Here is a 72089-nt window from a genome sequence, read left to right as displayed (position 1 = left end):
ACAAAGTCAATTAAAATTGGCTTAAGCAATAGAAAAAAATATATTATTTTGCATGACCATAAGTACAGAGGTAGGACATTGGCTCCAGGGCTGGTTGGTTTAACAGCATAAGACATTAATAAAGACTCAAGTTATTTTCATCTCTTTGCTCTTCCTGAGTGTGCTTTTTTACTTAGGTTGTTCTCAGGTTGTTTCAAGATGATTGCTACAGCTCTAGGTGTCACTTTCAGATATATCAATGTAGAGGGAGAAAGTGACTATCTTTTCGTGTGACTTTCTTAAGACCAAGAAACCTTTCTCAGAAGCCCCCAGCAGACTTCCTCCCAAGTGCCATTGACCAGAATTGGGTTATGGGACTGATCCTAAACCAATCACTGCCAAGGGAATGGAAATTTGTTGATTAGATTAAGCAGGGTCTTCTTCTGGGGCTCCTGAGTCTCATGGAGGAGGGGTGCCTTCCTGAACAAAATTGGGGTTAACAAGGAAGAAGGGGGGAAATGGATATTAAATAGATAACTACCAGTATTTGTTACAGGGAAGGAAAATTAATAAATAAAAAGTAATCACAGACAGTGAAAGAACTACACAGAAGTTAGCTTTTGCTGCATAACAAAACATCTCAAATTTATTTATCTCATGATTCTATTTGGGCTGAGCTCAGCTGAGTGGTTCTTCTGGTCTTGACTGGGTTCATTCATGTGTCTGGTCAACTTCCAGTCAGGTAGCTCTGCTCCTGGGGTTTGACTGGTTGTTGGCTGAGGCAATGGGGCCAGGTGTCTCTCCTTATCCAGCAAGCTATCCTTTGCTTGTTCCTGTGGTAGACTGGCAAAGTTCCAAGGACTAGAGCAGCCACTTGCAAATATTTTTGAGGCCTGGGCATGGAAAGGGCACAACATCACTTCCGTTGCATTCTTTTGGTCAAATCAAGTAAGACGGCCACGAGGGTAAAGAAACAGACTCTGTCTGGAAAGTCACACTGCAAGGTCATGGACACAGGGAGAGGAAGTATTTGTGCTTTTTTGCAATCTACCACAGGTGATAAGATGAGTAACAGGAGAAAGCCATTCAGATCTCCCTTCAGGACAGAACTATCATTTGGAAAGTTTCAAATCACCAATATGTCTTTTTCTGAGCGGAAATTCTTGTACCATATGATTGTTATTGATGATTTTCTGACAGCATTGTTTAGAAGAGGATTTTAGCTATTCACACTTCCTCTTCCTTTTTTCCCATCTTCTTTTTAAATTTATTTTATTGAAGTATAGTTGATTTACAGTGTTGTGTTAATTTCTGTGTTAATCATAGCAAAGTGATTAAGTTATACATACATGCATACATATATATGTATATTCTTTTTCATACTCTTTTCCATTGTTCTTCCATCTTCTTAATGTAGTTAAATAATTTCTAGTTAACCCACATTTGGAGTTTTTATTAAGATAGTGTTGGTAGGCTAAATAATGCCCTCCCCAAATAGTCAGGACCTGTGAATGTTACTTCATATGGCAAAAGAGATTTTGCCAATATGATTAAGCTAAGGATCTTGAGATATGGAGATTATTTTGAATTATTTCGTTGGACTTTAAATGCAATCACAAATATCCTTATAAGAGGGAAGGAGAGTGATATCTGACAGAGGAGAAGGCAATGTGAGGACTGAAGCAAGATGCTACACCGCTGACTTTGAAGATGGAATAAGCCAAGAACTCAGCTCTAGAATCTGGAAGAGGCAAGAAAACAGATTCTCCCCTAGAGCATCTGGAAGAAGTGCAGCCCTCACGGCAACTTGTTTGCAGCCAGGTGAAACTGATTTCAGACTTCTGAATGTGTGCTGTTTTAAGCCACCAAATTTGTAGCATTTTGTTACAGCAGCCATATGGAACAAATACATTCATGTAAATATTGTTCTGTGCTAAGTCATTTTATTGGCACTGGCCTAAATAATGGCCTCTTTTTCAGCTTTAGTTTGAATATCTGACTTAGGCTAAGTCTTCATCCATCCACCAGCTCCATGAAACACCTCTCTGTATAACTTTGCATGTTGTCAGACATGTCAAATAATCTATTCATTTTTTTGAGGATTCCTGAATTGAGTGCTCTTTGCATAATTTCCTGGGACTTCTGTTTGCCATTACCTTTGACATTCTATCACTCTCCTTAGTGGAAACTCTTGTGTTCTGAATCTTGTCTCATGTCTTCCTCTTTATTGGTTTCTTCCCTTGTTTGGGAGGAGCACATCCAGTAACTTACTGAGAAAGGACATATGGGAGGTAATTTTTTTTTTTTAGACTTTGCAGGTCCGAAAATATCTTTAGTTTGCCCTTTACTTGATTGTAATTTTGGCTGGATATTGAATTCGATATAGAAATAATTTACACTCAGAATTTTGAAGGTACCTTTCCTTTGTCTTTCAGTGTTCAGTGTTGCTACACAGAGGTCAATTCACTTTGGCCTGCAATCATTGTACATAATTTTTTCTTTTACCTTCATGGAATCTCTATTTAGTTCCATATTCTGAAATTTCATGAGGATGAGCCTTGGTGTGGGTTTTTTATTCATATTGTTGGGTAGTCCGTGAGCCTCTTCTTTCTGGAGACTCATGTTCTACAGTTCTGGGATTTTTTTTTTTTTTTTTAAAGAAAATCGTATTTATTTGATAATTTATTGTCCAGTGTTTTCTTTATTCTCTCAGGAATTCCCATTAGGTCAAATATTGAACCTCTTGTATTGATCTTCTAATTTTATCATTTTTCTCTTCATTTCCCTTTCTTTCTTTCCCTCTCTTCTCTGGGAGAGTTCCTTGACTTTATCTTACAACACTTCTAAACTCTAAAAACTGTCTTTTCAGCCCTCATATTTTCAAGTTCCATGGGTTCTTTCTTGTTCTCTGATTTTCCTTTTATAGCATTCAATTTTTGTTTCAATGACACACTCTATTTCTCTCTCTGGATAATACCTACAGCATTTTTTTTTTTTTTGCTCCTTGTATTGTTTTGTTTCTACTGAATTCATTCCCTTGCCCCTGCTGCCCCGACTATTTATTTGCCTTGGTCTTTCTCTTTCATGATAGCGATTTTCCTCAAATGTGTGTTGATCCTTAGTGGCATGTTCCATTTATAAGCAAAAAATGTGGGGAATTCCCTGGTGGTCCAGTGGTTAGGACTCTGCACCCCCATTGCAGGGGGCATGGGTTTGATCCCTGGGCGGGGAACTAAGATCCCATAAGCTGCACAGCACGGCCAAAAAAAAGCAAAAAACTGTGAGGAGGCTGTTATTTGTGAATAGAATGTTTCACTATTATTAGGCAGCCTGTCAGTTTTGTCACTGGAGATTTCAAGATATCTGTAGCTCTGGGGTGGTCACTTTTTCCTGAGACGGATGCTTCAGTCTCCTACCTGGCAAATATGAGCCTTGATGTCAGTGTTGTGGAGGAGGGGGGGAGACTTTCATGTAATCCCCCTGTCCCCACTCCAGGACCACCCACTTGCTCATAGGTACTTTTGCATGAGCTGTTTTGTTTTGTTTTGTTTTTGATACTATTGTAAATGGTACTGATTTTATTTAATTAATTAATTAATTTCTTTTAAAGTGAAAGAAGGTTTATTCAGGGAGATACATACTCCACAGACAGAGTGTGGGCCATCTCAGAAGGTGAGAGGCCAAATGGTACTGATTTTAAAAATAGTTTTCTTGAAATATAATTCACATACCATACAATTCATTCAAGATGTATAATTCAATGGTTTTTAGTATATTCACAGATATGTGCAAACATCACTAGTGTCAATTTCAGATCATTTTCATCACCTCAAAAAGTCTAGAGGAGGGGGAATTGGGCAATTGTTCAACAGGCATAGAGTTTCAGTTTTACAAGATGAGAAAATCCTAGAGATCTGCTGCACAACAAGGTGATATAGTTAATACTACTGTACTGTACACTTAAAAAACTGTTAAGATGGTTAAAAAAAAAAAAACATGCTCTTCAGCTATCTGTCACCCCCATCTCCACATCCTCACCTACCCCGGCCCTAAGCAATCACTAATCTACTTTCCATCTCTATAGATGTCTCTATTCTAAATATTTTGTATGGGTGGAATCATATATAATAACATATGAATAATTTTCCATTGTACAATGTACCACATTTTGTTTATCCATTCATCCATTGATGGACATTTGTCTCCACCTTTTGGGTATTATGAATAATGTTGCTATAATCATTCATATACAAGTTTTTGTGTGAACATCTGTTTTCATTTCTCTTGAGTATATACCTAGGAGTAGAATCACAGGGTCATATGGTGGCTCTATGTTTATTTATTTTTTTATAACCTTTATTGGAGTATAATTGCTTCACAATGCTGTGTTAGTTTCTGTTGTACAACAAAGTGAATTAGCCATATGCATACATATATCCCCATATCCTCTCCCTCTTGCGTCTCCCTCCCACCCTCCCTATCCCACTCCTCTAGGTCTTCGCAAAGCAACGAGCTGATCTCCCTGTGCTATGCTGCTGCTTCCCGCTAGCTATCTATTTTACATTTGGTAGTATATCTATGTTTAATCATTTGAGGAACTGTCAGTCTGTTTTCCAAAGCAGCTGCACCATTTTACATTCCCACAAGCAGTGTATGAGGGTTCCAATATCCTTGCTTCTGACTTTATGATTCTAGCCATTGGAGTGAATGTGAAGTGTACTCATTGTGGTTTTGATTTGCATTTCCCTGAGGACTAGTGATGTCCAGCATCTTTTCATATGCTTATTGGCCATTTGTGTATCTTCCTTGGAGAAATGTCTATTCAGATGTTTACAGTGGGTTGAATAGTGTCCTCCCCCAAATTCATGTCAGTCTGGTACCAGTGAATGTGATCTTTTTAGAAATAGGGTCTTTGCAGACGTAATCAATTTAAGTTGAGGCCATACTGGATTAGGGTGAATCCTAAATATAATGACTGAGGTTTGTAAAAGAAGAGACCCATATACACAGAGGGAGGAACACAATATGAAATAGAGGCAGAGTTTGGAATGATGAGTCTTAAATCAAGGAATGCCAAGGACTACTGGCAACCCCTAGTAGTTAGAAGAGAGGCATGGAATAGATTCTTCCTCAGAGTTTCCACAGGGCACATGGCCCTCCCAACACCTATCTTGACTTTTAGCCTCCAGAATTGTAAGAGAATAAATTTCTGTTGTTTTAAGTTACCTAGTTTGTGGTAATTTGTTATGGCAGCTTTAGGAAATTAATACAAGATCCTTTGTCCATTTAAAAATTGGGTTGTGTTTTTAAGCTGTAAAAGTTCTTTATCTATCCTGGATACAAGTCCCTTATCAGATCTATGATTTGCAAATATTTTCTCCCATTCTGTGGTTGTCTTTTCACTTTTTTGATGGTTTCCTTGGAAGCACTAGAGTTTTTAATTTTTATGAAGTTCAGATGATCTATTTTTTTCTTTTTTTTTCTTATGTTTTTGGTGTCATATCTAAGAATCCTTTGCCAAATCCAAAGTCATGAAGATTTACCCCTATGTTTTCTTCAAAGAGTTTTATAGTTTTAGTTTTTACATTTAGACCTTTGATCAATTTTGAGTTAATTTTTATATATGGCATGAGGCTTTTCTTTTGCATGTAGCTATCCAGTTGTCTCAGAATCTTTGTTGAAAAGACTTTTCTTTCCCCCATTGAATGGTCTTGGCACCCTTGTTGAAAAATCAGTGGACCGTAGACCATATAATTTATTTCTGGACTCTCAATTCTATTCCATTGATTTACGTATTTATTTCTGTCTCAATACTACACTGTCTTCATTATCATTGCTTTGCAATAACTTTTGAAGTTGAGAAGTGTTAATCATCCTAGTTTGTTCTTTTCTTTTTTTTTTTCCAAGATTGTTTTGGCTATTCTGGGTCTCCCTTCTTATACATTTTAGAATCAAGTGGTCAATTTCTACAAAAAAGTCAGCTGAGATTCTGATAGTGCATTGAATTGATAGACCAATTTAGGGAATACTGCCATCTTAACAATGTTAAGTCTGCAGACCCATGAACATGGGATGTTTTTCCATTTATTCAGATCTTTAATTTCTTATTTTTTATAGTTTCTGGAGTATGAGTTTTATGCTTTCCTTCTTAAATTTATTCCTAAGTATTTTACTTTTTGGTGCTATTGTTAATGGAATTGTCTTCTTATTTTTGGATTGTTCATTCTAAGTGTTTAGAAATACAACTGAATTTTGTATATTGATCTGGTATCTTACAACCTTGCTGAACTTGTTTATTACTTCTAATAGTTTTTAGTGGATTCCTTAGGATTTTCTATATGCAAGCTCATGTCACAAATAGAGATAGTTTTATTTCTTAATTTCCAATCTGGATGCCTTTTATTTCTTTTTCTTGCCTCATTGCTTTGGCTGGAATCTCCAATACAATGTTGAATAGAAGTGCCTGGAGGAGACATCTTTGTTTTGTTACTGATCGTAGGAGGAAAGCATACAACTTTCACCATTAAGTATGATGTTAGCTGTGGGATTTTTATAGATGCTCTTTATCAGGTTGAGGAAGTTCCCTTCTATTCTTGGTTAATTGAATTTTTTTTTTTAATCATGAAAGAGTTTTGTATTATTACATGAGTTTTTACAAAGTGACCCTCATCCCTTATGGATGACTTAATAAGAGGTATCTCTCTCTGCATGGATGATATAGAAAAAGGCACCCCCATCCTCCAAGTGGATGTTTTAGAAAAGCCACCCCCACTTTGGGTGGCACAGTACTACATTAGTGTGTTTGACTTGGTGAGCCAACTGCTCCTCTCTCACCCGGGCACTCTTATTTAGGACCTAATCTGTACATAGTGGCCTTGCCCCACAACACCTTTTTTCAGTATCTGGTTTCCTAGTGCCTGGGGCCTCTCTGATTCACTTTTTTCCCAGAGATTTCATACCAATGGCTGAGGTGTTGATGAGAGTAAGACACAAAATCTTACATCAGTTTTAAGCAATCTACATGTTTCAGTCTACTGCCTTACCCCTGCCTTCTGTGGCCCCTGGCATCTCCAATTCCTGAACTTCTCTGGTACTTATTATCTTTCTCTATAGGTACTTAAGTTTGACCTTCCTCTGCTCTGCTAAGTCACTTGTCTTTCTTCTATCCACTTTCCACTGATATCTTTGTGATTTGGAGTTATAGATATCACTTAGGTCAAAGAAGATAGAGTTTGTGCTCTTATTTCTTTCTTACTTTTTTAATTGTATTTTTTTTAATTTTTAAATTTTATACAGCAGGTTCTTATTAGTTATTAATTTTATACACATCAGTGTATACATGTCAACCCCAATTGCCCAATTCATCATACCCCCACCACCCCTACAGCTTTCCCCCCTTGGTTTCCATATGTTTGTTCTCTACATCTGTGTCTCAATTTCTGCGCTGCAAACCAGTTCATCTGTACCGTTTTTCTAGGTTCCACATATATGTGTTAATATACGATATTTGTTTTTCTCTTTCTGACTTACTTCACTCTGTATGACAGTCTCTAGATCCATCCACGTCTCAACAAATAACCCAATTTCGTTCCTTTTCATGGCTGAGTAATATTCCATTGTATATATGTACCACATCTTCTTTATCCATTCGTCTGCCGATGGGCATTTAGGTTGCTTCCATGACCTGGCTCTTGTAAATAGTGCTGCAATGAACATTGGAGTGCACGTGTCTTTTTGAATTATGGTTTTCTCTGGGTATATGCCCAGTAGTGGGATTGCTGGGTCATATGGTAATTCTATTTTTAGTTTTTTAAGGAACCTCCATACTGTTCTCCATAGTGGCTGTATCAATTTACATCCCCACCAACAGTGCAAGAGGGTTCCCTTTTCTTCGCACCCTCTCCAGCATTTGTTGTTTGTAGATTTTCTGATGATGCCCATTCTAACTGGTGTGAGGTGATACCTCATTGTAGTTTTGATTTGCATTTCTCTAATAATTAGTGATGTTGAGCAGTTTTTCATGTACTTCTTGGCCATCTGTATGTCTTCTTTGGAGAAATGTCTATTTAGGTCTTCAGCCCATTTTTGGATTGGGTTGTTTGTTTTTTTTAATATTGAGCTGCATGAGCTGTTTATATATTTTGGAGATTAATCCTTTGTTGATTAGTTTGCAAATATTCTCTCCCATTCTGAGGGCTGTCTTTTTGTATTGTTTATGGTTTCCTTTGCTGTGCAAAAGTTTTTAATTTTCATTAGGTCCCATTTGTTTATTTTTGGTTTTACTTCCATTACTCTAGGAGGTGGGTCAAAAAGGATCTTGCTGTGATTTATGTCATAGAGTGTTCTGCCTATGTTTTCCTCTAAGAGTTTGATAGTGCCCGGTCTTACATTTAGGTCTTTAATCCATTTTGAGTTTATTTTTGTGTATGGTGTTAGGGAGTGTTATAATTTCATTCTTTTACATGTAGCTGTCCAGTTTTCCCAGCACCACTTATTTAAGAGGCTGTCTTTTCTCCATTGTATATCTTTGCCTCCTTTGTCATAGATTAGTTGACCATAGGTGCGTGGGTTTATCTCTGAGCTTTCTCTCTTGTTCCATTGATCTATGTTTCTGTTTTTGTGCCAATACCATATTGTCTTGATTACTGTGGCTTTGTAGTATAGTCTGAAGTCAGGGAGTCTGATTCCTCCAGCTCCGTTTTTTTCCCTCAAGACTGCTTTGGCTATTCGGGGTCTTTTGTGTCTCCATACAAATTTTAAGATTTTTTGTTCTAGTTCCGTAAAAAATGCCATTGGTAATTTGATAGGGATTGCATGGAATCTGTAGATTGCTTTGGGTAGTATAGTCATTTTCACAATATTGATTCTTCCAATCCAAGAACATGGTATATCTCTCCATCTGTTGGTATCATCTTTAACTTCTTTCATCAGTGTCTTATAGTTTTCTGCATACAAGTCTTTTGTCTCCCTAGGTAGGTTTATTCCTAGGTATTTTATTCTTTTTGTTGCAATGGTAAATGGGAGTGTTTCCTTAATTTCTCTTTCAGATTTTTCATCATTAGTGTATAGGAATGCAAGAGATTTATGTGCATTAATTTTGTATCCTGCAACTTTACCAAATTCATTGATTTGCTCTAGTAGTTTTCTGGTAGCATCTTTAGGATTCTCTATGTATAGTATCATGTCATCTGCAAACAATGACAGTTTTACTTCTTCTTTTCCAATTTGTATTCCTTTTATTTCTTTTTCTTCTCTGATTGCCGTGGCTAGGATTTCCAAAACTATGTTGAATAATAGTGGTGAGAGTGGACATCCTTGTCTTGTTCCTGATCTTAGAGGAAATGTTTTCACTTTTTCACCATTGAGAAGGATGTTTGCTGTGGGTTTGTCGTACATGGCCTTTATTATGTTGAGGTAGGTTCCCTCTATGCCCACTTTCTGGAGAGTTTTTATCATAAATGCATGTTGAATTTTGTCAAAAGCTTTTTCTGCATCTATTGAGATGATCATATGGTTTTTATTCTTCAATTTGTTAATATGGTGTATCACATTGATTGATTTGCATATATTGAAGAATCCTTGCATCCCTGGGATAAATCCCACTTGATCATAGTGTATGATCCTTTTAATGTGTTGCTGGATTCTGTTTGCTAGTATTCTGTTGAGGATTTTTGCATGTGTATTCATGAGTGATATTGGTCTGTAATTTTTTTTTGTCCTAGGTAGAATTTCCCAAGTTTTCTATGAATCTCCTTAACAATATAAGTGGATTTCAGCTTTGGTTAAAATATCAATGTGAATGGGAGAAATCACTATTCTATATCTACCTATTCTTATTTCAGAGAGCTCTGATTATTGGAGAGGTATTTTCCTCTGAAACACTTTTCTTCACTTCCATACATTGTATCTATTTCTGCTCTCTTTAGTTACAAAGAACTTTTGTATTTAAAAATAATATAGTTTGGTGAATAGAAGGCTGGCTTTCATAGTCTGGAGAAAGGATACTAAACTCACTGTCTCTAATTCTTTGTCCAACCTGAAGTAAATAGTTGAGCCAGTTGGGAGGATGTAAGAAATTTCCAAGTGAATATTACAGGCAGATAAAACAAGTTGCGTTAAGCACAGAAAGGCTGAAAAATACAAGTTGCTCAGAGAATACAAATACATAGAATACATAGTTACGGTATGTAAAGGAAAAAACCCTGTCTTCTTCCCATGTTTCTCCTTTACTCTCACACTACTACCATACTCACAATACTTCTAAAACCAGATGTGTGTCGGTTTTCCCTACACCGAGCAATTCTGTGACACCAGCTTGGTGTCCTACAATTTAACTCAATCTTGACACTGTCAACCTGGACACAGCACCTGGAGATAGCATCAGAGCCCACAGGTTAAGGGCTCAGTCCCACAAGACTGCCCCTACTTCAGATGCCAATTGCAAGTAGTTAAGTGCCCAGGTTATCTACAACTTCTGTCCAACACGGCTATAATTGAAGGTTCCCATTACCTCCCCACCTTGGATTTGATTATTGGCTAGAACAACTCACAGAACTCAGGGAAACATGTTTACCAATTTATTAAAGGATATGATAAAGGATACAGATGAACAACCAGATGAACAGATACATAGGCAAGGTGTGGGAGTGCAGGAGCTTCTCTCCCAGTGGAGTTGGGGTGCGTCATCCTTCTGGTACGTGGATGTGTTCATCAACCTGGAAGCTCTCCAGGCCTCATACTCTTGGGATTTTATGGATGCTTCCTCATGTAGTCGTGATCAATTAACTCCATCTCCAGCCCCTCTCCCCTCTCTATAGAATGTGGGGAGGGGCTGAAAATTCCAAGCTTCTAATCAGGCTTCATCTTTCTGGTGACCAGCCCCCCATCTAGGAGCCACCCAGAAGCCCACCAGAGTCCCCTCATTAGAACAAAAGATGCTCCTAGTGCTCTTATCACTTGGGAATTTACAGGGGTTTCAGGAGCCCTGTGTCAGGTACATGACGCAGAGACCAATATATTTATTTACTATTTCATAGTAAGGTGGGTATAAAGACATGAGAAGTTAGTCAGGAAAAGTAATAATGCTAAATGCTAACAGTTTATTAAGCTATATTCTGGCTACTACTTAGTACTTTACATGTAATAACCTTCATTACAACCTTATTATTATCCTGTTTTACAGATGGGGAAAAGGAGGCATGGCAGTGTTAGGGCAACTGGCCTAATATTTTACAGCTAATAAATGACAGAGATGGGCTCTGAATCCAAGCAGTTTGTCTGCCCCTCATGAAATGGTCTCATAATGAGTGGCCTTTTTATTCTGAAGATTCTGGGACTTCTTAGGTAGAAAGTTGGAGATATTGGTAGAAAGATCCTCTTCTATCTATTCATCTTTGGCTTTCTCAAAGGAGCATCTGAGACAAGATAGGTGGTCCAAGTTTATGGAGCCAGAGTGGAGACCAGAGGACTGTTCCAACATTCTGATCTTCCACATATAACCTGGGGTTAGGAGGACAGACTTGCTGGTGGCTGGTGGACTAAGCTCAGATATTTCAAGTTGGCCAGAGACCTTCAGGGAGGAGATATCTTACCTTCCTATCCAAGAGGAAAAGGAACTGAAGCTATGAAAGGGAGAATGAGTACTGGTGGCAGTCAGTACTTGATGCCAGTTCTTCTTTTCTGCAAATGCATAGAGGAAAAAAAAGACATTTTACAATTAAACAGCCATTAATTAAGTACTGCCAGGTTCTAAGTGGTTATTTATAAATTCATCTGACCCTCACAGCAACCCTAGGGGACAGGCACATTTATTATTCTTATTTTACAAATGGCGCCATTAAAGCACAAAGATATTATTATATAACTTGCTTAGTGTTGTTTGTTTTCGGCAAATTAATGGAGGAGTGAGGCTGGAAAGAACTACAATAAAGTTGTCATTAAGTACAAAACAGCTGATTCAAAATCAGTACTTTTCAGCTACTGTGTAGCAGAAAGAACCCTGGATTTGAATCAGGGTTTGGATTCAAGCCCCATCCCTGAGTGCTGTGTAAAGATTTGGGGCTGGCCACTCTGGGCAATTTTTTCGCCTACATAATGCAGATAATAATACCTACCTCCTAGGGTTTTTGTAAGGATCTAGCAAAATGACTGTAAAAGCGCACTGTAATCTCTAAAATGTTAGACAAACGTGAGAAACGTTTCCTCCCGGTTCTGGATTCGTAAATTTGGGATACGGACTACCAATCCCAACAGGCAAATCCTCCGCGCTCCCTTACCGGAAACCGGCGCAGGTCCTTCTGGGACTTGTAGTTTTATACGGGATCTGGCCCGCCTTTCCCGTTTCGTAAGGGCGGCGCGGTGTGAGCCCCGGAACTAGTCGTCGCCTGAGAGGCGTTCTGGTTAGGAAAGAGAGGTCAGAGGTCGCGGGGGCAGAAGGCGTTTCTGCCGCTGGCCTAGTCGTTATGTAGCAGAGGGGTAGGCACCCCCCGTCACGTTCTGGAAGGTTCTTGGGCTCTACTAGGGCAGTAGCCCCAGGACTTCTAGTCCCCGGCTTCGGGTCCCTGCCGGCTGAGCGGAGCCGCCGCCGCCATGTTTGGCTGCTTGGTGGCGGGGAGGCTGGTGAGGATGGGGCCGGGTGGTCTCAGGAAGGGGGCAGGACCCCGAGGGCGAGGCCCCGGGAAGGGGAGGGTGCGTTGGTGCGCGGGATGCGGGGAAACCCCCTCACGTCTAGTTGACTGCTGAGAGTTTGAGGGTGGGGAGTGGGACGCTGGGATGTTCGCTCTCCTTTCCCCCCAGCGCTTTTCAGAGTAGCAGCCACACCATTAGCTGCCATTTATCGAGTGTGCATTATCTTAGGCAATGCACGCCTTTTGTCTCTTCCTAGTCATCTCAGCCATCTATGTAGCGCTTATTTGGCCCTGCAAACTTAACCGTAACTTGTGAGATGGTGGTTCTCATTCTCATTTTGCAGTTGAGGGACTTAAGCTCAGTTGGCAGTAGAAATACTCGCCTGAGCTCATAAAGTGAGTTCGAGGTAAATGTGGTGTTTGAATCTAGTCTGTAGCGTCCTGTTTGTCGAAGATGAAGGTACTCGGGCAAAGTATAACTGCTGGGTCCTTATGGAAGGGCCCTAATAAAAATATGCTTAACGTAATTGGAAATTGGCTGATAGAAACGCCTGAAACTTAAAGCATGAGATGACCCCAGAAGGAGGTGAGCAGCGAATTTCCTTATTGGTAAAAAGAGATTACCTTCCTTGATGAATTGTTAGGTAAATGAGTTAAGTACCTGGGATTGTTCCAGAAGAATCTGGAGGGTGAATCTTGCTTGCCTCCGTAGAAGCCACTCAGAAATCCATTTCAGACCTGATTCCTTTCACCTAGAATTCTTTCTCTTTATTTTTTTTCTCCCTGCTTTATTAAATGTTGCAGCCCCTTTGTTGAATTTTTCCATCAATTTTTGATAATATAGTGTGTACACAGTTCTAAGGAACCACAGAGATAAATTGGAGATGGCTATCCTCAGATTTATTGTCTGTCCCTTGAATGACTGGGAGGCCCCTTTTGGTGATGGTGGTAATTGATAATACTGGTGGGATAACTTTGTATTTACTCCTGCTCCGGATAGGAAGAATGAAAGGACCAGCCTGGGATTGAGTGTGGGACGTATTTCGTTAACGAATAACATTTAAAATGTGTGTGTTTTTCTAAAGAATAGGAAGGCCCTATGGAATCTGTGTTGTCAACTACTTTGCAAGGAATTTAGTTATAGCAATGCCTGTGTCTATTTATCTAACACCTAACCTACGTAGTGGATATCCAGTAGGGGTTCCTTCATGACAAGATTTTCTTTGATGGTGTTTGACTTTTTAATTCTGGAGTATTTGAACTTGTTAATCAAAATGAAGGGCAAATAGACCTAGCGATGCCTCAACGTTTAACTACATTATTCTTTTACTAGAAAAATTCACCTAATCTAAAGTTACGGACTCAGTAAAAGATGTACCCTTTTTCCTAAGGTCGAGGATTAGTGTGTCATAATACAGATTAACAGAATGTCTGGTGTCTTTGACAGAGTTGACATTTAAGAAATATTTATTTTACCTGATGATTATTTCAAGACTTGTAGATACCATGATTTTATGTGCCTTTTAAGATTATGCATGCCAAAAACTGGTAAAATTGAATTTAATACTAATATAGGCATTTTGGTTTATATTTATGTTCTTTCTTCCTTTGTTTTATCCTCTGTATTTAAACCGGAGGGTTTAATAATTTGGGGATTACAAATATATTTCAGTGAGTAGGCAAAATGACAAATAATGAATCTGCAAATAATGAGGATTGACTGTAATAACTTCTGAATTGCTTACCCATTTTAATTACCCGAGGTTCTTTACCTTCAAACTAGAAGATAAAGCTTTGGTGGCATGGTGTTTTGAACAGCCTTTCATTTTTATAACATTCTGAAGCTGTAGTGATTTATTTATGTAAGTAAAATCCTTTCAGGGCACTTCTGAAATAATTTAGTTATGTTTTTGAAAGATTACATTCATTAAATCATTTTAAGGCTAAATGTATATTTTTAGATTTTTCTATTAAAATAAGCACTCTTTTTGGTGTTTTTGGTAATTCCGTAATTAGAGTATCAGATTGATCCAATGTTATACTTGATATAATGACTATAATTGACTATATTTGGTAACAGAGCTTACAGCAATACTAAAAGGGCTATAGAAACTTATCAAACTATTGAACTAAGGCGAGTTTCTTATATTCTAGGTGCAAACAGCTGCACAGCAAGTGGCAGAGGATAAGTTTGTTTTTGACTTGCCTGATTATGAAAATATCAACCATGTTGTGGTTTTTATGCTGGGAACAGTCCCATTTCCTGAGGGAATGGGAGGATCTGTCTACTTTTCCTATCCTGATTCAAATGGAATGCCGGTATGGCAACTCCTAGGATTTGTCACAAATGGGAAACCAAGTGCCATCTTCAAAATTTCAGGTCTTAAATCTGGTAAGAATAATATATTAAAATAGTTTCATAATTAAACTTTTTTCTTAAATAGCATAACATAGAATGTGGCTTTTTTTACTTTTCATTATATTTTCTGATTGCTGAAGTAATATGTAACATTATTTAAAAAAAAAAAAATCAGGGACTTCCCTGGCAGTCCAGTAGTTAAGATTCCATGCTTCCACTGCAGAGGGCACAGGTTCCATCCCTGGTCAGGGAACTAAGATCCTGCATGCTGTGAGCATGGCACGGCCGGAAAAAAAAAAAATCAGATGGTACTGACACATTTGAAAAATGGTAAGTGAAGAGACCTCACACTCACACTCCCATCCATCCTCTGCCTCTGGAGACAACCACTCACTGTGGTTTTCTTTGTATGCTATATACCTTTGTAAAGGGATTTTTCTGAATTAGTGGGTGTTTTAATAAAAATGAGAGGAATCGTCTCATAATTTGTAATATGCACATCAGTGTTTAAATAAACAGATAAACCAAGTAGACTTGTATAGGAAATACAATGAGAGTCCATTTTTTCTACGAAGTTTTTTGAGCTATTAGATTTGATTACCCCTTCAGTGTTCTTCTGTTGGTTGTATTGACATTGTAGGTGTTAGATCTTACAGGGACGATCCTTGCTTTGATGCTTGAAGTATTTTGTTTAGAAATTGAGAATGAAACTAGGTAGCATTTACTCCCATTGAATATCTGGTTCCTTTGAAAGTCTAGATAAAAACAGACATGAAAAGTCTTAGATTATAAATATGTATTCTCCTGGAAATAGTCTGTAAAGTCCAAGGCAAAGTTATATTTAGGTAACATGTTTATATATTTAACAAACATTTTGGTATCACTATAATGATTAAGTTCTTGCCTGAGATCACTCATATTCTTAAAAAGGAAGATAGTTCTAGGGACCAATATTTAGAAAGGTGAGAAGTAATTGTGGATGTTTGTACAAAGTTCTGAGAGAGAATAGGTAAGGGACAATTAACTCTTAAGTAGGTTGGGGAAAATTTCTGGGAGGAGATGATATTGGACCTTTTGAGAAGATAAGTAGGAGTTTGTCAGGCCTCTGAGAGGCCTATTGGGCATTCTTTTCTAGGTAGAGGTAATATGGGTATAATGATGAAAGTTTGACATCGTGGTATGCTCAGAACGGCACAAGGTATGGTGTATAGGATAGGCAGGCACGGATCATGAAAAGCTGAAAAGCTTATGTATCACACTGACTCATTTGAATTTAATAGGCTAGCAATTTTTAACATGCTTAGGTCACAGACCTATTTGATAGTGTCATAAAAAGTATGTGTTATATAAGCATAGTATAAATACTAAAAAATTTGCATGTACTCTGAAGCCCATCCATGTGTCCCTCCCCATAAAGAACTGTCCCTGTAGGTATAGAGGAGCCAGTGAACAATTTCAAGTAAGGGAATGATATGATCAAATTTAATTTTTATCCTAAGGACTGTGAAGAATGAACTGGAGCAGTTCTGGCCAGATGATGAACTGTTAGCTGCTGTTATTTATGTAGTTGGAATTCTACAAGAAGAAATGGGAAAGAGTAATATTTAAAGCTAAAAATTGTTTAGATTGATGATAAATACTAATCTCTAGATTTAAGAACCAGGACAGATTCTTACAGTCCTTCTCAGTGGGGGTTCCCTGAGATAATTATCCCTAATCCCTAAGGCAGTGGTTCTTAAAGCATGGGTCCCTGACCAGCAGCATCATTACCTGGAAACTTGTTAGAAACGCACATTTGTGGTAGGACCCCAGACCTACTGAATCAGAAAGAGTCATTATCAAATCACTTTTTCTCTTTTCTGTAGCTGCACCTAAAAATAGAAAAAATAAGTAGAAAAAAAATGTGGACAACTCAGTACACTTTAGTGAAGTTAAATATAAAGAGAAAGTAAAAAAGGAACCAGAGAGAGAAGACAGGTCATTAATAACTGAACAGCAATGAGTCAGTTTAGCAGATTTATGAACAGCATGAATAGAGGTCAAAAGTCAATAGATGAGTATCTTCAAAGTGCCAAGGAAAAATAAAATAACCCTCAAAGCTATCATTGTAAAGTGAAGGAGAAATAAATGTGTTTTCATGTGGAGATGTAGAGTTTACTACTAATAGACCATTACTGAAAGAACTGCTGAAGGTAGTTGTACTTTAATAGGAAGGAACTGAATCCCTGAATGTAGAAGGGTATGCAAGACTCAAAGTTAGCAAAGAAATTGGTAAACATATAGACAAATCAGGACAACCTGATTACATAAAACAATACAACAAATAAATACACAAGAATTAAATACTGTACTGGAAAACAGTGCATATGATAGTAGGGGTAGTGATCTGAGTAAGCTTTCTAAGGTCCTGTGGTTTAGAAGGAGTAATAAAATTGATTCTACTTTCAAGTAATCCTGTTAAAATTTTAAGGAAAACTTAAAAAAAAAGAAAAAGAGGGAAAAATACATGGTATGTGAAAAACAAAATGAGATGGTAGAAATAATTTTACATATATCAGTTATCAAAATAAATCTAAACAGACTAAACTTACCAGAGAAAGCATGGAGACTCCAGGATGGGATTTTTTTTTAAAGGCAGCAAACTAATAATTATAGTGATGTTTATCAGTAACATGTCTAAAATATTCTAACACAAGGAACCCCCCAAAAAGCTGTTATAGGTGTGTTTTAGAAAAATGGGACTAAGGCAAAAGCATTATCAAGGATTAAGAGGTTCATTCACTAGGAATGAAATAATTCACTAGGAAGACTTAAATATTTCTAGGAAAAAGTGAATGTCATGAATTTGTGTGTATATAAAATATAACTTCAAATATAAAAAAAAATTGACTTTACAATGATAAGTGGACAACCTTACAATCAATATTTTAATATACTTCTTGATAATTAATACATCAAGTAAATAAAATACGAGTAAAGAAGGAAAATTTGAATAAAGAATTAACAAACTTGAGCTAATGGACACTATAGAACCCTGAAACTAATAATTAGATCATACACACTTTTTAAGTACACAGAACATTTATGAAATTTGATCACATGCCAAGTCATGAAGCAAGCTGTAGCAAATGGGAGATTATCAGTATGCAACCCACAATGCAGTGTAATTACAAATCAAAAGATTAAACATTTCCATGTTTAGAAATTCAAAAATATTTTAACTAATGGGTCATAGAAGAAATGACTGTGGAAATTAAACTTCCACAGAAACCAAAGCAAAATAAAACATCACATATCAAACCTTTTGAATGCAGGTAAGGTAGTACTAAAGAGATTAACTCTTAGGCTTAAATGTGTGTATATGAAAAGAGATTGAAATGAATGGGCTAAGTATTGAACATAGCAACGCAAAGAGAGTAGGTGAAAAAATGGTAATGCTAAGAATAGAAATTAGTGACAGAAAGCAAAGAAATGATAGAGGGCCTTAATGAAATAAAAATCTGATTCTTTGAAAAGACTAATAAAATGATGAGCTATTGAAAAGATATATTTAGGAAAAAGAAGACACAATGTTATTGAAAATGTGAAAATGGAGACACAACTATAACTGTAGTAGAGACTAAGTAAAATTTACAAGAAATTTTATGCCAATACATTTGAGAACAACAAAGGAACTGATGAAATTGGTTATTTTCTAGAAAAATATACTAAAGAAAACTGACTCAAATAAATTTAAAGCATGAATAGATACAATATCAATAAAGAAATTAAAATGAGTAATTAAAAATATACCTCTCCCGATGTGAATGGACCTAGAGTCTGTCATATAGAGTGAGGTAAGCTGGAAAGAGAAAAACAAATATCATATATTAATGCATATATGTGGAATCTAGAAAAACGGTACAGATGAAACTATTTGTAGGGTAAGAATAGAGACGTAGACGTAGAGAATGGACATGTGGACACAGTGGGGGAAGGGGAGAGTGGGACGAATTGGGAGATTAGGTTTGACATAAATACACTACCATGTGTAAAATAGGTAACTAGTGGGAACCTGCTGTATAGCTCAGGGAGCTCAGCGTGGTGCTCTGTGACGACCTAGATGGGTGGGATTGGGGGGGTTGGGAGGGAGGTCCAAGAGGGAGGAGATATACATATACATATAGCTGATTCACTTCATTGTACAGCAGAAACAAACACAACATTGTAAAGCAGTTTTACTCCAATTAAAAAAAAAAAAAACCTCTCCCTTTCACATACAACTATTAGACCCAGATGGTTTACAAAGTTCCACTATACCTTTATGAAACAGATTGTTCATATCTCATATAAAGTGTCAGAGAATAGGAAAAGAAGCAAAGTTACCCTAAGTTTAGATTTTTTTTTTTCGAATTTTTTTTTTTTAAATTTATTTATTTTATTTATTTTATTTATTTTTGGCTGTGTTGGGTCTTCGTTGCTGCACACAGGCTTTCTCTAGTTGCGGCGAGCGGGGGCTACTCTTCCTTGCTGTGCGCGGGTTTCTCATTGCGGTGGCCTCTCCTGTTGCGGAGCATGGGCTCTAGGTGCGCGGGCCCCAGTAGCTGTGGCTCGCGGGCTAAGTAGTTGTGGCTCGCGGGCTCTAGAGCACAGGCTCAGCAGTTGTGGCACACAGGCCCAGTTGCTCTGCGGCATGTGGGATCTTCCCGGACCAGGGCTCGAACCCGTGTCCCCTGCATTGGCAGGCGGATTCTTAACCACTGCACCACCAGGGAAGCCCCTAAGTTTAGATTTTGAAGCTAATATAACCTCCTTATCAAAAAGGACAAGAGCAGTATGAAAGAGGAAATTTGGCCTAAGCCAGTTTTATTTATTTTGGATTTTTATATCTTTGTATGTATACAAGTTACAAAGTGAATTTAATAAGATATCTTTATTTTTAAAAACTTCATTATAGAAAATTCAAGATGTACAAAAGCAGACCAAATGGAATATTGAACCCTTCTCTAGTCATCACGCAGCTTCAAAAATGACCAGCTCATAACTGAATCACTTTGTTGTACACCTGAACACTTAAAAACAAATAATTTCTTAATATCGGATTGAACATTTAATCAGTGTTCAGATTTCCAATGGTCTCAGAAGTCTTATGTTTATATATTTTAAAGTTTTAAAATATTTTCAGTCAGCATCTGAATAGTAAAGTCCCTACATTGCAATTAATTGGTTGATAGATCTCTCAAGTATTTTTTATAAAAATCAAAGATTTAATGTATTCTGTCTCTATTTCCCGTAAATTATCTGGATTTAGAGGTTTGATCAGATTTCATTCAAATGCATTTAAAAAATTTTTTGGCAAGTTTATTATAGGCAATGGTGTGTTCTTTGATCAGGAAGTGTATTTTATATATATGTATACACACACACACACACATATATAGTTATCTCTTTGGGAAATTAGCAGCCATTTATATGCAATGCTTAGATTAGCTAATTCAAAATGATAATATTGTAATTGTCTTTTATTAGCTGTAAAGAGACACTTGCTATGGGTAGCGTCATTATAAGGCAGGATAAATGCTTGATTATTAATATATCAATGTTCAAAAAATGAGTTGATACCCTAACGTACTCTGGAAGTAATAAGGTTTTTTTTAAAGAATTATGATATCATTGATGTGTGTGTGTGTATTTATTTATATTTGATGTGTTCTAACCATTTGTGTATCATCAGGATCCATTGGACCTAATTTTAATTTTTCAGTTTCTCTTTTAGGCAGATATTGATATTTCATGACTTTTATTCTTTCTAAAGAAATCCCTCAAAGAACAGGGAAAATTAAGTTTTTTTTGTGACTAACAATTTTAATAGCTTTATTGAGTTATAATTTACATACAGTAATTTGCATATATTTAAAGTATACAGTTTGGTAATTTTTGATATATGTATACACCTGTAAAACCATTACCACAATCAAGATAATGAACATATCCATCATCCCTAAAAGTTTCCTAGTGCTCCTTTGTAATCCCCTCTCCTATTTCCTCCTCCACCCCAGGAAACTACTGATCTGCTTTCTGTCACTATAAAATAGTTTGCATTTTCTAGGGTTTTCTTTCACTCAGCATGATTACTTTTACAGTCATCCATGTTGTAGTATGACTCACTACAATAGTAATTCATTCCTATTTATTTCTGGGTAGTTGTGTGGTATACCACCATTTGTGTATCCATTCACCTGTTGATGGACATTTGGATTGTTTCAGTTTTTGGCTCATAAAAATAAAGCCGCTATGAACATTTGTGTATAAGTCTGTATGGACATATGGTTTCATTTCTCTTAGATAAATATTTGAGAGTGGAATGGCTGGATCATAATGGTACTTCTGTGTTAAACTCTTTAAGAAACTGCCAAACTATTTTGCAACATGGTGGTTCCATTTTACATTTCAATCTGCAGTATATGAAAGTTCCACTTCCTCCCCGTCCTTGTCAACGCATGGTCAGTTTTACGTGTTCTAATAGATATATAGTGGTATCCCATTCGGTTTTAAATTTGCATTTCCCTAATGACTAATGATACTGAGCATTTTTTGAAGTGCTTATTTGCTTTCTCTGTATCTTCCTTGGTGAAGTGTTTATTCAAATCTTTTGCCTTTTTTTTTTAATTGCGTTGTTTTCTTATTGAGTTTATTTTATTTTATTTTATTTTTTTGGCTGCGCTGGGTCTTCGTTGCTGCTTGCGGGCTTTGTCTAGTTGCTGCAAGCCGGGGCTACTCTTCGTTGTGGTGCACGAGCTTCTCATTGTGGTGGCTTCTCATTGTGGAGCATGGGCTCTAGGCCTGCGGGCTCAGGAGTTGCGGCATGTGGGCCCTAGAGCATGCGGGCTTCAGTAGTTGCAGTGTGTGGGCCCAGTAGTTGTGGCACGCGGGCCCTAGAGCACATGGGCTTCAGTAGTTGCAGCACACGGGCTCCATGGCACACGGGCTTTAGTAGTTGTGGCTCGTGGGTTCTAGCGCACAGGCTCGGTAGTTGTGGCTCATGGGCTCACTTGCTCCATTGCATGTGGGATCTTCCTGGACCAGGGATCGAACCCATGTTCCCTGCGTTGGCAGGCAGATTCTTAACCACTGTGCCACCAGGGAAGTCCCCTCTTACTGAGTTTTGAGAGTTCTCTATATATTCTTGATACAAGTTATTTATAAGATATGTGATTTGACATGTTTTTCTAGTTTTTGAATTGTCTTTTCTCTTTATGGTGTCTTTTATAGAGCATATGTTTTTGTGTGTTTTTTTGTTTTGTCTTTTTGCAGACATCTTGTTTATTGATTTGTTCCCTTGCATCTTTTTAAAAATAATTTTATTGAAGTATAGTTGATTTACTTAGAACATGTTTTTAATTTCGGTGAAGTTCAGTTTTTCAGTTTGTTCTTCTCTGGATTGTGCTTTTAGTGTTGCATCTAAGAAATCTTTGCCTTACCCAGGGTTACAAAAGTGTTCTCCTAGATGTTTTTAGTTTTAGACTTTACATTTGTATCTGGGATCCAATTTGAATGAATTTTCGTATTTAGTGCAAGGTATGGATTGAAGTTTGAATTTTTTTTTTTGCAAGTGGATATCAAACTGTTCCAACACCATTTGTTAAAAAGAGGAATTAATGACATACTTTTCTGCATTCATCATCAAATACATTCACTTGATACTCACTTGGGAGTTCTCAAAGTACTCCATTTTAAAGTAAAACATAAAGTACATAAATGTTTATATAGATGTTTATATGAATATATATTGATTTAAAAAGGAAAGAGAAATGGAAATAGATACTGTTATACAGTTTTTTAAACAAATTACTAGTTGGAAAGCATGCTAGAAAATTAAATGGATACTGGTAGATATTAATAGTAATAAGCGATACAGGCGGAGGAGCAACTAACTTGGGACAAGAGAGAGAGATTTTTGGTTTGGGTGTGAGGAACCTTTGGAACATGATAGCAATGCCTTAAACATAAAGTGTTGGGTTTTGTTTGTGTAGCAATAGGCTAGTAGCCAGCCAACTGTTAACCTTTGCATAGTTGGAAAGTGCAGGCTTATTTTGTATCCAGACTCATATACATTGATTAAGGTTAATATTGGCCACCATCTAGTATACCAGGACCCACTGGTTGTTTTTGGAGACATACTAATTAAATTGTCAATTTAATTGTCCTTACCTTACCTTACCTTCTCTTCTCTTTGCTCTAGCTTTACCAACATTTTGAGTTGGGAAAGGGGTGCAACATCTCTTTTTCATTTATGATCATCAGTATATTCCCTGAAGGAGATGCCTTGGAAATAGTGAAAAGTACTTTCTTCTGTCATTTTTGCACTGCCTTTGGCTGTCTTTTCCCTTTTCTCTTGTGACACCCAGAAGGTTGGGGGCAGTGGGCATAACATTCTGAGATCATAAAAACCCAGACACAAAAAAAAATCCCACAAGGGCTCAGAGGCAAAGAACATACAAATCAATTTTCACTGCAAAGTAAAGGAGCTGTTACAGTGGAGGATTACTGGACTGAATGTCAATATTATGACATAGTATGAGTATGTTTCATGTTTGGTAATTGCAATCATTGTTGCTTTTGTTGTGGTCATCCATGTACAATGCTTGGTGTCAGTCTATTTACCGCTTGTAAAAATAAAATACAGTGTGTGTGTGTGTGTGTGTGTAAAAAAAAAAAAATGGTGAACATACCATTTGGGAAAACTATGAGTAAGAATTTTACCTGATTACAGAAATTCTAGCATCGATGACAAAGAACTAATAAATTCTTTTATAGCAGTTATAAACTGATCACCAGATACATTAAGTTCTATCAACATACCTGTGGTGGAGAGTCCTAGTCACCCACCAAAATACAGTTGTGGCTAGACCTATGGCTACCCAGCTACATCCTACATTTCTCAGTCTCCCTTTCAGTTGGTTGTAATTATGTGACTAAATTCTCACCAATGAAGTGTGAGTGCCTGCATTGTGTTCCACTCCCTGATCTGGGCCTTAAAACACCGAGACTGTGCACTCTTCTGTGATTTCTTCTCTTTCTGCTATGCTGGGAAACAAAGACAGTGCCCTGAAGGATGGTGGAGAGCAAGAAGGAAGAAATCCCTGTCCTACTGTGAAAAATTCTGAGAAACAATGGTAAAAAGGTCACGAAAATTAATACTAATTGAAGATATGTTCTTTGCCCTTAAGGAACTTATTATCTGGAATAAGGAACAAAAGACAAACACATTAAAAAAAATTACAATGTGACATACAAGTTACATTCATGATGATTTAGCACAGTCTATATGATTAAGAGATGTAAAAGTAAAAGAAGAGGTGAAGTAATCTCAGATGCCTCATAGAGAAGAATCGGACCATTTTAGGGAGAAGGAAAACTATGCACAATATGAACAAACACACAAAGATAGGGGATGTATGTTAGAACACCATAGGAAGAGCTGTCTAGCCAAAACAGAAAAAAAAAAAAAAACCCAGACATTTCCTTATTGTGTTATCTCATCCAATCTGGAGAAAATTCAGCAATCAAAAATGAGTTAATACAGTTGCTCTAACCAAAACTTTAACAATAATAATTACTCAGTGACATATTTTCTGTTGTGGAGTTAGCTAAAACAGTCTAAAATCCAGTCCCAGAGTAATACTTAATCCATTATAGGAAAATGGATTTATTTCCATTATGATGAAAGTAATTCTTTTATTCTCCTGCCTTTTAAAAAATAAATTATTTCTCATCATTTCCATTATAACATGGATTTTTAAAATAATTAATTAATTAATTAATTAATTATTGGCTGTGTTGGGTCTTCGTTTCTGTGCAAGGGCTTTCTCTAGTTGCAGCGAGCGGGGGCCACTCTTCATCGCGGTGCGCTAGTTGATCCGCAGCATGTGGGATCTTCCTAGACCAGGGCTCAAACCCGTGTCCCCTGCATTGGCAGGCAGATTCTCAACCACTGCACCACCAGGGAAGCCCTATAATATGGCTTTTGATAGCTTTATCTATGAAAACAAAATGAAATTTCAAGGCAGTATTTTTAATGAGTAAAGCACAATGCATTATTAAAGGAAAAACAGCTTAAAATATTTAGAGACTTACTGATTATCAACACTAAACAAATTATAAAATGCTGTTAAAATGTTTTGGGTGGTTCTTTCCTAGTGTGTTTGGAAAATGTGCTTTTCGGATGTTTAAAGTATTAGAATTCTTAATTTATACAGAAAAGATTAGACTTTTTATTCATATTAGGGAATTTTGTATTATTGAAATATAAGAATAGGTGGACTTGTAATGGATTTATATTTTTGAACCTTTGAGATGCCCTTTATAAGTTTTATTACATTGAGCAAACCTAGCTAACTAGCACATCAGGGTGGAAGAGAGACTTGCTGAAGTAACTTTAGGCAGTTGTGATTGAACTGAGAATTTATTAAGTAAGAAATCTAGAAGAATTTTATGGGAGTAGGGAGGGTAGAAGGTTAGTTGAAGTGAAGCAAATTTCATGTTAAACTTTGGCAGTATTTGTGGTTCTCTGCTGGTTGATGAACAGATTTCTTAATTTTGCACAGAAAGGTTTTGGTCAGAGAAGGTCGGGACTGCTCTGTTGAGAGAATTGCAGTTGGTAGGACATCTTAAAACAAGTTACTGTGAGTTTTATTTTGTTTGAGAGAAGATTCTTTGTAGCTCTTGGGTTCTGAAAAGGAGTTATACGATGAATATACTTTTAGGCTGATGATGGAACAATCTGGGGTGATGGTTGAGAATTAGGATAGGACTAAACTTGAAAATATAGAAGGGAGGGTTTGATGTTAAGAAACAAGAAGAAACTTCCCTTCTTCCTTCCTCCCTCCGTGGGATCTAGAAATCCTAAAAAAAAGTAAATAAATAAAAGACACAAGCTTAGGAGATACAGTTTGGTGGTTAGAGACTTGGGGAAGTTTAAATGAGTCTCTTGCAATTTTTATCTTTAGATGCTGTGCTTGGTGTTTAGTGCGGAAGAGACATTTAATCAAAAACTTAGTAAAAATCATGAAATACTGGGAGTATTATATAAAGAGATTCTTTGCTTTACAGAAATTGTATGCAAACTCAAATTAGCACATAAAAGGGAATATTAACAAAATTAAAATTTGTATGGAACTTATATTTTAAAAAGTGGGTAACTATATGTCTTTTGCTATATCATGATTTTTAAGTTGTCTGTTTACATTGTGAATGCTTGGGAAATATACTAGAAATTACTGTAGACATTTCCATTAAACAAGTTACAGAAGAAAAAAGTACTTGCTTAGGTAAAGACTGTTGTATATCAACTTCATTCTTAGCACATACATTTCAAATTGATGACTGCTTTCATTCAGGGTCTCCGTATCTGTGTGTGAATATTAAGATCACTCCAAGACAGTATTCAAAGGAAGCAGGTTACTGAGCTGAGATAATTGAAAGTGGCTCTATAGAAGATTAGACTGGAGCATGAACTTGAAGTATGAATAGGTTTGGATGGGATGGATGTGGGAGGATGGGAATTGCATTTGGAAATCATCAGTCATGAAAGTATTAGTATACACTGCACCTTCAAGTGACAGTGAGGAGGAGACTTTTAAAGGTAGCATGATAGACTTCTATTTGGGACGTGTGGGGCGAGGGGTAAGGTTTAAAGGTAAAGTGGAGCTGTTGTGTGCTGGTTATGCTATGGGGGGTTTACATTTTTTTCTGGCAGGCAAGTGTTTGAGCAAGAGAATGATACTTTAAAAAATGATGTTTTAGTAAAATCATCGTCTAGGATGGGTTGGAGAGTCTTGTTGAGATTAGAGCCAGAGCAGCCAATTAGGAAAATTTTATAATGTTTGAAGGATGAAGGAAAGGGTAACATTGAATATCTGCTCATGCAATGCATTGTACTAGGCTTTCATGTGTATTATCTATTTAATCTTTATTATTAGCTTCTGGTTTTCAAGAGACTGGATGTCAGAGAAATTAAATATTTTGCTAGCATTTGGTGTTGTCATACAATTGATTTTTGTATATTGACTTTGTATCCTGGAGGTTGAAGGAAAGGGTAACACATTGAATATCTTGCTAAACTCCCTTATTAATAGTTCTAGTTGCATCCTAGAATTTTCTATATAGATGAACATCTATGAAAAAGACTTTCATAAATTGGAAAGACTTTCTTTCCAATATTTTGCCAAATTTTATGCCTTTCATTTCTTTTTATTGCCTTATTGCATTGCCCAGACCTTTGAGCATCATGTTGAATAGAAGTAGTAAGGGTGCAGTGAGGCAAGAAAAAGAAAAGAAACATAACAGTTGTTCTCTCTTCCTCTGTTTTATGAGTGTCTAAAATTGAAAATGAATTGCCCCTTTCATCAATATGAAATACCCTTTATTATGGTAATGCTTCTGTCTTGAAGTCTACTTTGTCTAAAATTTATGTAGCTTCTCCAGCATTCTTTCTCTCCAGTGTTCACATGCTGTATTTTTCTTGTATTTTTACTTTGAGATAAATCTAGGTATCTCTTGTAAACAGTGTGTAGTTAGGTGCTGCCTTTTTTTTGACCTCTGTCTCTGCCTTTTAAATGAGGTGGTTAGACCATTAATGTTTAATGTTACTGATATGGTTAGGTTTAAGTTTTTATCTTGGGGTTTTTTTTTCCTTTTTTTCCGCCTTCTTTTGGATCGAGTTTTTTTTTTTTTTAAATCACAAGAAACTTTTTTTTTTAATTTTTATTTATTTATTTATATTTATTTTTGGCTGTGTTGGGTCTTCGTTTCTGTGCGAGGGCTTTCTCTAGTTGCGGCGAGCGGGGGCCACTCTTCATCACGGTGCACAGGCCTCTCACTGTCGCGGCCTCTCTTGCTGCGGAGAACAAGCTCCAGACGCGCAGGCTCAGTAGTAGTTGTGGCTCACGGGCCTAGTTGCTCCGCATCATGTGGGATCTTCCTAGACCAGGGCTCGAACCCGTGTCCCCTGCATTGGCAGCAGATTCTCAACCACTGCGCCACCAGGGAAGCCCGGATCGAGTATTTTTAAAATCCCTATTTCTTCTATTGGGTTTTTACTTTTACCTTTGCATTTTTTTTTAGTGGTTCCTCTATGGATTATTAAATGAATCGTTAACTTTTTACACTGTACCATGAATTAATATTAACAAAATAAACATCTGTATTTGACAACTATGAACCTGGATTTGGTCATTTTTATAGCGTGTCATCTCCACTTTTCCTTGCTATGTCAGCCCACTTAGTGAAATTCTGAATATGACAATGAAAACTTTAGGGCAAAAATCACATTTTGGTGATTTATTTTGAATTAAAAATATTTATCTCCATTCTCACCATCTCCATACTGAAGTTAAACATTGCATCTCTTAGTAGTATGTGAGAGAATCAGATATGTATAATAGGAAGCCAAAAGATCTGTTATAAATACTCTACATTATTTCCCCAAAGTTCAGAATTTTCACATCCTTCAGAGTTGAATAGCAGAGGCAAAAGGATTATTTGCTCACCTTTGCTTTGACTTAATCTCATCCAGAGAAACATTTCATGGTTTGTACTGGGAATTTTCTCAGTGGACTGCATCTTTAATTTTCTTAATGAAGTCTTTTGGGAGATAGGCTTCTTTTTTGATGTATGTCCAATTTTGATGTATGTCCATCTCATTAACATAAAAGGTATCTGTAATTAGAATTAGAAACTCATTTTCCACATAATTTTAGTATTTCTTTCTAGTTCTATGATATTAAGTGTTATCAGGTCTCACAGTACTTTTTGAATTTTTTTCACAGTAATTTTGGAAAGTGTTTCTTAAAATGTCTTACCTGAGTTCTGAAGTTGATATCTAGCCTTAGTAGCATTATTAAACTGTAAGATGCACAAAAAAACTCAGCATTCACATAGTAGGTCAGCTGAGTGCTGGTGTTCACTTATAACAACTTAAACATCTGTTAAAACCTGTTATATATGAATAATGAGATGCCAGGTAACGTTAACATGAGCACAGTATCTTTTAAATTAAGTTTTAAATTTTTAATTCTGAACTTGGAAGGTGGAAGCAGTTTCTTTTGCCAAAAATATGTAACTGATAGAATTTATATTATTTATACATGTTTATATGCATATGTCCGTCAAAGGTAATTATTTGTAGAGTTCATATCCTATTTGAAGAGTTTGTTTAAGCCACATCCACATATTCTTTCATACACGTACTTAAGTTCAACTTAAAACCTTCCTTTTCTCTGTAGGTTAACTATTTTAAAGTGTTTCAAGATACAATGAGGAAATGGCTCAATGCCTCAGTTCAGGGAGAATTCCAGTGACATCTGCAGTGGAGAATTATGTGGAGAATGGGAAACGGAAGAGGCCAAGATTGGAAGAGCAGGTGGGGGAGTAGGACATTAGGTCAGATATAATAAAAACACTTATGTGGAACTTAAATACTTTTTATTGTGTCTTTAGCACTTTAATATGTGATTGTACTTAATAGAAGAATAAGAAATAGTTGATTAAATCACCTGTGGTATAAAGAGGGATTATATATTTATATGAATAAAATAGAGTAATGAATGCAGTAGAGCTTTGTAGAACACTCTTGTTATGAGAAAAGGCTGATATTTTGTGTTTTAGGTACCTGAACTATGCACCTTATGGTGGGGTTTTACCTTTTTTTTGTTTTTTGTTTTTTTGGCCAGGGCCCTACTGTGAGGTAGTGTTAGTTTGGAATAAAATTCTAAAAGTATCACTTCTGATACTTAAAAAAAATTTTTGCACTAGGGAATTAAAGCAACTTTATTTTGAAATAATTTTAAAATTAGAGAAAAATTACAAGAATAGTGTAAAGAATTTTTTATATTCTTCTCCCATATTCATTAATTTTGTTACTCTTTATTTATCATTCTCTGGATATTTTTTTTTTCCTGAAACTTTTGAGAATAAGTTGTAGATATCATACCCCGTTACTCCTAAATACATCAGCCTATATTTCCTAGAACAAGGATATTCTTTTATAATCACAGTATAATGATCAAATTCAACAAATTTAACATTAATACAATACCTTGTCTGGTATACATTCTGCATTAAAGTTTTGCCAGTTTTCCCAATAATGCCTTTTATAGCAGTTTCCTGCTCCCTCCATCTAAGGTCCAGTCAGTATTGTAATTGCATTTAATTGTCACACTTCTTTAGTCTTTAATCTGACACATTGCTCAGCCTTTCTTTGTCTTTCATGGCAGTGACATTAAAAATATCTATGGAAAGAAGGCTTAGCACCAAAAAGGAATTTTTAAGAAATGTTAAAATTAGAGTTTGTTATAAATCATCACTTAACTTTCTTCTTTATAGTTGTGCTCTTTTCTTTTTGGGCTTGCTGCCATATTTTAATGTCATTGCTTTGGCTTCTACACATGACATATACAGTCTCTCATTTCATCTAGCTCAGTTGCCAAGAAGAAACTTTTAAACTTATTCTAGTTTTCATTTTAAGATTGGGTTGAGCTTGTCAAGGGGATTAGAAAGGACAAAACAACACCTCAAGATACTATTATTAGTCTGTTTGCATGCGGTGGAACTAGAGCCAGAATGGGAACCTTTTACTTCCTGAGGTTTCTTGATTTCCTTTCTTGAATGGCTCATTGTGAAGTAAGTAATTAATAAAAAGCAGTTAAGAGTTCATACTACAGAATTTGGTGTAAACAGGTAGGATAATGGACGGGAATGAGCATCAACCTTGGAGTTTGCTAGACCCATTTGAATCCCAGTGATACTCATGACTAGCTGGGTAGTCTTGACCAAGTTCTTTAAGCCTTCGAGGAGAATCCAGGTAAAACGGGGATAATAATACCTACAGTGCATGTGTTTTGCGGAGCATTAGAGATAATGCAAAATGCATAATAGTGCCTGGCACGTAGTTGGTGCTCAAGGAATGGTTATTACGTTTTTATAAAATCATAGACAGCTCTAGGAGGGATCTTAAAAATCACCCGGATAATGAAACCTATTTAGAAAGGTTAAGTAATTTGTTACTGACTTATTAGAGTGTAAACTCCTTGAGAGTAGGGACTGTTTGTATCTTTTACCTTGTGTTCTTTAGAGTGTGTAGAGCACAGTGATGGACTTTAGGTACTTCGTAAATATTGATAGTTTAAATACATTTCAGACATCCAAATTCTAGACATATTACAATGTCAGGTAAGTTATTTTTGTCTGGTTTAAAATACTTATTACTGATAGACCTTTGGAAGTCACATAGCTCTTAGAATACGCATGAGTAAAAAATGTAATTTCAGGCTTGTCCGGCTATCAGTAGAAATAAAGCAGAGGTTTTAAGGATATATATATACACATATATATGATTTCTAAATATTTATATTCAATACTAAGAGGATTTTCAGCAGGCATAATTAGGTTGTTTTTCTGTAGCTTTTTAACATATGTCATGTTCAAATGCCACTTCATAGTGAATTGCTTATTTTTGGCATAACAGTTTTCTTTAGTCTTCATCCCTGCTGCTGTGCACACCAAAAGTATCTTAACCAGTGGACTCACTTTTAGTTTTTTGGTTTCTTTTTGGGGGCACTTATAACTCTTAGAAAGATTGATATTTCATGAGTTTTATTCTTCTGTAGAGGTCTTCCAGAGAAAACATTTACTTATATATTTTTTAAACTCATTCTATCTTGCAGTTACCATAGGGGTCCACTGGACCATTTTATAAATTTAATGTGCATTTGAGGATATTAGTGATCTTATTTTGTCTATATCTTGAAACATTTTGCTGTTTCGTCCAAGGAATTATTTCATCGTTACTCATTAATTCTCAACTATGGAAGAAAACAAAGGCTGAAACAATAAGAAAAAGGAAAAATGATGGAATTACTTGAAGCAGAGGTTGGCAAACATTTTTGTAAAGCTTAAGATAGTAAATATTCTAGGCTTTGTGTACTACATATGGTCTCTGTGACATATTCTTCTTTAAACAACCCTTTAAAAATGTAAAAACTATTGTATGACCTATCCTAGGTCATACAAAAATAGGTTATGGGTCAGATTTAGCATGTGCACCTTAGTTTGCTATTGCCTTATCCTACGGTTTTCATATTGCATTGTCCAAAGGATTATGTCATGTTTTAAGAAGTGTAAAAGGAGACTGGAGACACCATCTTCATTGTCTGCTTTTTGCTTTTATTGGACAGAATTAGGAATTAATAATTTTTCATATTTTGTTCATGATGGCAAAGAGAAGAAAATTGATAGGGGAACAAGTTTCACAATTTTGTGTGAATCAGAAAATGAATACAGGGACTTCCCTGGTGGCGCAGTGGTTAAGAATCTGCCTGCCAATTCAGGGGACACGGGTTGGAGCCCTGGTCTGGGAAGATCCCACATGCCACGGAGCAGCTAAGCCCATGAGCCACAACTACTGAACCTATGCTCTAGAGCCCGCGAGCCACAACTACTGAGCCCGTGTGCCACAAGTACTGAAGCCCACGTGCCTAAAGCCCATGCTCTGCAACAAGAGAAGCCACCGCAGTGAGAAACCTGCACACCACAACGAAGAGTAGTACCCACTCGCCGCAACTAGAGAAAGCCTGTGCGCAGCAACGAAGACCCAACGCAGCCTTTAATAAATAAATAAATAAATAAATTTATTTTAAAAAAAAGAAAATGAATACAATGAGGCAAATAGCAGCATTCTAGACTCATGATGGTGGTGAAGTTGATCATATAAGCAAAATCTCAAGATTGAATCTTCAGATTATGGTCTCTTAGGTGAATTTTCTCAAATAAAAAAATGGATGATTGAACAGTATATTTCTAAGGACCAAAAGAAAATATGGTATTCTTATCCATTTAGTCATTCAGCAAGGAGGAATTAATCACGTAGTATTTCGTGACAAAATCTTGGGCATGTGGTAAAAGAATGTGTGCTGGTATTCTTTCATCTCTTATGTTTGGGCTCCAAATTTGATTGGATACAGTTTGTAAGTGGACATTGCTGAAAGTGGGTGTGTATACAAAGGTGATGAGAAGATAATGTAGAAATGAATGAAACTAATTGGATTGATTCCAATAATGTTTATAAGTCTAAAAATGACAATGTTTTGCAAATTACAGATCAAAGAAGATGGCCATTCTTTCTTCAATAAATTATGAGCCATTAAAAGTTTCAAAATTTCAAGGTTTCAAGTATTACACTTTGACAATGCAATTGCCAGAAGAAAGACCAGAAGTGATGATAAGCTCGAATCTATTAGAGATGTGTTTAAAATCGGGAGTCAGATTTATAAAATGGATATGTTCTACATTTATTAGTGACACTTGAGGAACAGTTGTATTCAGAGAACATGGCCCATTTTGGCTATTTGTAACTTAAAAGCCAGGCAAATGTGGGAAATCTGGAATGGATGTTTGAGTTTGCTGTACTTTAGTACTTATTAAAATTCTAATAAGGTTTTTTAATATCTCTTTATTCTTCTGAACATTTTTTGTGAAATGAAGTGTATATAGTTTTAAAAAGAGTCACACCCAGATAGTAAATGATGATGACTGCTTTTCCTTGTATACTGACAGTAAAGCACTAGTTTCCTATAGGATTTTCTCCTCTGAGTTGTGCCTTGTGTTAGGCTAGTGAAGAGGGATACTTTGAGAAACAACCTTAAAAGATTTGCTGCTGCTTTTACTATTGGAATGTTACTGAGAACTTTCTGTAATGTATGTTTTTTTTTAAAGACCAGGTCAGATGTTTTACTTTCCCTGCTGTTTTTGTTTTTTAATTTTTTGGTTATAAGACTCAGTGTAACTGATCATGTTTTTCTTTTTACTTTGGCTGTCAGGAATTCATATCCAAAATTAAACACTCACTGTAAGTTTGTACATTATGTTCCAATGTTTCTTTCCAATATTTTATGGTTTGCAAACAAGAACCTTTGTACTTGGAGGGTATCAATTACTGTGTCAAGCCCGTTTTGAGAATAAGATTGACTAAAGGAATGGTTTAACTGCACAGTAGATTTCTTTGAAAATATAGATTAAAGATTACTGAAGACTGAGGGTTTTTTTGTTTTTCCCATCTTAAGTTGTCTTAGTCCCAGAGAGCTTTAAAATAAAAGAGTCAGAATATTTCCTTAGCCCCAATTTTTACAACAGATCTTAGAGAGTTTTCCTTAGGGCTTCACTCATTTGCCAAGAGCTTGTGTGTGATAAAGGATGGAGGTTAGAGATGACAGGGCTTTCTGCTTGGGCCGATCACTCTCTGGGTAGTTATAACTAAGGCAGTAGTAGGTTGCATTGAACTACTTTCCTTGATTGAGATCGTTGGAGCCTGTTATACAGGCAAATAGCAGTACGTTTTCTGGACTTAGCATAATTCTAGGCTTAAAACAATTAAAATGATGGAGTAAGGAACTCCAAAAGTTCATCCCTCCATAAAAACAACAACAACAAAAACTGGCAAAAATTCTCAGAATCAACTTTTTCAGGACTCTGGAAACTAACCAGAGGCTTGTCGAAACCACAGGGACGTTTAATCAAGATAAAACACTGAACCTCTGTAAGAACAGTGAACTTTGTGGCAGTTAATCTACCCTGATCCCAACCTTTGTTCCTCAGCTCAGTGGTAGCCTTGAAAATAACAGACCATGTTCTTGGTACTGGTACTGATACCAGAGGGAGCAGAATGGACCTTATTCACAATTAATTGTAATTGTTTTGTTCTGTGGTTCCCTGGAAGACTGATTTAAAAGGCTCGCCTTTATCTCTTTTAACTTGGAATTCTTCCACTGCTAAAATGACTTTCTGCATGTTTGTCAAAAATGTTTACAGGTAAATGTATTAGTCACTGCTGCCTGAGGCAGTGACAACGGTTGGGGCAAATAACAGACTAACCAAAAAGCTTGGAAGAAAAGGCTGGGAATAAGATACTTTGGGGAACAAGGGTTTTGAAATTCTCCTGGGGATTCCTGGGAATCTAAAAGACCACATGGGTGTCCAGGGCTGTGCACATGCTTGGGAAAGACCTAAGAAGGTCCTAAGCTCTTACTGCTGGCTGACCTTGAAGGCATGAGTATTTTTTTAAATAAATTTATTTATTTATTTATTTATTTATTTATGGCTGTGTTGGGTCTTTGTTGCTGCACAGGGGCTTTCTCTAGTTGTGGCGAGTGGGGGCTACTCCTTGTAGTGGTGCGCGGGCTTCTCATTGCAGTGGCTTCTCTTGTTGCAGAGCACAGGCTCTAGGCGCGCAGCCTTCAGTAGTTGTGGCGCACGGGCTTAGTTGCTCCACGGCATGCGGGATCTTCCCAGACCAGGGCTCGAACCTGTGTCCGCTGCACTGGCAGGCGGATTCTTAACCACTGCACCACAAGGGAAGCCCGAAGACGTGAGCACTGAAGGCATGTCTCAACACACAAAGCCCACCTGCAAACACTGGGAGAATTTTTTGGTTCCAGGCTTCTAAGGAAATCTCCATTCACTAGCTAACCACTAACCTAATAGAACAGAGACTTCAGTGGTCACAAATGACAAAAAAATACAGACTTTATAGTATTAGTTCAGAAAAATCATTAAACAAGGAAACAGCCACAACAAACAGTAGCAATAAACCCTAAGGAGAGGTGAAACATCTGATTGCTGGAGTTGTCACATTATTCAATATCCAGTTTTCAACAAAATGCTATGAAGCATGCAAGAAACAAGGCCCTTTCACAGAAGAAATGAATAGAAACTGTTCCTAGGAAGTATAGACATTGGACTTAATAGTCAAAGACTTTAAGGAAGCTGTCTCAAATATTCTTGAAGAGCTAAAGGAAATCAGGAGAATGATGTATCATCAAATAGAAGATACCAATAGAAAAAATTTTTAAAGGAAATAAGTTATGGAGTGGAAAAGTACGGTAACTGAAATGAAAATTTGACTAGAGGGTTTCAGAAGCAGATTTGAGTAGGTGCAAGAAAGAATCAGTGAATTTGAAGATAGGTAAAATATCTAATTTGAAGAGCAGAAAGAAAAAAGAATGAAAAATGAACAGAGCCTTAGAGACCTGTGAGATACCATCAGGCATGCCAACATATGCATAATGGGAGTCAGAAGAAGAGGAGAGAAGGGGTAGAAAGAATATTTGAAGAAATAATTGCCCTAACACTCTAAATTTGATGAAAAACATTAATCTACACACTTAAGCAGCTCAGCAAACTCAAGTAGGATAAACTTCACTCCAGGACATGATAAACTGCCCAAGACAGAGCATCTTGAAAGTGGCAGGGGAAGCAGCTCATCACATGCAAGGGTCCTTACTAGATTATGGCTGGTTTCTCGTCAGAAACATTTAGTCCAGAGGCAGTGGGATGACATGTTTAAAGTACTGAAAGAAAAAAGGTCAATCGAGTTATCTAGCCATCAGAAATGGAGAAATGAAGACGTTCCCAGATAAACAGAAATTGGAATAGTGGCTAGAGGACTTACCCTGTAGGAAATGCTAAAGGGAGTCCTTCAGGCTGAAATGAGAGGACCTGGGATAGTAATTCAAATTCATGTTAAGTAAAAAAGAACACAGCTAAAGGTAACTATACGGGTAATTATAAAAGCCTTAATACATACATTGTAACTTTGCTTTTTTTCCTATCCTGATATAAAAGACAGTGGCATAAAACAAAAACTCTTAAGTCTGCTTATGGGCATACTAGGTATAAAGATGTAATTAGTGACAATAACAACATAAGGGAGAGAAGCAGTTACATAGGAGCAAAGTTTTTGTATACTGTTGAAATTAAATTGGTATTAATCCAAACTAGAGTTGTTCTATGTTAAGATGTTAATTGTAGTCCCCAGTGCAACCATTTAAAGAATATAATAAAAAATATATATATAGTAAAGGAAATGATAAGGGAATTAAAATGATACACTGGCAAGTATCTATTTAACATGAAATTCAGCCCTTCAATTAAAAGGTAGAGATTTGCAGAGGGATTAAAAAACATGATACAGCTATTGATTCAAAGATATAAATTGGTTGAAAATAAAGGATGAAAAAAAATGATGCAGACTGAAACCAAAGGGTCACTCTATCAAAAAGATACAATTACAAACTTTTGTGTACCTAATAGAGCCTCATGAAGCAGAAATAGACAGAGTTGAAAGGAGAAATAATCAGTTCAACAATAATAGTTGGAAACTTCAATACCTTACTTTCAATATGGATAGAACAACTAGACAGAGGATCATCAAGGAAACAGAAGACTTGAAAAACACTATAAACCAACTAGACCTAATAGACTTATATAGAACATTCTATGCAACAAAAGCAGAATATACATTCTACTCAAGTGCCTATGGAACATTTCCTTGAATAGCTGTATGTTAGGCCACAAAACAAGTCTTAGCATATTTTAAAAGATTGAAATCATGCAAAGTATGTTCTCCGACCACATTGATAGAAATTAGAAGTAACAGAAGTAAACCTGGAAAATTCACAAATATGTGGAAATTAAGTAAAACAAATAATTTCAAAATACCAAAAATATCTTAAACCAGTCATGTTTAGTGAAGTGTGTGTATTTTTAAAGCACAGAAAAATACAGTTATGTTTGTATTCATATGCTTGAAAATTTAATGCGTTTTGATACTTGCAGTAAGTGTTCTAGTTATTAGGAATGTGTGTTGTCCTAGAGTTTTGTTCTGTAGTATTTGTTTAGACATTTTATAGTCATATAAAAAGAGCAGGTAAACCAAAAATCTATTCATTGTATGATTTTTTTTTTCTTTCATTAGACTAACTTCTGATTATGTCTTATGTGGATTAATAAAACTGGTCTATTTTTTCATGTATAAGTTAGCTGACACTTAGAGGCTCAGATATATCAAATATACATTTGATATATTTTATATATTTATGATGTATTATATATTTTACTTGTAAATAAATATATTGTAAAGGCGAAAATTACTATTTTCTGAATAAGCTGCAAATTTCTTTATTGCCTATTTGATAACAGATCATCAGGTGTTGAGTGGGGTGATTTATGACATTTAATAAAATATGCCATGTCGTTATCAGTATTATTGGCAATGAAAGCTCTTTCTTTAGTGGAATAATCAGAAAATATTAAAACTAATTCTAAAAATCTTTAAAAATATCCTTCCCTCAGAGTTAGCATTGAGAATCTTTTATCTAATTAATGCTCATTTATTTATTTTTCTCTTATTCTCTTAATTTCCATTTCTAGCTGCAATAATTTTGTAAGTTTTAGAAAAGTAACAGCTGTTTTTCCGGTGGGGAAAATTTCGGTTTTCTTAATTATTTGTTAATATGGTAAAAGCTAGGCATTCTTTTACATTTATCTGAGAAGAGACAAACTTTCATGTAACAGAACTTTTTAGTGCATATAGATCAGAGGTTCTTCACATCTTTATAAAGGAATTTGTGTGTATACAAGTTAAATTTAAAATATGTGGCACATGTTAATTTTTTTCAGGAGAAGGAAGCCAGCACCCTTTTGGAGCCATGAATATTGTCCGAACTCCATCTGTTGCTCAGATTGGAATTTCAGTGGAATTATTGGACAGTCTGGCTCAGCAGACTCCTGTAGGTAATGCTGCTGTGTCTTCAGTTGACTCATTTACTCAGGTAATGGAATGTACATTTCATTATTTTCTAAAATAATTTAAAAATCACATTCTGTACTTCAGAAATTAGCCTGGTGGTAGAATTCATGTAAAAATGAAGGTAAACACATATGACATAAGTTATTGGCTTCCATGAATATTTTCAGTTTGTCTCCCTCTCTATAGGTATTTTAAAATTTATAAATGCTTTGATGAGACTTAAGTTTTTATAGTGATAAAATAGCTCAAAGTGATTTTTTAAAATGGGTTTAAATATTAGCTTTTCCTCTTTTCCTCCCACAATTAGTATGCTAGGCTGTGAGTATACAGTTGTAAACCTGATAAGCAAGATCCTTGTCCTCGTGGAGCTTAAAGTGACACAATTCCATAAGGGTTGACTTTTAACCTGTCTGGCAGAGGCCTGAAGGGGAGAATGATCTAGGCAGAGTTATAGCTATTACAAAGGCCCTGTTATGTTTGAAGAATAAAGTGAAACTTCGTGTCTGGAGTAGAGTGAACAAGGGTGAGAGATGGGAGATGAGGTTGGAGATTATGGGGGGGGAGGTGGCTGCAGGATAAATCATATGCGACCTCATTGGCTTTTGTAAAGATTTTGGCTTATATTCTGTTTGGAAGAGAAAACATAAGAGAGTTTTGAGCAAGAGAGTAATATGATCTAACTTATATTTTTAAAGGATCACTTTTGCATCTTTGGAGAGAAACGGTAGTGAGGCAAAGAGGGAAGGAGGAAGATCAGTTAGGAGGCTCTTGTGAAAATCTAGGTGAGAGATTTTAATGACTTGAACCAGGAAATATGGGGAAGTAGAAATGGAGGTGATGAAAAGTAGTTGATTTCTGGAGATAATTTGAAGATGGGGCCAATAGCGTTTCATGTTGTGGATCACATGTGAGGTCTGAGATAGAGACATCAACTATGGCTCCAAGGGTGTTGGATCCAGGAACAAGAACACAGGAATATTGTGAAAAGAACAAGTATGGTCTGGGAGTGGAATCAGGAGTTGAATTTTGATTGTACTATGTTTGGGGTGCCTGTTAGATATCCAGCTGGAGAAGACAAGTTTAGAGTTCAAGAGAAGTAAAAATCTAGGAGTCATCAGTGTAGAGGTGGTATTTAAAGTTGGGAAGGGGATGTGATCACTGAGAAGTAACTGTAAATAGAAAAATTGGCCAGTGACAGAGCTTGGGGCCATTTCAAAGTTGAGATGCTTAAGAGATAAGGAGAAATAAAAGGAAAGGAGCAGCCTGAAGTAGGAGGAGACCCCAAAAGTGCTGTTTTGGAAGCCAAGCAAAGACTGGATTTTAAGAAGGAAGAAGTGATCAATAGTATTCACTGCTGATGGGTCAAGTAAGATGAAGGCTAAGAATTAACCATTGGATTCAGCAAGGTAGAAGTCATTACAGATTTTGACAAGAGTTCATAGAGGTGGAAAGGGAGTTTGCAGCGAGGTTGAGTGAATTGGAGAGAAGGAAATGGAAACAGTGAATATAGATGACTCTTGACAAGTGTTGTCATAAAGGACAGCAGATGAATGGTCTGGTTGCTTGAGGGGGCTATGGGGACAAGGAATTTTTTTTTTCTTTCTGTTTTTAATCAGAGATATTATATCATGTTTGCCAGGAATGAAACATTAGTGAGAGAAAAATTGATGATGCAGGAGAGTGGGGAGGCTTGTGAAAGTGGTGTCCTTGAGTAGGAAATAAGACCGTATTGGGAGGTTTTCGATAGGGTAATGGACAGTGTTTATAGTAATGGATATATGGGCACAGACAGACACAGAAGGTTGGTAAATGTGCTGATGAGAAGTTGTGCAAGTTCTCTCTCTCGATTCCTTCTCTTTGCTCAGTGAAATAGGAAGCAAGGTCATCAGCTAAGATTGAGGGGAAAGGAAGTATTGGAAATCTAAACCGAAAGGATTATTAAACAAGTCCTCTAGGAGAGGAGGAGGTTGAATGGACTAGGGAAACCTTCTGGGCTTGCCGGGCAGCACATTTTTGAGGATTGTGGCCATGAATTTAAGCGCTGACTTGTCATATGATCTCTTGAGAATGGGCCAAATTAAAGAATGGCAGGGGCTTCCCTGGTGGCGCAGTGGTTGAGAATCTGCCTGCCAATGCAGGGGACACGGGTTGGAGCCCTGGTCTGGGAAGATCCCACATGCCGTGGGGCAACTGGGCCCATGAGCCGCGATTATTGAGCCTGCCCGTCTGGAGCCTGTGCTCCGCAACAAGAGAGGCCGCAATGGTGAGAGGCCCGCGCACCGCGATGAGGAGTGGCCCCCGCTTGCCACAACTGGAGAAAGCCCTTGCACAGAAACGAAGACCCAACACAGCCATAAATAAAGAAATAAAGAAATAAAGAATGGCAGAGTCTGGGTTTTAAAAATTTTGTCAGTAATTTAAAAAATAAACTATGCTGAAAAAAGCAAGTTGTAAAACAATACTTACAGTGTCCCATATAGATTGTATTTGAAAAATGTCTGGAAAATACATGACAAAGTGATGTTATCCCTGGGGAGGGGCAAGAAGACTTTTTACTCTATAATTATCAATTATTTGAGCTTTTTAATGAAGCATATGTATTTTTTATTAAACGTTTTACTATGAAATATTTTAATATATAGAAAAGTGCATTCCACAAATATTTATTGTATACCTATTGTGTGCGAGGCATTTTTTAAGAACAAACAGATAAAAATAGGTAGACAAAATAAAATAATACCCGTCCTTATAGAGCTCTCTTTATAGTGGGGTATATTTGAAGACTTCCATGTGTCTTCCACCTAGATTTAACTGTTACATTTTGCTATATTTGCTACTAATTAAAAAATTATATAAAGTGTTACAGATACAGCCCACTGCTCTCTGCTTCTCTGCTTCCCTTTCCTCTCCAGGTAGCTACTCTTCTAACTTTATATATCTTTCCTATCTGTATTTCAGTACTTAAAAAATTTTTTTCATATTTATTCACAAAACATGTATAGTACTATTTGTATGTGTGTTTAAACATGTTTCTAATTTATGCTCTTAGTTATTCTTACTTCACTTTAGTTTTTATCAGTAGTACATGGTTTAGAAAGTCAAATGGTTTTACATGTAAAACAGCTGTCCTCTATTATACCTTTTATATTCTGCTTTATTCTGCCTCTCAGCAGCAGTCACTTTCAACCTCCCCCTCATATTTTTTCCCTCTTTCTTCTTGTATTTATTTCCATGTGTCAGAAGAAACTTGATTAATCTTTATTAATTTATTTGTTATAGATATTTTCCATTGACTTACCAATGCATAACATGATTTAGCTCTCTTAATCCTCTGTTCTCCAAAATACACAGATATCTTTTCTCCCCACCTTTCCAATATAGATTTTCATTAAGTTAGTATTCAAAGGTTTCAGTATTATGACCTGGTAAATGTTTTTCAAAACTGAGCCAGGTGTAGTGCTATGATTATATTTCTTGTTCTGTATAACTTTTCATTTATCCTGGTTAATAAATTTCTCATTTTTTTCCTTTGCATTGATTTCTGTATTTCCATTTCTAATAATTTATGCCCAAACTCTGCCAATTGTAAATTCGCATTCAATATATTTAAATATAGCAATTTAAAATTTGTCTTGGAAACATTCCTCTTGGAACTCTCTTTTTTGTTCCACTGTGGACTGATTATTCTCTGGGTCTGTTGCATAGCTGTTGTTCAGGTATTGTTTTCTTTCACCATTACTCCAGAAATTCCTTTTATTTCTCTTCTGTGTTGAATCTCTTTTTTTCTGGTTCTTCTGTTTTTCCTTCTTGTTATTTACCCTTTCATATGTTTTTAAAATGGATATAAATGTTTGTATCATACTGCACAAACTTCTACAACTTACTATTGTTCACTCAGCATTATTTTTAAAGATTTATCTGTGTTGACACATGGAATCGATTTAGTTTGTTTTAATTGTCATATGTCATATGTACGAATGAGCCGCAGTTTGTTTTTCCATTTCCATATTGGTAGATGTTTTCATACATTCTTAGTAATATTTATCAGACCTTAAATTTTTGCCAAACTTGATAGGTGAAATTAGAATATTACTATTGTTTTGGTTTGTTTTTTGGACTGGTGGTGAAGTTGAGCATCTTTTCAGATTTTTGGCCTGCATTTGTATTTTCTTTTATAGGAATTGACTGTTTATATAATTTTCCCCAATCTTCTATTGTGCTATTTTTGACACTTTTTAATTTTAGCTTTTTGGGAAAGGCCTTTATGTGTTCTGGATAATAATTCTTTGTTGTATATGTTGTAAATTTTTTCTCCTACCTTGTATTTTAGTATTGTTTATGGTGTCTTTTGCATACAGACATAATATATTTTTCTGTAGACAAGTTTTATCAGTTGTTTCCTTTATGATTTGTGGGTTTTTTGTATTTGAGAAATTCTTCCCTATGCTGATATGTAAAGATGTTATGTTCTCTTATAGTTCTTAAGGCTTTTAACGTTTTACTTTTTGAATTGTGTTTGTGTGTGGTATGGGAAGGGATCTAAACTCATTTTCCCCCCTATGGAAAACTAGTTGTTCTAGTCCCATTAAATGAATAGTTAGTCCACATTTTTTTTTATTCTGAATAATAGCATCTTTGTTATATATCATGTGTCACATATGCTTAGGTTTGTTTCTGGGCTCTCTCTTTTATTCCAGTTAGTTTATTTGCCTGTCCCTTTGCCAGGAAAAATCTTAATATCTGGAAGGCCAAGTCCCTCCTCCTAGTCATCAAAATAGGCTTAGGTATTTTTCATAATAATTTTAGTGTCAGCTTTTCAAGTGCCATGAAAAATCTTGTTGGAATTTAGTTGAAAATAACATTGGATTTATAGATTTAATGTGCCTTTATCACATTAAGTATTCCCATCCGTGAACATATTGTATCTTTCCACTCGACATGGGGTATATAAGTCCTTTCATTTGTTTTCTTTCTTATCTCTCAAGACAGTCTTAAAATATTTTCCACAAAAGTCTTAACTATTAGCTTGTCTTAGCATTTCCCCTAGGTATCTTACAGACTTTGTTTCTGTCATGAATTGGATCTTCTTAAAGTTACATTTAAAAATGTTTCTTGCTTGTATGGAGGGTTGCTGTTGATTTTTTTTCTCCTGATACTGATCTTTTAGTTAGTGATCTTATTGGTTCAACTCTGATATTGGTTCAAGTACCTTAACAGTAGAGTCTCTTGGACTAAACTACCTCGATATTATTAAACAAACAAAAACCCTAATAAGATGTTTCTTCCATGTAGAAAAGAGACAGCAAGAACCTTCATGGCTAGTGTTGTGTTTCGGAGAAAGTGATGTTGGGAAGATTATTTTTGAGTGAATAAAAGGTAGTATTATCGTTAGTAGTTCATTAATTTTGGGGTTTAGTGCTTAAACCCATTTGATTCTCAAGGAATGTGAATCAGTTTACTTCTTGCTTCTACGAAGGAGTCTTGGAGGATGTTAGTGGATTTGCCCATTTGAGGGTCAGTGAGAACAAACAGACCAGGAAACAGAAATGGAATAGTGTTACCTTTCTCTTCTTTGTAATTGATGGCAAGTAACCAGTTGTTCCTTTTTTATACTTAAGTTTTTATCTTTCTGGTAAGAAAAAGACTTCTTGGATATGGTTACTATTTTATATGAGAGAATAGGTTGATTTGATGAGGGTGGTATTTGAGGAGAGGGGCATCTCCAAAGGTGGAGATAAAAGAAGATATTTTGAATGAAAAAACATCTTTTCTTTTTTTTTCCCAAAATGAATATGTTATAAACTTAAAAATATTTGATAATCATAGAAATTCTTTGCGATATAAAGAAAGTACTAAAGGCAGATTATGATTTTGTGGCATAATGTCATTTTATGACTTGCCTTAATGTTCAGCATTAGACTGTCTCAGAACTCACAGTCCTTAAACCAAGTTAATATGACAACATTTTTAATTAAAAATATTAAGGTCTAAATGAAGTATTTAGTATAATCCATTAATCTATTTATTATTAACTTTTAGTTCACCCAAAAGATGTTAGACAACTTCTACAATTTTGCTTCATCGTTTGCTGTCTCTCAGGCCCAGATGACACCAAGTCCATCTGACATGTTCATTCCGGCAAATGTGGTTCTGAAATGGTATGGGGCATTTTGTAGCTCTCATATTAAGGCTTCTAGTAACCTACAAAAAATGTGTATTTTTTGCTTGTGAATGTATTTCTTCTTTGACATTTAAACATATTCTTTTATTGTGGACATCAGCATACATTAACATTTGCATACAATTAAAAAGTATGCACTTTAGAGTTCACATTAGGAATAATTTTTACCCCAAATAATATTTTGTTATATAGTAGCCATTTTGGCTTTATAAAGACAGGAAAATAAAATTGCTTATGTTTTAGGGACCACAATTAAGGGCTGTACATTTTTTTATATTTTGAATTGTAAGTACTGTATATGAGGCTTGAAATATCAATGAAATTTTTTTTTTCATAAGTAGAAAGTCTTGATCTAAAATAAACATGTATAAAACATCAGAGTGGTTTATACTGCACCCTGTACATGAATCTATTTCTTCAGCTTTTCTATGTTTCTGTTTTATAGATATTTCTTTTCACTTTGAATATCCCAGTGTTGGGGAGATACATAAGGAGAGTTTGTTGAGAAGTGGTAGCATGGTATAGCATGGATTGTACTAGAATGTATTAGGTTTGAGCTTTGTAATAATGTAGCTTTGTGACCTTGAGCAAATTATTCTCATCTATGAAATGAGGGAGAAGGAGTTAGATTTCATTTTTTCTTAGGTCCCTTCTAGCTCTCAGATTTGCAGAAGATAAAAAAATTAATAAAATTTATTATGATTTGTGCTTTCTGATACAGCCAGTTAAATCACTATGCTTGCTGTCTTTTATAAATTAATAATTAAACTCCCAGATTAACTTTTAACTTTCTAAGTTTTTAATCTTAGCATTTTAGAAATGACATGTAAAGTTATTTGCTTTTTGATGAGTCATTTGTCAGATTATGAAAGATTCTAATTAAATTTCTTATAAATATGTTTTTCTTTTGTAGGTATGAAAACTTTCAAAGACGACTGGCACAGAACCCTCTCTTTTGGAAAACATAATTTGAATAAAATAATTTTTAATGGATTCTGAAATTTGTCATATTTTAAAGATAATCATTCTATTTGAAAGCATGAAGTCAAAAGGATCATGAAGCCTAAGTTTAAAAACTGCTTAGTGACTATGAAGCTTAATTAAAATCTTTATAAAAAATTAAAAACATTGAGAAATGAAAATATGTTCATCATTAATGACTTTTTTCCCTTAAGCTGAAAATATTCAGAGGCAAAACATTTTGTTTTGGCTATGATTCATTTTTTACTTAAAAATAAAGCATAGTCACAATAGTGTGCCAAATGCATTGCACTTATAATCTTTCATTTGTATTTACAGTGGTTTGCTAGAATAGTTAACTTAAAATCAACTATATCAAAATTTGGGGACTTTTGGAAAAATATATCAAATATACATTTTTACATATGGAGAAATTATTTTCAGTTAGTATTTCTTTAGACTAAAAGTTTTTTCAGAGGAATTCCCTGGCAGTCCAGTGGTTAGGACTAGGCGCTTTCACTGCCGTAGCCTGGGCTCTATCCCTGGTTGGGGAACTAAGATCCCACAGGCTGCGTGCTGCAGTCAAAAAAAAAAAAAAGTTTTTTCAATTAACAGATTGGTTGTCACTTTTTATATCTGCAAATTCATACGTTTTTGATTAACAAAATTGCCATAATACTGATCAGGTTTTGTTTAATATTGGTAATGTTACACATTTGTGTATAGACTATAGGATTCATTACTTCTTTGTATGAAGGTAAAGCCTTTGTGTCTCATTCAAAGGGAACCCTTTGACTTTTACTGGTGATGCCCATTGACCAGAAACCACCAGGATCTCACCAGTCCAGTGATATTTATAGAGATACAACAGGAAGTATTAACTAAAAACAAAGTGTCCCTTGGCTTGCCAAGAGGATATAAAGACAGTGTGATTGTCCATGACAGTCCTGGGTAGTGTTTTTTTAATTATTAATTAATTAATTAATTATGGCTGCGTTGGGTCTTTGTTGCCGTGCGCGGACTTTCTCTAGTTGTGGTGTACGGGCTTCTGATTGCGGTGGCTTCTCTTGTTGCAGAGCACGGGCTCTAGGCGTGCAGGCTTCAGTAGTTGTGGCTCGTGGGCTCTAGAGCACAGGCTCAGTAGTTGTGGCGCACGGGCTTAGTTGCTCCGCGGCATGTGAGATCTTCCTGGACCAGGGCTCGAACCCGTGTCCCCTGCATTGGCAGGCAGATTCTCAACCACTGCGCCACCAGGGAAGTCCCCTGGGTAGTGTATTTAAACTGGTTTGTTGTGCTTTCACAGCAGAGGATGAGGCAAAATTTGGATCACTTTTCTAATTGTATTATTCTTGCTGCTGGAGTAGTAGTCTTGCACAGTATGCATAAAGAGATTCAGTTATCACTTCTGAGAGCTCTCCCGAGCAGCCAATACCTGCTTCATTTTGGAAGTCTCTTGTTACTCTTCTAAAGGATACATGCTACACTGGAGAGAAAAGGGCTTTAAATATCAGAAAGCCTCTTAATTATTCCATACACCCAAGATAGGTTTGGGTGTAGGAGGTGGGCAAAAGCCTGGTGTTGATGTTGCAATTCCTGGTGAGTTACAGATAATATCAGGAATATAGATTTTTATCTATATTTTATCACAACAGGAGTAAGCCAATAATTGTTTCCTTGTGGTGGGCACATTCTTAGTGGAGCTTAGTTTCTTCATAGACATCTGGAAAATCTTGGAGGAAATGACCAGTGCAGTGAGAATAACTCCAGCATTTGTTCCTCCCTTGGTGACGTTGGTTCTGCTGACAGTGCTATAATGATTATAGCAGAAGTATTTTGCTGACTTTGAGTAAAGTTCCAATTTTTACAATAATGAAGACTGGGGCTAATGGTGTGAGGAAAGTTCAAATATCAGAAGGAGCCTTTGGGAGGAAATTGGTCTCAGGAGTTTAAAGGAACAACTATTAAATCTTCTACAGTGGAATTTAGCAGGTTCAGAGTCAAATTTCACCGTAAAAGATTTAATAGCGGGCTTCCCTGGTGGCGCAGTGGTTGAGAATCTGCCTGCCAATGCAGGGGACAGGGGTTCGAGCCCTGGTCTGGGAAGATCCCACATGCCGCGGAGCAGCTGGGCCCGTGAGCCACAACTACTGAGCCTGCGCGTCTGGAGCCTGTGCTCTGCAACAAGAGAGGCCACGATAGTGAGAGGCCCGCGCACCGCGATGAAGAGTGGCCCCCGCTTGCCACAACTAGGGAAAGCCCTCGCACAGAAACGAAGACCTAACACAGCCATAAATAAATAAATAAATAAATAAATAAAAATTTAAAAAAAAATAAAAGATTTAATAGCTATTCTTTTAAACTCCTGAGGAGACCAATTTCCTCCTAAAGGTCTGTCCCTTCTGCCATGTGAGGATATATGGAGACCTCTGTGACCTGGAAGAGGGCCCTCAGCTGACCATGCTGACACCTTGATCTTGGCCTTCCAGCCTCCAGAACTGTAAGAAACAAATTTTGGTTGATTATGTGAGTCTGTGGTATTTCGTTACAGCAGCTTGAAGGGACAAAGACACATTGAAGCATTTTATTAACAAATTTTACTTGCACATAGTTTAACCTAGGAAGGCTGAACTCTGGATTTGTCCATTTCTTTTTCTTTTAAGTTTGATTTTTAAAAAGGGCTTTTAGAATAGTTTTGAATTTATTAAAATTTGGAGAATGCCAAACAAACTTAATTTTTCCTATTATCATTTTTTCCATAAAGTGAAGGAAACTCAAGAGAGTTTAGGCAAAAAAGACATCTTAACAGTTTTATTATGCCTCAATATGGGAAAGGCAAAATCAGAGAGAGTGGTCAGAGGAGACAAGATATGAACATGAGTCAAAAATATCCAAAGCCAAGAAATAGTCTCAGTTAATATCTATACTTAGTATACTGGGAAAAATAGTAACACCATTTACCATCTGTGCCCAATGGATCCACTTTTAAAAATGCTTCTAAGTGACTTTTTGAATAATTTACTGAACAAAAAAAAAGGATAGTAAGGGACTTTATTAGAATTTTAAATAATGAGAAAATAGCAAGCTTAAACATGTGTTTCATATTTTCATAGTTTCATGATATTTGTACCTGATAAGGGCATTGTCTTCTGAGTTTAACTAACTATACTTGAGTTGTCATGTATGAACTGGGAACATATCCATCTTGTAAATGCTGATTCTAGATTTCAAATACATGTCTAATAGATTCTACCTTATCATTACGTTTTGGTTCTTGTATTATCAAAATGCAATACATGAAGAATTAATTGAAAACTGACAGCCAATAATTTTGTCGAAGAGAGGATAGCTGTCTTCTTAGGTCAATAGTTGTAAGCCATTTTCATTTTTAGATTTTAGATTTATGGATTTATTAGAAAGATCAAATGATTTTTTATTTCCACATCTTCTATTTCCATAACTTTTCTATATATACCTGCTTTCAGCATTTGCCTGCTTAAAAATCTTAAGGTATAATTCACATAACATCAAATTCACTCAAAGTATACAGTTCAGTGTTTTTTAGTAACAGGATTGTGCAACCATCATGATCTAATTTTAGAACATTTTCATCCCCTCAAAAGAAACTCCATACCCATTAGTATTTAATCCCCAGCCTCCAGAACCCCCATCAGCTCTAAGCAACTATGAATCTACTTTCTGTCTCCATGGATTTGCCTTTTCTGAGTATTTTGTATAAATGGAATCATATAGTATAGTGGTCTTTAGTGACTCACTTCCTTTACTTAGCATAATTTTTCAGGATTCATCCATGTTATAGCATGTATCAGAGCTTCATTCCTTCTTATTGCTGATAGTATTACATTGTATGATTATACCACATTTTATCCATATATCAATTGGTGGGCATTTGGGTTATTTCCAGTTTTTGGCTATTATGAGTCATGCCCATATGAATATTCATGTATCAGTTCTTATGTGGGTATATGCTTTCATCTCTCTTGGGTATATACCTAAAAGTGGAATTACTGGGTTACATGGTAACTATGTTTAACTTTTTGAAGAATTGCTAAACTATTTTTCAAAGCTTTTACTTTCCCATGAGTGGTGTATGAGGGTTTCAATAGCTCCACGTCCTTGTCAACACTAATTTTTTTCTTTTGATTGAAGCCATTCCAGTGGGTGTGAGGTGGTAATCTCCTGGTTTTGACTTGCAGTTGTCTAATAACTAATGATATTGAGTATCTTTTTGTGTGCTTATTGGCCATTTGTTTATGTTCTTTGGAAAAATGTCTATTCACATCCTTTGCCATTGTTTGGTTATTTGTCTTTTTATTGTTGAGTTCTAACAGTTCATTATATATTCTGGATACAAGTCCCTTATCAGATATATGATTTTGCAAATATTTTTCCCATTCTGTGAATTGTCTTCATTTTCTTGATGAGAGTAATAGTTGCAGCATAAAAGTTTTTAATTTTGGTGTAGTCTAATTTATCTCTTTTCTTTTGTCACTGATGCTTTTGGTGTCATCTAAGAAAAGATTTTTTTCTATCAATCTGTAAAGGTTTATTCCTATGTTTTCTTTTAAGAGTTGTATAGTTTTAGCTCTTACATTTAGGTCTTTGATTTATTTTGAGTTAATTTTTGTGAATGGTGTGAGGTAGGGCTCCACTTCATTCTTTTGCATGTGGATATCCAGCTGTCCCAATACCATTTGTTGAAACATAGTCTACTTATTTTAATTTTGATGCATAAGCATAAAAGATGAAAGAGTATGTGACTGAGATTATTAGGAACTTTAATATTTTCAAAAGTGGGGAACTTTTTTCAAAAATGATTTGAGTATATCAAAATGTTCAGAGTGGTATTCTTTAATAATGAGAGAAGACAACTCTCAGCTGAGCACAGAGATAGCTTTGCTGTTTTACCAGAAAAAAAAAAAATCTAAATTATAGTTTTACTCTTTCTGTTTATTTTCTATGTAACAACATCTAGTAATGGTTTCATGAGCCTATCTTTGTGAATACATTCATCATACTTAACCAACTTTGTCAACAGTTTTAACATATTTCTTAATCATTTCCAACCTATTATTTGTAGCTCATTATGAACCCAGACAAAGTTCACCCCTCAAACCTTCTACATTTTCTGTATACTCTTAAATTTGTCTTTACAAGACGTACTCTTGTATTCTAGCACGACCAGACACTTTTTAAGACAAAAAAAAATTTTTTTTAATCTAGGTAGAAAAAGTGTTTATTACTCTGCATGGACATCCCCTTACCTACACAAATTCTTTTATATTCTTTCAAAATGTATATGCATACCAACATAATATAAGGGCATCTGAATATCCTTTTGAACCTGGTAGCTAAGAGTTACTCCAGTTATTAAATAAGAGCACATGTATAGTAAAATTATATTGTCTATTTATCCAAGATTATGTTTCAATTAAATTGATGTTCATTAATATTCTTAAAGATAACTAAGGCTCTGGAAATTACAAATTAGGCTGACACAGGAAGTCCTTATGGCAGTCTTATGGAAGCATATGAACTCCACAAATTTAAAACCTCTCAAAAGACACTTATAACCATTCCATTTTGTTAAGCACAATTTTGTTTTTTTTGTAGTAATAAATGATTTGTGGAAACAGTGTTAACCCATAAAACCTATACAAGAAATTTAGAGACTTTAAATCGTGGGGAAAAAAAAAAAAAAAAACCTAGTCTTGTACAAACTAGAATATTTTTACATTGTGATAAGGGAGAAAAGTGATATTATTAACTCTAATTTGTGTAGAATCATCTGTATTTCAGGAGTATTTAATGAACTTTTTCTTGAATGCAATTTATTAACCTGTGTACGTAAATCAAATTTAAAAGACTACATTTAAAAGCTCTGAATGCCTTGCTTTTCTTCTTGTAACTATTTTCTTAACTAATAGCAGTTAAAATTTTTTCAAGCTACAGTTGAAGCAGAAGTGTTTTCCTTAGAAGAGCCAAAATGTAAAGTATTAGGAGGTTTTCCCCCCTTCTGGAGTTTCTTGAATTATTTCTTGAAATTTATATGAACATTTCATGTAGGCCAATTAGAACAGGATCTCCTGTAGATTTTAAGAGCCCTTATCTTCTGATTCATTCCTCTTTTGATTTTAATGTACCTCTCAAATGAGCAAAAGTTTCCCTCAGTGACCACTTGTAATTCTAAATTGCCTTTGGTGAAGTTGTCATGGAGAAAGGTATATGCAAAAATGAGAAAATATAAGTCAGAGTTCTGTTCGGAGATACCCCAAGTCTTTTGCAATGAACCATAGGACAAACAGGCTGTTTAGGTTAAAAGGGAAATTATTGCTTGTGTGAGTCTCTGGTCATTAATCAGCAGTCTCCTGGCAGAGAGAATATACAGAGAATATCTTTCCCGAAGCCAATTTTTCACACACGGACAAGACTGAAGAACATTGCTGTATTGTCTTAAAAAGTTCAAACTTTTTAAAAGTTTGCCCAAATGATGCCGGGTTATCAAGACCTTGTGAACTTATCAGTCCTTGGAAAGCAAGCCTGGAGGACAGGTTTAATGGGTCTATAACTGTCTTCTGTGAACTTCTTTAGACATGTAGCAGTACTGTAGACAATAGGCAGGATGACTAATGGTAAATCAAAGATCTGGCAGACCTTCACCAAGGAAAATGAGTACATATTTAATCAGAGAGGCAAAGAGTCCCAGGGGAATTTACTCCCAGGATAAAACCCAAAAACACATCACTGAAGAACTCATTGAAGTTGAATAATGGATTCAATTTCAGCACAAGGGTGGCTCTAAGGGGGAAACCAAAGGAATTTCAGATGTTCACATTACCATCCAGTTGAGGGTCCAGGCTAGAGTAGCAAGCTCAGTGGGATCTAAACTTGTTAAGCTCTGCAATACAAAGACCACCAGGAACAAACCCTTATTCAAACAAAGTTATGCTGCAGCAAGGGAGACCGTAAACTAAGGGAACAATGGGGCTTCTCAAATGGGAAGAATTAGGGAAGGGTTTTGGGAGCCAGAGTTAGTCTTGGAGCATCTTGGCAGGGACGCATTGTTGGAAGTCAGTGATCTCTAGAACACATGAGCCTGAGTACTGTTAATGTTAGATCAGTTTGTTTAGGGTCTTATCTTAGAATATATGGGTCTGCATGTATTTAAGATGGTTTGTCTTGCATGTTAAGGTTTGATACAGTTTCTCTCCCTGCAAGTCACATGCAAGTTGGAGTTTCTGTCTCAATTCTTATTACTTTAAGAAAATATCCATAGTTCAAAAAGAAAATCTTTATAAACTAATACATTTATTGCCTAAGTTAGAGTGGTGGTCTTTAGTTTCTATATTTTGGTTTTTTATTGACTTAGTTTAATCTTAGTTTTTTAGTTGGCTCTTAATAATACATCAGGTCATGGAATTAGGAGCAGCTGTTTGTGACATTTGAGGATATCTCCTTTCACTTTATTTATTGTTAAAAAAAAATTTTTTTTTTGGCTGCGTTGGGTCTTTGTTGCTGTGCGCGGGCTTTCTCTAGTTGCGGTGAGCAGGGGCTTCTTTTCATTGCAGGGCATGGGCTTCTCCTTGCGGTGGCTTCTCTTGTGGAGCTCACGCTCTAGGCATGGGCTGCAGTAGTTGTGGCCTATGGGCCCTAGAGCATGCAGGCTTCAGTAGTTGCGCACGGGCTCAGTAGTTGTGGCTCACAGGCTTAGTTTCTCCATGGCCGGTGGGATCTTCCCAGACCAGGGATTGAACCCATGTCCCCTGCATTGGCAGGCGGATTCTTAACCACTGGACCCCCAGGGAAGTCCCTATTAAAAATTTTCATAAGCAATACATAATTTACTGGAGATTGCATAGAGCTGACAGAGGGTTTGTTTGTTTTTTAATTGAGGTTCATTTGGTTTTTATTAAGCACACTTTTCCCTTAACAGGTTCTATTTTTCTTAACTGAGTTTTTGTTTGTTTGTTTGTTTGTTTTTTGGCCTCACCACATGGCACATGGGTTTAGTTCCATGACCAGGGATCGAACCCATGGCCCCTGCAGTGGAAGGGTGGATTCTTAACCACTGGATCTCCAGGGAAGCCCCCTTAACTGAGTTTCTGTTACTGAAGCTAGCTCATACCAATTTCAATATTAGTTTTTCCTTTGATCATTACAATAGTGGTCACATGTTAAATCTAGACTGAAAGCATGTGAAATTGTTTGGGCTCATGCACTTTATTCATCTTGATTTCTGGCCCACATTAATGGAAATTGAGAGAAGGACTACTATTCAACAGTGACTGTGTTTAAAATAGGCTTATAAAAGTAAGCTGGCAGAATTGTAGTGTCTGCTCCTTGCCAATTTTTATTTGATTTAAAAGATTTTTTAAATACTTATATATTGAAACCAGTCTAATCTCTTTAATTAGTTTTTGGGAAAACCTCAAAAAGTTATCCTCCACAGTTGTACAGTGTATTGCTTCCTTTCTTGCTCAGCATTAGAAGGAATCAGTGTAAAAATAAAAAATACACTAAAAACATTGTTTCTTGAAAGTATATTGTGATATCATTTTGCATTATATTGTAGCCTGTAGAGTTAGATGTTCTCAGGCATTTTTTACTTCCACTGATTATTTAGCATATATTCCAGACTGATATTCAGTCCCCTTGTCCCATTCCTTTTCTATCACCTTGACCAGAAAAACCTGAGTTCTGAATAAGTTCAACCACATGTACTTTTTTTTTTTTTTTTTTTTGGTAAAAGGCCACTGAGTATTGCATTAAAAAAATCCTGTAACCACAATCTCTAACTTCACCTTGGTTGTCAGTGCTGCTCAGCAATCTTATGTTTTTTGATAAACTCTTCCATCTCATTCACCACAACTGTTATTTTTCCCCTCTGGGTGCCTTTAAGATTTTCCCTTTGTCTTTTATTTTCAGCAGTTTGAAAATGATTTGCCTTAAATGGTTTTTGTTTTTGTTTTTTAATCTTGCTTGGTGTTTTCTGAGCTTCTTGGATCTGTGATTTGATGTCTATAATTAATTTTGGAAAATTCTTGGTGGTTATTTTCTTCCAGTTTTTTTCTGTTTCATTCTTTCTGTCTTATCTTTCTTTAATTCTAATTACATGTATGCTTGACCACTGATATTGTGCCACAGCTCTTTTATTTTATTTTTTTCTTCACATTTTTCCCTCTTTGTGTTTCAGTTTGATTATTTTCAACAGACCTATACTCAAGTTCACTAAATTTTTCTTTGGTTGCGTCAAGTCTACTGATAAGTTGGTGAAAGCATTCTTCATCTCTCTTACTGAGTTTTAAAATTTCTAGTATTTTCATTTGATTTTTTTTCTTATAATTTCCATCTCTCTGCTGAAATTACCTATCTGATCTTACATGTTGTCCATCTTTTCCATTAGTGCCTTTAACATATTAATCATAGTTATTTAAAATCCTCTATCATGGGCTTCCCTGGTGGCTCAGTGGTTAAGAATCTGCCTGCCAATGCAGGAGACATGGGTTCAAGCCCTGGTCTGGGAAGATCCCACATACCGCGGAGCAACTAAGCCCGTGTGCCACAACTGCTGAGCCTGCACTCTAGAGCCCGCGAGCCACAACCGCTGAGCCTGTGTGCCACAACTACTGCAGCCCGCACGCCTAGAGTCTCTGCTCCGCAACGAGAGAAGCCACCACAATGAGAAGCCCACGTACCGCAACGAAGAGTAGCCCCTACTCGCCGCAACTAGAGAAAAGCCCGCATGCAGCAACGAAGAACCAACACAGTCAAAAAAAAAAAAAATCCTCTATCAGTTCCAACATATATATGTCATATCTGAGTCTAGTTCTGATGATTGCTTTGTCTCTTAGGAATATGTTGTTTTTTTTCTTGCCTTTTCCCATTCTTTGTCATTTTATTATTGAAAGCCAGACATCTTCTTTAGGTCTAGAGTCTGAGGTAAATAGTTTTTGTGCCTGGCAGTAGGCATACGTTATCTTCTACTAGGTCTTTATTCCAGGGTTAGTAGTTGGCCTGGGTTTGAGGCTTTGAGATTACTGTCACTGCACCACAGGCTTAAAATTTCCCTAGCTATACCTTGTGTTTTAGGTGGGGTTAGTTTGCAGAGGTTTTCTTTTTAATGTTTCTCCACCCTCACCTTTAGATTTTCCCTTTGTGTTGCACCTTAGAGAGGGTCTCTCTTGCAAGTTGCTTATTGCTTGATGCTAGTTAACTGGCAGTAGGGATTGGGGGTTGAGGGGGTGGAGATGTTCTCTGGTTTAATGAAGCCTCAATCTTAAGCAGTCATCACGTTCCTGGGTCTTGGGGATGTGGTCTTTGTGCTCCTGCCTCTGCCAACATAGTTCTGAGCCCAGCACGTATTTCTGCCTCTGCCAACATAGTTCTGAGCCCAGCACGTATTTCTGCCTCTGCCCTTGGGAACAGATTTTTATTCTCTCAGCCACAGTGAGTTTTCACCAGTGCCCTAAGAGTGACAGCTTTTGTCTGCCACAGATTAAGATTTTTTTTCCCTAGGCAGGTAGGAGTGAAGAGTCCCAGCAAAGTATTTTCTACCTCCAGCAAAGACTGTTGTTTCCGTCCCTGAGTTTTGCACAATGAGGACTTTTCCAGTACTCTCAAAATCTTTTATGTGAGCACTCAGTGGGATTCATGAAGAAAAAGCCTGCACCAGGGTGGAGACTCTCCTTTTTTCAGTAGCGGAGACTTCACCCTTTTTGCCAGTCACCCTAGCTGAACTCTTCTTTTCTTTGTACACCTATGCCTTGTCTATGTAAGCCACTGTCACACTTGTTTTCTTGGTTGGTTGCCCTACAACCTCAACACTTGGATGGATTCAAGAAAGTTGTGAACTTGCTCTTTGTTTGTGCATTGTAAGTTTGGCAGCATCTGTTTATCCAGCTTTCTTCATCCCTAAAAGGAGATCAAAAGTCCCACAACAGTTTAAAAAATCCCCTTTTTCTCTTTTTGTAAAATTCCTGCACACTACATCCCTCTCATCAGCTGGCAGTTGGTCACTTTCTGAGAAAGTAGACACTATCAGATGGGAATGCTTTCCACTTCCTGCAGCCCAACATCTATACCTATCCTCTTCTCCATTCTTCTGTCTGTCACTGTGGATGAGGTATTTGTTCCACTTATCCAAGGCTCATCTCTGTTCTAAAGGCCATACTGAGTTAATTTCTCAGGGACCTCCCTTTATCAGTATTCCCTTTCTCTTGTATATCTTATCCCTCTCTTGGCACCTTTCCAACAACACTTAAACAGATTCAAGTCTCTCCTCTCAAACAAAAAGCCCTCTATGACACATCTGTGCCCTTTCTTGGTCCACTCTTCTTCATAGACAGATTTTTCAGTGGAGTTGCTATCTCCACTTCCTTACAGCTCAGTGACTCCTCAACCTCTTGCAATCTGACTTTAGTCCGCACTCTTAAATTAAATTAATCCACAAAGTCATTATTGGCCTCTTTGGACACTTCAATCTTAATTTTACTTAGCATTACATGTTTAATCATATCCTTCTTAAAATGATTGAGCTTTGTTTTGACTGTCTACTTATGGCATCCCTTGGAAACCCATGGAATTCTATCCTAGTCCCTCTAAGTTTCACACTATATACTTCTAAAGCAGTGCTTTCCAATATAAATATAATGTGAGCCATGCATATAATTTAAAACTTTCTAGCAGCCACATTAAAAAATACGTGAAGTTAATTTTAATAATATATTTTTAATCCAATATATGCAAAAAGTTACCATTTCAACATGTAATCAATTAAAAAATTAATGAAGTATTTCACTTTTTTTGTACTAACTTTTCAAAATCTGGTGTGTATTTTTTTTTTAAATAAATATTTATTTATTTATTTATTATTTATTTATTTATTTTTGGCTGTGTTGGGTCTTCGTTGCTGCGCGTGGACTTTCTCTAGTTGCGGCAAGCGGGGACCACTCTTCGTTGCGGTGCGCGGGCTTCTCATTGCGGTGGCTTCTCTTGTTGCAGAGCATGGGCTCTAGGCGCGCGGGCCTCAGTAGTTGTGGCACGTGGGCTCAGTAGTTGTGGCTCACGGGCTCTAGAGCGCAGGCTCAGTAGTTATGGCGCACGGGCTTAGTTGCTACGCGGCATGTGGGATCCTCCCGGACCAGGGATTGAACCTGTATCCCCTGCATTGGCAGGCAGATTGCCATCCATGGCACCACCAGGGAAGCCCTGTGTATTTTGTATTTACAGCTCATCTCAGTTTGGATGCCAAATTTTCAAAGGCTAAAGTGAAATGTAGTATTACCAAAACAATGAAGTTGTATTTATGGGAAAACATTTTACTCTGCTTTAACTTTTAAATTTAAATTCATTAAAACCAAAATATAAAAATTCAGTTCCTGGACTTCCCTGGTGGCTCAGTGGTTAAGCATCCGCCTGCCAATGCAGGGGACACGGGTTCGAGCCCTGGTCCGGGAAGATCCCACATGCTGCGGAGCAACTAAGCCCGTGTGCCACAACTACCAAGCCTGTGCTCTAGAGCCCACAAGCCACAACTACTGAGGCCTGCGCACCTAGAGCCTGTGCTCTGCAACAAGAGGAGCCACCACAATGAGAAGCCCGCGCACCACAACAAAGAGTAGCCCCCGCTCTCCACAACTAGAGAAAGCCCGCGTGCAGCAATGAAGACCCAACACAGCCAAAAATAAATTAAAAATAAATAAATAAATAAATGTATTAAAAAAAAAATTCAGTTCCTCAGTCACACTAATCCCATTTCATGTGCTCAATGTGCTAGAGGCTGCCATATTGGAAAGTACAGTTCTAGAGTGATCTAATCTATTCCAACACATTTTGATGATTCCAGATCTCTTTTCTGAACTCCTGAAAAGCCTTATGTCCTATAAGAACTTCAAAATCAATATATACAAAACAGAACTCATCTCTTTCTTCTGCCTCTTCCCATGTCCCTTTTCTTAGGAAATGGCATCAAGGAATTCCTTGGTGGTCCAGTGGTTAGGACTCCGTGATTTCACCACGGAGGGCCTGGGTTCAATCCCTGGTCAGGGAACTAAGATCCCACAAGCCGGGTGGTGCAGCCAAAAAAAAAAAAAAAAAACGGAAATGGCATTAATTTCTATCAAGCTAGTTGCCCACAGCTTAAATATCACTATTGATTTCTCCTTCTTTCCCACCTTATCCATTCAATGATTATGCTAAGTACAATCACATCTCCCTCCAAATAGTTCTTAAATTCGTTCACTAGTCTACTTCTGCATCTACTAGGCAGTTTAGGCCAGTGTTTCTCAAACTCTACTGTACCAGCTAATCATTTGGGGAGCTTGTAAATGTGGATTCTGATTCAGTAGGTCTGGGGTGGGTCTGCACTTCCAGCAAGGTTCCAGGTGATACTGCCATTGCTCCTGCTGCTACATTAACCATACTTTGAATGGGAAGGGTTTAGGCTGTCCTTGAAAGAGTCTCTTCAAGAATCTCTTTGCTGCTTTTAATCCTTCCTCCCTCTAATCTATTTGCTGCACTGCTGCCGCAGTGATCTTTATAATGTGTAAATCTCATCATCTCCATCCCTAGCTTCATATCCATCAATAATTTCTCATTGATTTCAGAAAGAAGTAGGGAATTTTTACTGATCCTCCTTAACCTCTTCAGCTTTATCCCTTAGTACTCATCCCCCCTCGCCCCCCCCACTTCAACTTGCACATGTTCCACCATGTGTATATAGCTAGAAGGCCTTTGTACATGTTTTTCTGCTCTGCTTGGTATGTTCTTCTTCCATTCCCTTTGCTTTGGTAATCCTTCCTTAAGTCTTAACTTAGATTTCACTTCCCCTGAGAAGCTTTCTCTGACTCCCCAAAACTAGATAGTCTTCTTTTTTCCCCTTCCTATAGGATTTTGTGACACCTAATCACACTGCATTATTACTACCTATTTACTTGTCATTTTTATCTTCTTCAGGTCAGGAACTATCCTATCTTTTTTTTTTTTTTTTTTTTCATGTAATGTCTGAAACATTTATATTAACATATTTCCATACATATTTCCATACAAATACAAGATTTTTAGAAATGTCATGTAACGGCTGAAACATTTATATTAACATATTTCCATACAAATAACCCAATGAAAGTTTAGTTTTGTTTGCTTTTTTATACTGCAGGTTCTTATTAGGCATCGATTTTATACACATCAGTGTATACATGCCAATCCCAATCGCCCAATTCAGCTCACCACCATCCCCACCTCACCGCAGTTTTCCCCCCTTGGTGTCCATATGTCCATTCTCTACATCTGTGTCTCAACTTCTGCCCTGCAAACTGGCTCATCTGTACCATTTTTCTAGGTTCCACATACATGCATTAATATACGATATTTGTTTTTCTCTTTCTGACTTACTTCACTCTGTATGACAGTCTCTAGATCCATCCACGTCTCAACAAATGACTCAATTTCGTTCCTTTTTATGGCTGAGTAATATTCCATTGTATATATGTACCACATCTTCTTTATCCATTCGTCTGTTGATGGGCATTTAGGTTGCTTCCATGACCTGGCTATTGTAAATAGTGCTGCAATGAACATTCGGGTGCATGTGTCTTTTTGAATTACGGTTTTCTCTGGGTATATGCCCAGTAGTGGGATTGCTGGGTCATATGGTAATTCTATTTTTAATTTTTTAAGGAACCTCCATATTGTTCTCCATAGTGGCTGTATCAATTTACATTCCCACCAACAGTGCGAGAGGGTTCCCTTTTCTCCACACCCTCTCCAGCATTTGTTGTTTGTAGATTTTCTGATGATGCCCATTCTAACAGGAGTGAGGTGATACCTCATTGTAGTTTTGATTTGCATTTCTCTAATAATTAGTGATGTTGAGCATCTTTTCATGTGCTTCGTGGCCGTCTGTATGTCTTCTTTGGAGAAATGTCTATTTAGGTCTTCTGCCCATTTTTGGATTGGGGTGTTTGTTTCTTTGATGTTGAGCTGAATGAGCTGTTTATATATTTTGGAGATTAATCCTTTGTCCATTGATTCATTTGCAAATACTTTCTCCCATTCTGAGGGTTGTCTTTTCGTCTTGTTTATGGTTTCCTTTGCTGTGCAAAAGCTTTGAAGTTTCATTAGGTCCCATTTGTTTATTTTTGTTTTTATTTCCATTACTCTAGGAGGTGGATCAAAAAAGATCTTCCTGTGATTTATGTCAAAGAGTGTTCTTCCTATGTTTTCCTCTAAGAGTTTTATAGTGTCCAGTCTTATATTTAGGTCTCTAATCCATTTTGAGTTTATTTTTGTGTATGGTGTTAGGGAGTATTCTAATTTCATTCTTTTACATGTAGCTGTCCAGTTTTCCCAGCACCACTTATTGAAGAGACTGTCTTTTCTCCATTGTATATCTTTGCCTCCTTTGTCATAGATTAGTTGACGATAGGTGCGTGGGTTAATCTCTGGGCTTTCTATCTTGTTCCATTGATCTATGTTTCTGTTTTTGTGCCAGTACCATATTGTCTTGATTACTGTAGCTTTGTAGTATAGTCTGAAGTCAGGGAGTCTGATTCCTCCAGCTCCATTTTTTTGCCTCAAGACTGCTTTGGCTATTCGGGGTCTTTTGTGTCTCCATACAAATTTTAAGATGATTTGTTCTAGCTCCGTAAAAAATGCCATTGGTATTTTGATAGGGATTGCATTGAATCTGTAGATTGCTTTGGGTAGTATACTCATTTTCACAATGTTGATTCTTCCAATCCAAGAACATGGTATATCTCTCCATCTGTTGGTATCATCTTTAATTTCTTTCATCAGTGTCTTATAGTTTTCTGCATACAGGTCTTTTGTCTCCCTAGGTAGGTTTATTCCTAGGTATTTTATTCTTTTTGTTGCAATGGTAAATGGGAGTGTTTCCATAATTTCTCTTTCAGATTTTTCATCATTAGTGTATAGGAATGCAAGAGATTTCTGTGCATTAATTTTGTATCCTGCAACTTTACCATATTCATTAATTAGCTCTAGCAGTTTCCTGGTGGCAGTTTTAGGATTCTCTATGTATAGTATCATGTCATCCGCAAACAGTGACAGTTTTACTTCCTCTTTTCCAATTTGTATTCCTTTTATTTCTTTTTCTTCTCTGATTGCCGTGGCTAGGACTTCCAGAACTATGTTGAATAATAGTGGTGAGAGTGGACATCCTTGTCTTGTTCCTGATCTTAGAGGAAATGCTTTCAGTTTTTCACCATTGAGAATGATGTTTGCTGTGGGTTTGTCATATATGGCCTTTATTATGTTGAGGTAGGTTCCCTCTATGCCCACTTTCTGGAGAGTTTTTATCAGAAATGGGTGTTGAATTTTGTCAAAAGCTTTTCCTGCATCTATTGAGATGATCATATGGTTTTTATTCTTCAATTTGTTAATATGGTGTATCACATTGATTGATTTGCGTATATTGAAGAATCCTTGCATCCCTGGGATAAATCCCACTTGATCGTGGTGTATGATCCTTTTAATGTGTTGTTGGATTCTGTTTGCTAGTATTTTGTTGAGGATTTTTGCATCTATATTCATCAGTGATATTGGTCTGTAATTTTCTTTTTTTGTAGTGTCTTTGTCTGGTTTTGGTATCAGGGTGATGGTGGCCTCATAGAATGAGTTTGGGAGTGTTCCTTCCTCTGCAATTTTTTGGAAGAGTTTGAGAAGGATGGGTGTTAGCTCTTCTCTAAATGTTTGATAGAATTCACCTGTGAAGCCATCTGGTCCTGGACTTTTGTTTGTTGGAAGATTTTTAATCACAGTTTCAATTTCATTACTTGTGATTGGTCTGTTCATATTTTCTGTTTCTTCCTGATTCAGTCTTGGAAGGTTATACCTTTCTAAGAATTTGTCCATTTCTTCCAGGTTGTCCATTTTATTGGCATAAAGTTGCTTATAGTAGTCTCTTAGGATGTTTTGTATTTCTGCGGTGTCTGTTGTAACTTCTCCTTTTTCATTTCTGATTTTATTGATTTGAGTCCTCTCCCTCTTTTTCTTGATGAGTCTGGCTAATGGCTTATCAATTTTGTTTATCTTCTCAAAGAACCAACTTTTAGTTTTATTGATCTTTGCTATTGTTTTCTTTGTTTCTATTTCATTTATTTCTGCTCTGATCTTTATGATTTCTTTCCTTCTGCTAACTTTGGGTTTTGTTTGTTCTTCTTTCTCTAGTTTCTTTAGGTGTAAGGTTAGATTGTTTACATGAGCTTTTTCTTGTTTCTTTAGGTAGGCTTGTATAGCTATAAACTTCCCTCTTAGAACCGCTTTTGCTGCATCCCATAGGTTTTGGGTCGTTGTGTTTTCATTGTCATTTGTCTCTAGGTATTTTTTTATTTCCTCTTTGATTTCTTCAGTGATCTCTTGGTTATTTAGTAACGTATTGTTTAGCCTCCATGTGTTTGTCTTTTTTACGTTTTTTTCCCTGTAATTCATTTCTAATCTCATAGCGTTGTGGTCAGAAAAGATACTTTGTATGATTTCAATTTTCTTAAATTTACTGAGGCTTGATTTGTGACCCAAGATGTGATCTATCCTGGAGAATGTCCCGTGCGCACTTGAGAAGAACGTGTAATCTGCTGTTTTTGGATGGAATGTCCTATAAATATCAATTAAATCTATCTGGTCTATTGTGTCATTTAAAGCTTCTGTTTCCTTATTTATTTTCATTTTGGATGATCTGTCCATTGGTGTAAGTGAAGTGTTAAAGTCCCCCACTATTATTGTGTTACTGTCGATTTCCTCTTTTATAGCTGTTAGCAGTTGCCTTATGTATTGAGGTGCTCCCCTGTTGGGTGCATATATATTTATAATTGTTATATCTTCTTCTTGGATTGATCCCTGGATCATTATGTAGTGTCCTTCCTTGTCTCTTGTAACATTCTTTATTTTAAAGTCTATTTTATCTGATATGAGTATAGCTACTCCAGCTTTCTTTTGATTTCCATTTGCATGGAATATCTTTTTCCATCCCCTCACTTTCAGTCTGTATGTGTCCCTAGGTCTAAAGTGGGTCTCTTGTAGACAGCATATATATGGGTCTTGTTTTTGTATCCATTCAGCCAGTCTATGTCTTTTGGTTGGGGCGTTTAATCCATTCACGTTTAAGGTAATTATCGATATGTATGTTCCTATGACCATTTTCTTAATTGTTTTGGGTTTGTTTTTGTAGGTCCTTTTCTTCTCTTGTGTTTCCCACTTAGAGAAGTTCCTTTAGCATTTGTTGTAGAGCTGGTTTGGTGGTGCTGAATTCTCTTAGCTTTTGCTTGTCTGTAAAGCTTTTGATTTCTCCATCAAATCTAAATGTGATCCTTGCCGGGTAGAGTAATCTTGGTTGTAGTTTCTTCCCTTTCATCACTTTAAGTATATCATGCCACTCCCTTCTGGCTTGCAGAGTTTCTGCTGAGAAATCAGCTGTTAACCTTATGGGAGTTCCCTTGTATGTTATTTGTCGTTTTTCCCTTGCTGCTTTCAATAATTTTTCTTTGTCTTTAATTTTTGCCACTTTGATTATTATGTGTCTCGGCGTGTTTCTCCTTGGGTTTATTCTGTATGGGACTCTCTGCGCTTCCTGGACTTGGGTGGCTATTTCCTTTCCCATGTTAGGGAAGTTTTCGACTATAATCTCTTCAAATATTTTCTCTGGTCCTTTCTCTCTCTCTTCTCCTTCTGGGACCCCTATAATGCGAATGTTGTTGCGTTTAATGTTGTCCCAGAGGTCTCTTAGGCTGTCTTCATTTCTTTTCATTCTTTTTTCTTTAGTCTGTTCCGCAGCAGTGAATTCCACCATTCTGTCTTCCAGGTCACTTATCCGTTCTTCTGCCTCAGTTATTCTGCTATTGATTCCTTCTAGTGTAGTTTTCATTTCAGTTATTGTATTGGTCATCTCTGTTTGTTTGTTCTTTAATTCTTCTAGGTCTTTGTTAATCATTTCTTGCATCTTCTCAATCTTTGCCTCCATTCTTATTCCGAGGTCCTGGATCATCTTCACTATCATTATTCTGAATTCTTTTTCTGGAAGGTTGCCTATCTCCACTTCATTTAGTTGTTTTTCTGGGGTTTTTTCTTGTTCCTTCATCTGGTACATAGCCCTCTGCCTTTTCATCTTCTCTATCTTTCTGTAACTGTGGTTTTTGGTCCACCGGCTGCAGGATTGTAGTTTTTCTTGCTTCTGTTGTCTGCCCTCTGGTGGTTGAGGCTATCTAAGAGGCTTGATGGGAGGCTCTGGTGGTGGGTAGAGCTGACTGTTGCTGTGGCGGTCAGAGCTCAGTAAAACCTTAATCCACTTGACTGTTGATGGGTGGGGCTGGGTTCCCTCCCTGTTGGTTGTTTTGCCTGAGGCAACCCAACACTGGAGCCTACCCGTGCTCTTTGGTGGGGTTAATGGCAGACTCTGGGAGGGCTCACGCCAAGGAGAACTTCCCAGAACCTCGGCTGCCAGTGTCCTTATCCCCACGGTGAAACAGAGCCACCACTCGCCTCTGCAGGAGACCCCCCAACAGCAGCAGGTAGGTCTGGTTCAGTCTCCCCCAGGGTCACTGCTCCTTCCCCTGGGTCCCGATGCACACATTACTTTGTGTGTGCCCTCCAAGAGTGGGGTCTCTGTTTTCCCCAGTCCTGTCAAAGTCCTGCAATCAATTCCCACTAGGCTTCAAAGTCTGATTCTCTAGGAATTCCTCCTCCCGTAGCCGGACCCCCCAGGTTGGGAAGCCTGACGTGGGGCTCAGAACCTTCACTCCAGTGGGTGGACTTCTGTGGTATAAGTGTTCGCCAGTCTGTGAGTCACCCACCCAGCAGTTATGGGATTTGATTTTACTCTGATTGCGCCCCTCCTACCGTCTCACTGTTGCTTCTCCTCTGTCCTTGGACGTGGGGTATCCTCCTTGGTGAAGTCCAGGGTCTTCCTGTCAATGATTGTCCAGCAGCCAGTTTTGATTCTGGTGCTCTCGCAAGAGGGAGTGAGAGCACGTCCTTCTACTCTGCCATCTTGGTTAATCCTCCAGAAGGATTGATCTATCCTATCTTTTTAATTGTTGACAAATAGTCAATGCTCAATAGATTTTTTTGAAAGGCTGAACAAGATATGAGGGCAGTATGCTTTGTGGAGAAGTAAGTGCTCCCCTCATTAAAATGGCCTTATATCCCTAGTGGCTTCCAACTTGAGGGTTTCAGAAGGATCTGCAAAGGAAGAAATTGAGGAGTGAGAGGTATTTTGGATTTTGTTTTTCAGTAGGGAATGATATTTCTCAAGACTTTAATTTATCCCGTTTCTTGAATATGCTATGTGAATATCATATGTAATATGAATATTAATTTCTTGAATATGGCATAATATATTATTTAAAATGCATTTCATAAAGTACTAATCTGCTAGATACTGTGAAAAAAAAGTTTCTGTGGTCAAATAATTTAAGAAACAGCATAACCTCCCCCCTTCTTAAAATTCATAGCACTACATACTTGCATAATAAAGGCTCTGCAAAATCCTCAGTAAAGAAACCTGTTTGTTTGTTTAACTTAGTGTTTTTCTAGCTTATTGGACTATAGAATTCCATTTCAATTTCTCTTTGGCAAGTGCAGTGGTGTAAGGGAAATTTAATTGTTGCTGTCAGACACTTAATAAGTCTAAATATGGTGAAATCATTTAAACATGTTCTGGCTTAAATATTTACTGAAACAGTTTCATGGCCTGCTGTTCCCTTTTTTTTTCCATTTAGAACCTGTTGTGGACCAAATATGTATCAGAGATCTGAGCCATCACCAAATTCAACTTTTCTGTATTTAATTGGTCAAAAACTAATACTTTCTAACAGTTATCTTAGATCTCAATAGCACTAGCAAATAGCTTTTTTCCCCAAAAAAACAAAGGTTTTTTTTTCTTTTTGCAAAGGTGCGTAGAGAACAATAAAGCTGCACTATATAATTTTATTATATAAAGGTCAAGGTAATGGCCTCTAGAGCCAGATAGCTGGGGTTCAAAACCTGGCTTTACCATTAACTTACTGGTGTGACTTTATCAAGTTACTTAGCCTCTCTATCTTAGTTTCCTTAATCTGTAAAACAAAGTGAGAGTAGTATCTGCCTTAGAGGCTCATTATAAGGTACAAATGAGTTGATTTACACAAAACTCATAGACTAGTACCTGGTATATCCTATGTGTTCACTAAGTATTACAAATCAGATTATTAAAATCTATCAGGTGGGATATCAGCCAGGGTCACACATTGATGAAGTGACCTACCATTACATACCAGCTTCAAAGAACAATCAAATTGTTATATACCTTTGGGATTTCTTATGAATGATGAAATGACCAATAACTATTTGAATAAAAGAGAAAATCTTGATGACTTTGGGTGTGCCAATGACTTTTTTTTTTTTTAAAGGAATTCCTTTATTTTTATTATTTTTTAAATTTATTTATTTTTGGCTGTGTTGGGTCTTCGTTTCTGTGCAAGGGCTTTCTCTAGTTGCAGCAAGCGGGGGCCACCCTTCATGGCCGTGCGCAGGCCTCTCACTATCATGGCCTCTCTTGTTGCGGAGCACAAGCTCCAGACGCGCAGGCTCAGTAGTTGTGGCTCACGGGCCTAGTTGCTCCGCGGCATGTGGGATCTTCCCAGACCAGGGCTCAAACCCGTGTCCCCTGTATTGGCAGGCAGATTCTCAACCACTGCACCACCAGGGAAGCCTGGCAATGACTTTTTATGTATACCAAAGGCATGATCCATGAAAGAAAGACTTGATAAACTGTCAGCAGCCATGGAGCAGGGTTCTATTTCCCTGTTCCAAATAGGTTTTTTGTGTACACACTAGACCTTTATAGAATGTTAAGCTGTTCTTTACTAACTAGTCAAATGAGTCTTCCAAAATCATATGGAGTCCATAGGCAGGGAGCAGGCATCCAGCTTTCAGTCTAGTTAACTCTCCCCTGCCCTGCATGAGACCAGAGAAGGACCTCATTGCATAAGTCATCAGGTGACTAAATAACTCAGGAGAGATTCACCATATTTCTTCGTCTTTTGGGCAAGCCACTCTTCAGCCCACAGAATAAAGATGTTTTAGCCCCTAGTTTCTTTTGTGTCTCATAAATTCTCTTGCATGATATACTCAATGAATGTATACATGTGTTCCTTCTGCTTTTCCCTCCATTTATCTTTGCAGGGAGAGAGGTTCTGTTAAGAGGTGGATTACAGGGGGTGTCCATTGAGTGCTTCCCAGCTGCAACTCGTTTTCTCCTAAAATAACTTGCATTAGTGTGCTATTAATTTTTATTCCAGGACACTCTGATCTAATCTGCATTAGAAGTGTCTAATCTTCCTATTGACACTTGCCCCTTTCTTTTTCTGGTTTTCATTTCAAAGGACCCTCACATTGCCTGCACATGGCTCTGTTTAAGCCCCCTGATTAATTAAAGCTAGGATTTAAGTGTTTCTCTTTAATCCTCAAGTTTATTCCCTGATAAAGGGATGAGAGGATGGGTGGTACCATTTTACACCACCACTCTAGCGATATTTAGTTGTTTTACAAACTTGTAAGCAGACAAGACCACAGATATTAACTTGAGCTAACTTAAAGAGAAAGGAGTTATTGGAAGACTATTAAGAAGCTCACAGAGTAATGGGAGCTGGGAGAATCACACTTGGAAATGGGCAGGAATCATACTGTGGAGGGCTGGGCATTAGGAACCCTGGCCATCTTTGTAAAGTAAGATAGTGAGGAGAGCATGCCACCCCTGTAGTGCATATCCTCCAGACTTTTCTATTGTCTCTGTCATTGGCTCAACCGTCTGAGTCTAAGAAAGAGCATCTGATAACTGAGCTTGGGTCACATGCCTGGACCCTGGTCCTGCTGAGTGAAGGAGGGCAAGGATCTGTTTCTGTCAGCTCTGGTAACGGAATGTGCTCACCAGGAATTACTGCCCCATCAAGATTGCCCACAGTCTGGATGTATGAGTTCCAAAAGGAAATCTGGGTGTTCTTGAGGCAGCCAAAACAAAACAAATGCCAACCGAAACTGTGTTTCAATGAACCAGTTGTAATGTAGTAGAAAGGGATTGAGAACTAAGGATGGCAGGAAATAGGGAGGAGGTGAAAGGGCAAGAAACATTCACTCAAGAAAAATTAATTTTTGACAATAGGGACGTCTACATACAAGTAATCATGGCTTTTTGTCTAACATGATATTTAAAGCTCTCTGAAAGCTCAGAGTACGTAAAACACATCTTGGTGACTTAGAAGTATGGTCACCTTCTTTCACCACCAGATGGTGCTTTACATATAAATAGTGTAACATGGATCCTGGGAAGTTCCCAAGCACCTGCTGTTTACAAAGTGCTTTCGTGTAACAATCATTCAAGAAATATTGAGCTCCTATTGAAGATGAGAAATTTAAGTCCAGATGAGGGACACCAAACCTACCTGAACAGATTGGGAGGGCAAGGTTTCCCAATAACAGCTGAGGCTTGGGCACAAGGACATGATAGAAGTTTGGAGGGAAATTCTAACTTAAGAGAGAACCACCAAAGAGGTAGGGAGGCTTGAGAAAGCATAAGGTGTGAAATATGTACACATAAGTTTAGATTCAACTATGGCTATTTGTTTAGTTTGTTATCTGGCTCATCTCAATTCTGTGTCCTATGACTTGAACTTGGAAAAATTAGCTGTTTAAAATAAGTATTCTGATTCTATCCCCCCAGAATTTCCACTGCTTTCCTTAGCCAGTTATTGTTCTCCAGCTTCCCCATTTTCTCATCCTCTCTTTTTCTGTGCTAGAGCTGGATTGGAACAGACTCATTGCAAAACAGGTGTTACATTAAAATACACCAGACCCCAAATGTTTATGGAACATCTACACTGTATATATAGAAGACTAAGAAAAAGCCCATGCTGTGTTACTGATGCATTCATTCCGTTTGCAACTTATCCCATGATTTAAGCAATTATTATTTATTGTGTTCTTATGATACATCAGATACTGTGTTAACATTTTACCTGTTATCTCATTAAATCTAATACAGTTTAGAATGATTATGATCCCCATTTTACTGATGATGAAACTAAGACTCACAGAAATTAAGTAGCTTGCCCAAGTTTTCCAGAATAGAAAATTAAAGGCCCCAGGCTTAATTTTCCACTAAATATTCCCATGGCTGACTTCTTTATATCATTCAGGTCTCTGTTCAAATGTAGCATGTAATAAGAAGCTCAACAAATTTTTGTTTAAAGATTGACGCTCATTCCCAAACTCTTTTTTCTTTTAATTTATTTTTTGGCTGCTTTGGGTCTTTGTTGCTGTGCGCGGGCTTTCTCTACTTGTGGCGAGCGGAGACTACTCTTTGTTGTGGTGCACGGGCTTCTTATTGTAGTGGCTTCGCTTGTTGCAGAGCACGGTCTCTAGGCGCATGGGCTTCAGTAATTGCAGTACGTGGGCTCAGTAGTTGCGGCACGCAGGCCCTAGAGCACGTGGGCTTCAGTAGTTGTGGTGCATGGGCTCAGTAGTTGTGTCTCATGGGCTCAGTAGTTGTGGCTCACGGGCTCTAGATCGCAGGCTCAGTAGTTGTGGCGCATGGGCTTAGTTGCTCCGCGGCATGTGGGATCTTACCGGACCAGGGATCAAACCTGTGTCCCCTGCATTGGCAGGCAGATTCTTTTTTTAAATTTTATTATTTTTTATTTTTTAACATCTTTACTGGAGTATAATTGCTTTACAACGGTGTATTAGTTTCTGTTGTATCACAAAGTGAATCAGCTATATGTATACATATATCCCCACATCCCCTCCCTCTTGCATCTGCCTCCCACTCTGCCTATTCCACCCCTCTAGGTGGTCACAAAGCACAGAGCTGATCTCCCTGGACTATGCGGCTGCTTCCCAAGCTATCTATTTTACGTTTGGTAGTGTATATATGTCCGTGCCACTCTCTCACTTCGTCCCAGCTCACCCTGACCCTCCTCGTGTCCTCAAGTCCATTCTCTACATCTACGACTTTATTCCTGTCCTGCACCTAGGTTCTTCCGAAACTTTTTTTTTTTTTTAGATTCCATATATATGTGTTAGCATACGATATTTGTTTTTCTCTTTCTGACTTACTTCACTCTGTATGACAGACTCTAGGTCCACCCACCTCACTACAAATAACTCAATTTCATTTCTTTTTATGGCTAAGTAATATTCCATTGTATATATGTGCCACATCTTCTTTATCCATTCATCTGGCAGGCAGATTCTTAACCACTGCACCACTAGGTCAATCCCAAACTCTTAACCACTATGCTATATTGTGTCCCTAGATGGGATTAAGAAGATTTAACTTTTAAATTCCCTGATACCAAAGAACATGCTGTGCAAAGGCTGTGCATGCAATGTGCCAAATAATATGTGCATTGCTGGTCCTTACTTTTTTTTTTAAATTAGAGTTTAATTTGCCTATAGTAAAATAAATATTAAGCATGTATGTGTTTTTACAGGTGTATATACCTGTGTAATCACCACCCAGATCAAGATACAGAACATTTTCAGCCCCCAAGGAAACTCTCGGTGCTACCTTCCGGTTGATACCCCATCTCCCAGAGGTAGGTTTTCTGAATTCAATCACATAAATTAGTTTGCTGGTTCTTCAGCTTCATATAAATGTAATCTATAGTTGGTATTCTTGCATTCTTCTTTTTTGCTCACCATAATATCTTGAAGATTTATCTATGTTGTTCATATCAGTAGTTTCTTCTTTTTTTATTATCATATTCCTTTGTATGAAGATACCACAATTTGTTTATCCATCCATTAACCCGTTAATGGATGTTTAGGTTGCTGCTAGTTTTTGGCTATTAGGAGTAAAGCTGCTATAAACATTCTTATACAAGTTTTTACAGACATTTGCACTCAATGTGTTATTTGGGGGAGGATATACTTAGGAGTGAAACTGCTGCATCATAAGGTAGATGTAAGTTTAGCTTCCTTTTTTAAGAAGTGCATGTTCGGGCTTCCCTGGTGGCGCAGTGGTTGAGAATCTGCCTGCCAATGCAGGGGACACGGGTTCGAGCCCTGGTCTGGGAAGATCCCACATGCCGCGGAGCAACTAGGCCCGTGAGCCACAATTACTGAGCCTGCGCGTCTGGAGCCTGTGCTCCGCAACAAGAGAGGCCGCGATAATGAGAGGCCCACGCACCGCGATGAAGAGTGGCCCCCGCTTGCCGCAACTAGAGAAAGCCCTCGCACAGAAACGAAGACCCAACACAGCCATAAATAAATTAAAAAAAAAAAAAAAAAAAAAAAAAAAGAAGTGCATGTTCAAGTATTTTGCTAAATTTAAAAGCTTTCTTATTGATCTGTAGAGTT

At 37.0% G+C, this 72089-nt stretch overlaps 1 protein-coding gene across 5 annotated transcripts; it reads left to right on the top strand.

Moving 5' to 3' along the window:
- Positions 1-12385: 12385 nt before the first annotated feature.
- Positions 12386-45758, top strand: HIKESHI (heat shock protein nuclear import factor hikeshi). 5 transcript variants are annotated; one of them, XM_082410288.1, is made up of 6 exons: positions 12410-12597; positions 13036-13191; positions 14760-14997; positions 38455-38606; positions 44624-44742; positions 45679-45758. In XM_082410288.1, the coding sequence occupies exons 3-6, from the start codon at positions 14847-14849 to the stop codon at positions 45731-45733; spliced, it is 477 nt and encodes a 158-aa protein (XP_082266414.1). In that variant the 5' UTR covers positions 12410-12597; positions 13036-13191; positions 14760-14846; the 3' UTR covers positions 45734-45758. The 5 variants fall into 5 exon arrangements, with proteins under 5 accessions (XP_082266413.1, XP_082266416.1, XP_082266414.1 ...); XM_082410287.1 differs by lacking the exon at positions 13036-13191 and having other exon boundaries at positions 12386-12597; XM_082410289.1 differs by lacking the exons at positions 12410-12597; positions 13036-13191 and adding an exon at positions 14390-14467.
- The last annotated feature ends 26331 nt before the right edge of the window (positions 45759-72089 follow it).

This window comes from Balaenoptera physalus (genome assembly GCF_965194825.1).
Source record: "Balaenoptera physalus genome assembly, chromosome: 10".
Lineage (NCBI taxonomy): Eukaryota > Metazoa > Chordata > Mammalia > Artiodactyla > Balaenopteridae > Balaenoptera > Balaenoptera physalus.
The sequence above is the reverse complement of the archived record's forward strand: the minus strand, read 5'-3'. Positions and strand labels throughout refer to the sequence as shown.

Excerpts from the sequence above, each read along its gene's own strand:
- HIKESHI (XM_082410287.1), top strand. The coding sequence starts at position 12,568 with ATGTTTGGCTGCTTGGTGGCGGGGAGGCTG. Across the intron at positions 12,598-14,759 it reads GCTTGGTGGCGGGGAGGCTG|GTGCAAACAGCTGCACAGCA; the intron begins GTGAGGATGGGG and ends CTTATATTCTAG. Across the intron at positions 14,998-38,454 it reads AATTTCAGGTCTTAAATCTG|GAGAAGGAAGCCAGCACCCT; the intron begins GTAAGAATAATA and ends AATTTTTTTCAG.